Source organism: Pinus tabuliformis, chromosome Q (assembly GCF_031772625.1).
Source record: "Pinus tabuliformis cultivar Carrire ecotype Pingquan chromosome Q, CPIR1, whole genome shotgun sequence".
NCBI lineage: Eukaryota > Viridiplantae > Streptophyta > Pinopsida > Pinales > Pinaceae > Pinus > Pinus tabuliformis.
This window is the reverse complement of record NC_142296.1, coordinates 972,689,143-972,761,231: the sequence shown is the minus strand read 5'-3', so window position 1 is coordinate 972,761,231 and position 72,089 is coordinate 972,689,143. Positions and strand designations below refer to the sequence as shown.

At 36.1% G+C, this 72,089-nt stretch overlaps 1 long non-coding RNA gene across 1 annotated transcript; it reads right to left on the bottom strand.

The window, feature by feature from the left end:
• Positions 1 to 36,336: 36,336 nt before the first annotated feature.
• On the bottom strand, positions 36,337 to 40,260 carry LOC149222733 (uncharacterized). The gene is made up of 3 exons (XR_016248923.1): positions 40,117 to 40,260; positions 39,873 to 40,028; positions 36,337 to 36,638 (listed from the first exon to the last, which is right to left on the bottom strand). It is a non-coding gene; the product is annotated as an uncharacterized LOC149222733 (long non-coding RNA).
• Positions 40,261 to 72,089: the final 31,829 nt, after the last annotated feature.

The following is a 72,089-nucleotide window of genomic DNA, read 5'->3' as shown; positions in this document are numbered from 1 at the left end:
CTTTTTTTTTTTACTTATTCAAATCTGATGTGGAAACAAAATGCATTTAAATGTTTTTGTTAAAATGTATTTCAATGTTTTTGCTTTTTCAAATAGATGAGTTAACTCAAGTTATCATAGATGTTATATAATAACATTTATCATTTAATTAATGAATAGCGAATTTGTAAATGTATAAGAAATTAAACATTAAATGAGGTATTTTATATTGATTTATATTTAATAAAATAAATTATCTATTATAATTTATTTTTATATATATATATTTTTGGGTGGTTTTATTAGTGATGGTCATTATATAAAGCTTTATGTAAAGCATTTGGTTTAAAGTTCAAATTTCTTTGATTTACTTTATAAAGAGTGGGTGGGGGATTGTATGAGTTTATATAGAGGTTTCAGTGGTTGCAGTTGCAATCAACCTCATGTCACATGCGCGGGGGGTGCATATGGGTTCACCTAGAGGTTATAGTGGTAACGGTAGGAATCGATTATATTTCACGCAAGTACAAGCTCATTCCAGTGACATATTCCTCTAAATATAAAAATAAATAAATAAAATAATATATAATAATTATCAATTGTTTTTTGATATTGTAACTTTTTACTTCCTTGATGGGGGTGTTATGATGTGAAATTAATATGCCCATGGATTTGATGCACCCTCTTGTTGCCTTTCCCCTACACATGCCACCACTTAAATGCAAATTTATGGGACCTTGTCTCCCAACAAGGGAGGCAAAGGTCCCTTACCATGATTGTTACATACGTGTCTATGTGGATTTGGATTAATTTAATATTCTCCTTGTTACATAATATTTTGTCACACCTCCTCCACTTCCCTGTGACATACCCCGAGGTGCCCGAAACATGACCATTTTATAGTATACTCATCCATGTATACAACTCAGATCCCTCCTAAGACTTTGTTTGGAAAATGTCTTGAGCTTTCCCTGAAGAAATAACTCTTAAAACCCTAAAATGAGAGTCATCACTCTTATGAGGCTTAAAATAGCGATGGTCACCTGTTGCACTATGTTTGACCTGCGATGGCATTGCTCTGTTCCCTTGCATACCCGCGATGATCCCAAAAAGGTAATTTTCCCAAAGGAGATGAGAAGCTTCGTGATCTAGAAGCTTCCAGAGCGACGAGATGGAGGTGGTTTTGCATAGATGAGGTCATATCCTCTTAACCTGACCTCTTTGTCTTATCCCTATGAGCTACCTCCTTGAGATGTGGGCCTAATCCTATCTTTGGAGAAGTTCTAACTCCCTCTCCCAGCCTATAAATTCCTCCTCTCCCATTCCCAAATGATTGGTCTATGTCTATTTGCACCCATATGCTAAGCTTGTGCCTAGAGGCTATTCATTAGACTTGGAGAAGGAGTGCTTGGAGAGTTTCTTGGTTTGGACTTGGATTACCACTCAAGGAGAGCCTTTCAACATCAAGGCTTTGGTTGTACATAAACATTGAGAGAAGCAAGAACAAGTCCGTGACACAAGAGGTTCGAGGCCTTCAATAAAGGAAGTCGGAATAGCATCAAAACGAGGTAGGTCATCTCTTTCGTTCTACTTTTCAATTATAACCTAGGAAGATGTCTAGTTGATTGTCACTTCAGTTGCTAGACCCAATCATTGGGCTAGAGGGATCATCTCTGTCCACAAAGATGATTAACCTTGTCAACACTCCTCGTCCTTGGTTGTTGGCTCAAGCTTTGTCTCATCCTCTAATGTCTCCTCCTGTTGTTTCCCTTTCCTGTCAAGCACCTAGATTCTTGTCTAGTTGCTCGGGTGGGTTTCCTTTCATCTGCTTCATTGACTTTCCCCCTCCACTAACAACTATTTTCAATGGTGAGTTTCTGGTTCTGAGCACGCCACTAATGCATCATGCTTGGAAAATTATCATGGCCTCTCTCTTTCATGGTTGTCTCATGCAACTCCCCTCTCATCTTTGTCTCAATCTCTACAACATCTTACTACCACCAGCAACCATGACTCATCAGCAAGCTCATTGCCTGCATGGAAGTGGAAGTCATTGCGATTCAGGGGGCACTAGGGCATGCTTACAAGTAGAGTCTTCAGCTCGTAGCTTCCATGATAACATGCCTCCAGACATTCAGGACGAAATCCACCTTATGGAAGAAGAAATTTGTCATGAAAGGCAAGTCACACTTGATTCAAAAGTCATGGTTGTCATTACCTCTTGGGTTCGAGACACAGGTAATTCACAGGCCTGCTAAATTATTATTTTCATTTTATTGATTTGTATTGGCATGTGAAGTTGTTACTCAAAAAAATTATGGTTGATAGGAGACAATCCTAAGTCAGTCTTATGCATAGACTCGATGAGCTCAGAGATCTTATTCTTGGCGTGGAAGGATGGCTTATGAGGATTGAGATGGGTTCATCACCTAGCTCTCCAATTCAACTGCCATGTAAAGTTGAGGAACAACTCATCAATATCGATACCTCATTATCATAATGCTCAGGTTCCCTGCATTTTCATTTCAATTCTTGCTCTTCTTGCTTTCCCTCTAAGTTGTTGATATTGACACTTTCATTTTGACTTATTAAATGAATGACAATTGATGTTATCTACAACAAGTGACACAATTTTAATCTTGGAGGGCAACAAGTGTTGAAGGAAATATCATCCAGTTGTATAAACTAACGTAAAGATGGACAATAGGGTTTAATAAGCTAAACAACAATGTTTACACATATGTTGGTAATTCTCTGAGGTCAAAGCTTCAGAGCATTGATTGCAAGTCATAGGGATGACCTGAGGCGCCTTTGTTTGTGCCATTACTTAATAGGAGTGGAAGATGACTACAACATTATTCCCAACAGCATGAGTAGTCTAGCACAAGAGAGCAACATGATATATTGAGCCTTGATGCTTATTCATTTGTGAGCAGCTTAGTACAATGACGTGCAAAGGTAGCCAACGAATGTACAGTGATTTATGTGTGCGGTGATAGTGATGTGCAGTTGATTAGTGAATTTGGCGTGCAACATTAAGCAGTGATCGATTTGATTGTGCAATGGTCAGTGGCTTCCAAGATTTTACATATATACAACATCTTCTTTACAACTTTTTTTATAAAAATTTAGAGCACAGGGGGATCCAGTCTAAAAATTGTGAAACGTGGTTCGCTGGCTCTTCAAGGTGGCAGGGTGGTGCAAGGTAGGTAATTGGAGTCACCTTCAGGTTGTGGCCTGAGAACACTTCAGGATGGCAGGGTGGTGCTAGGGCAGGTCGTAGTTTTCATAGAGCGTTGGAGCATCCTTTTAGTTGGTGTTGATAAATCATAGGGCGTTGGGGCGTCCTTTCAACTAGGGTTGATAAACTATAGGGTGACAAAGCATCCTGTCTGTCAGCAGCTAATAAACAGAGTGTTGGTGCACTCGTCTGGTTATGGCCTGACTTATAGGGCATTGGGGCATCCTTCCAATTGCAGCAGGGTATTAGGGTTTAGTATTTTCCTATAGGTTGTAGCCCAAGAATTAGGGGTTCACACCTCCCTTAATTGTAGCTAAAATTTTGATGTAATTACTTTTCTTTTAAAGAGGAGGAGAAGACAATAACTTAGAAGCATTCAATGGTTCTTGAACCGGAGGGGGTTTTCCACCTAAAAATCTTTGTGTCCACTATTTTATCTTTCTGCATTATTGTATGGTGTTGTCTATTGTAGATTATTATTTATGATTAGCTGAAGAAGAACAATAATAATAACTCAAGTTTAACTAATGCTCTAAAAATGACTAAAAGGTGCTAATTGCCAATAAATATTGACTCACCCTCCCTCTTAGTATTTCCAACAATTGGTATTAAAGCTTGGTTCCTTCAATAACAACTTAACTGCTAGAAGGCAAATCTCAAAGCATAGAGATGGGGAAATCAAAGAAGCAATTTGCTAAGAATTCCAAGGTTGCAAAAGAAGGTTTAGGTATAGTAACATATGAATAAAAGTATTACTGTGCACCAACTCTCGATTTTGATGAAGATAATTACTAGATATGGGAATCTAGAATGGAAGTATGTTTGCAAGTTCATGATGTATGACAATCTTTTGTTTCTGGAGACACATCTACCGACAAATCCAAAACGTACAATTCGAAAGCCATGAACGTCATTATTAATGTTCTTCCAAATTCCGTAAAAGCAAAAGTTGGTCAATGTTCAACAACCAAAATTCTTTGGGAAGGGCTCCATAATCTCTACTCAAAGAAGCATGCAGGTCAAGATATAGATCTTGAAAACCATGCAGATCCTAGTAATCATATTGAAGAAGTTGAAGAAATGAGTAAGATTGAATTTCAAAATGAAGTGATAAAGGTTATAAAAGAACTTAAAATTCAAAGGGAAAAAGGAAAAATTCTAGAAGCAGAATTGGAAACAACAAAAGGATGTGCTGAAAAACTCAATAAGAAAAATGAAGAATCCAAGAAAATCATTAGCAGTCTTAGAGTACAGTTGGAAGAAGCCAGAAAGGTTGAAAAATCAAAATGGAAGAATATGGAGACAGAAAATCACACACTCAAGAAAGAAATCGATTAAAAGCAACACTAACTTGATGTAGCCATGGCAGAGATTAATAGGCTCAAGAAACAAGTACGAGAAGTAGAAATTGAAAAGAAAGTCCTGACAAGCCAATTAAAAGAATCTAGTCAGAGGAATGTAATTGAAGTTGATAAGAAGAAAAAGGAACTAGATACAGTTGTTGTAGAAATAGACACGCTTGGGACAGAGAATGAGAAGCAAAAGGAATAGATATAGGTTATAAACAAAGAATCATAAAAGATAACTCTTCTAAAACTACAGGTAGAAGAGGCACAAAAAAGAAGGGAGATCTTGAAAAGATGGTTTCAAGAAGATCTTGCTCAAAAGCAAGAAGAACTGGATGCAACGCTTAACGAGATCAACAAGCTCAAATAAAAAGACCATTTACAGGTTATGGATAGGATAGATAATGAATTGGAAAAAAGAACATGTAAGGCTCCCATCGATGAAGTTACAAGCTCCACATCTTCGCACAATGAGATTGAGAAGAATACTGAACCAAAGAAGAATGTTGTAATGTCGAAGAATGATGTCAAAGCAGCTAATGACAAATGACAAGAGACTCCACCACCTTTGAAGAAGAATAAATCATCCAGGTACGTTTGTTCATTTAATGGTTATTGTTTTTCATGTGCTAAATTTGGACATATGGCTAGGGATTGTAAAGTTGTTGACAAGTAAAATTATCAATGACCACCGCCTCTGAAAAAATTATCCAGGTACATACATTCATTTAATGGTTATTGCTTTCTATGTGCTAACTATGGACATATGGCTAGGGATCGTGAAGTTTTTGATAGGTACAATCATTATTCGCAAAACCCTAGAAGCAAGTTTGTAAGATCACGAGATAGAGACCAAATGGAATCCTATAGATGACATTGAATGCTTCAAATGTCATAATTACAGACACATAGCTCAAGAGTGTAGGTACAATCCTGATAAGGAATGTTATAAATGTCACAACTATGGACACATATCTCGTCACTGCAGGTACAAGATGGAATCAACCGTGGATGAAAAGCTTGAAAACAAGAATAAGAAGGTTTGGAAAAGAAAACAGGTACAGGATGAACATGAAGAGCAAGAAGGCAAGAATGTATCAAGAGTTATGTTTTCAGGGTTTGTAAAAGGTCTTGAAGAATTAACAGCTGCTTCAGATAATGACTCAAGTCAATATGGTCTGTTAGGTGACTCACTATTTTGAACGATTCGACTCGTTAACTCCAATTTTGAAGGGGGGGGGGGGGGGGGGGGTTATTACGGTAGTATGAGACATCGTTGAGGAGAATTCAAAGTCTAAACTAAAGTTTTTGAGTATAACTTAAATTTATTTCAAGATCATTTTTTTTTTGAGACATCGAGGCATTGTTTGACTCTTATTTTGATAAGCAACATCTTGGCACAAGGCTGAATTTCCCAAGGTCTTTTTTTTCCCTAGAGTTTGTTGCTGATTATTCGACTCCCTATGGTAGAATTTTTCTGTGACTCTTCTAAGGAATTCATGCATAAGACTAGGGCAAACTTGGGTAGCTAATTTGAGGCAATATTCACTGTGTTTTCTGAGGGACATAGTTTTATTTCGCTAAGGCTTATTTTGGGATTCTAAAGGACTGACATAATTATGAAATTGTGGCCTTTCGGGTAGACTTTGAAGTAAATTTTGAACTTCCTTTTGAAAACTATTTGTGATCCCATTATCGCTAGGGTAAAACTCTAAATGATTCAAGCAACCTCAAATATATCTAAAGTGTGATATTTGGTTCCTTTACACAAGTTATTTGAAGGTCTTCTCTGAGACTTATTCGACTCCTTTTGACAGAAACTTGTATCATTTGGTCTAGAGTTATTTTAATGGCACATAATTTGACTTTACCTTGACGTAATTGTTGACATACAACAATTTAACATAAACCCTTGACATTTGGATAAGTGACATAGATTTTGACTTAACTTGTTGACTGTGACATTAACAATGACAACATTGATATCTAATGGACAACAAGTGATGCTTGAACTTGACCTCACTTAACTGTGTTATCTAGATATGACCTTGATTTGACAATTGTTCAATGTCTAATCTATGATAGTATGTTGACACGATGACCATTAATATGACAAAGACCTATGACTTGATATTATGTGTCTTATTATAATGACATTTAGCATAGTGATTGACAATTTGACTTTGACTTGACATTCACCTTTAATATACTTATACCTAGGCATAACAAGTATATTTAAAGTTTGATTATGACTTATTAAATGAATGACAGTTGATGTTATCTACAACAAGTGACACCATTGTAATCTTGTAGGGCAGCAAGTGTTGAAGGCAATATCATCCAGTTGTAGAAACTGATGTAAAGATGGACAATCGTGTTTGATCATCTAAACAACAATGTTTACATGTATGCTGATAGTTATCTGAGGGTGGAGCTTGAGAGCATTGATTGTAGGTCAATAGGGATGACCTGATGTACATTTGTTTATGGCATTACTTGATAGAAGTGGCAAACGAGTACAAAATAATTTGTAGTAGCATGAGCAGTCTGGTATAGTAGAGAAACATGATATATTGAGCCTTTATGCTTATCCAATTATGAGCAGCTCAGTATAGTGACGTACAGTGGTAGCCAAAAAATGTGCAGTGATTTATGTGTGCAGTGATAGTGATGTGCAGTTGATCAGTGAATTTGATGTGCAACATTGAGCAGTGATCATTTTGATTGTGCAATGGTCAACGACTTCCAAGTTTTGATAGATATACAACATTTTCTTTACAAATTTCCTATATTGGTTTAGAGCATGGGGGAGCAAGTCTAAAAATTGTGAAATGTGGTCCGTTGGCTCTTCAAGGTGGAAGGTGGTGCAAGGCAGGTGATTAGAGTCACCTTCAGGTTGTGTCCTGAGAAAACTTTAGGGTGGTGTTAGGGTAGGTTGTATCTTGCACAGAGCATTAGAGCGTCCTTTTAGTTGGTGCTGACAAGCCACAAGGCATTGGGGCATCATTTTAGTTGGGGCTAATAAACTAGAGGGCAATGAAGCATCCTCTCTGACAAGAACTGGTAAACAAAGTGTTGGGGCACTCGTCAGGTTGTGGCCTGACTTACAAGGCGTTTGGGTGTCCTTTCAGTTGTAGCAGGGTATCAGGGTTTAGTAGAATCCTACAGGTTGTAGCCTGTGAATTAGGGGGTTGACGCCTCCCTCAGTTGTGGCTGAAATCTTGATGTAATTACTTTTCTTTTAAAGAGGAGGAGAAGACAATTACTAAGAAGTGTTCAGTGGTTTTTTACCGAGAGGGGGTTTTCCACCTAAAAATATTTGTGTATTTCTACATTGTTGTATGGTGTTGTCTAATGTGGATTATTGTTTATGATTATATGAAGAAGAACAATAACAATAACTGAAGTTTAACTAATGCTTTGAAAAGAATTAAAAGTTGCCAATTGCTAAGAAATATTGATTCACCCCCCCTCCCCCCCTCGCAGTATTTCCAACAATGGCCAAAGGATGCCATTTTTATTTCTTGCTACTAGTATCCCCCATGGTGGGGCCAAAATTTCTTTTGACATTTTCAAACCTTGCACAATCCGTTAAATTTAATTTTGTTAGTTTTTTACTATATACTTAATTGTCTCTAGTATAGTTTCTAAGGTGGTAGATTAGATACAAGACAATAACATTGGCATAACCGATTTAAATATTTGATATCTCAATGTGAAACTAAAAAAAATATTGAAACTTTTTTCTTTCAGAATAATTTATATTAAAATATGTGTAGTTTAACTAATTTACCAAATGGCCCTTTTTGGGCATTTTTTCTAATAAATTTTATTCAAAATATGATACACATTTTTAAAAACCATAAGTTTAAGTGTTTTAATTTACAATGATCGAGTGCCTCATGGGTTTCTTAAGGTGTTGAATCCATTTATGCATTCAAAAGTTTATTTTAAACAACAAGAAATCACAATCTCGCTAGAAATTGTATTGTTAGATTTCTACCAAAAAGTCATTTTGTCTATTAGTTAGTCTATGCCTTAAAAATACTAGCCCAAATCCATCTTAACTCTGGATCTACCAAGCGCCAAGAGGGATCAAACCTCTTTTCACTCTAAAGGAGACTAAAAGAGGTTTGGACCTCAAGATATTTGATCCCTCTCAGTGCTTGGTAAATCCATAGTTAAGATGGATCTAGGATGGTTTAACACACACACACACACACACATATGATATTTCTTCTTACATAATAATATTATTGGAAATACCATGGGTTGTCAAAACCTAGAGCTCGAAAACCACCAATGGTATACTCACTCTTTTACCTCAATTTTATTTTAATTATTAAATCTTTTTATTTAGTTTTATGTAATTTGATTGAGCCAAAATGTTTACATAACAGGTGATTCTGGGGGTTGGGGGGGTGGTGAAGGAGGTAGTGTGCTTGGGGTTTTCACCTAGGGTTTGCAGTTTTTCATGCTTGCACATTGGTCCAGTAGTCAACTTGTACTTTCCCGATGGTCAGAATGTGATAGTGTCCTTGTCCTTGGGGTTTTTTTATTGAATTTGTTGCTTTTATGTGGTTAATCATGTGACTGGTGTTTTTCTCGTTTTACTCCTTGGGTTTTGCCCGGGTACTCTTTGGAACCATATGTTGTTTCCATTTATAGCTTTAACTAGGGGTTTTTACTATGGCAATGGGTATTTTCAGGCCTTCTAGGACCAGATTTGTTGTGGTTTCGGCAGATGTGGAGAGGCACTCATGGATTACATGGATAAGGTGGACTATGACTCGGTGAGCCCTAATAGGGGTTCCATTTTTATTTCAAATGGGAGAGTTTCTACAAATGGGGGTTTCATCTCTCAGTCTGTTGGGTTTGTAGATGCCGGTTTGAACCCAACTGATGGTTATCATGGAACCTTGGTCGTGGGTTTTCAGGTTGTTTCCATGTTAATGCCACTTGTCATATTCTTACGTCGATGGTCACCTGTGATGGTTTCCTTCATCCATCAGGAAATTTCACTCTTCCAACATCGATATGAGGTTTTTCTCTTCCTAGCTTCTCAAATTAAGGGATTTTTGACTTGACCATACCACTTGTTGGGAATTTTCATGGAGGGGGTTTAAATTTTCCTAGCTCTAGTGGCAACTCCTCCACTTTTAACTTTCCTATGCCACTATACAATGTTGGTTGTGTTAAGGGTTTTCAGTCGGGGACATCTTTTCATCCAATGGGCAGTAATGTTGGGGGAGTGGTTCCACAATATTTTGTAAACCAAGTGGGGCCCATTGTGGATCCTCGTATTTTCGTGGGGTCAGAAGCAACTATGTATGGGGTTTATGAAGAGGAGATTTTGGAGGATGGGCTCTTTCGTCTTCCTTCCAAAGGCAAAATTAAATTCAAGGCATTAAAAGGGGATCTCACTCCAGCACCTTATAGTCTATGTGTGGGGGACAAGGTGGAAATGGCAGATGTGGCAACTTTGGCTGAGAAATCCCTTTTGGGGCACACATGTGGGTGGAAATGGAATATGTGGAACCTTTGGCTGAGAAATCCCTTGTGGGGCATGTTATCCTCTACAATTTCCTAGGCCGAGGAGGAGATCGAGAGAGGTAACCTCGAACCACTTTCAGTTCAGTAGCTAGCCCTACTGAACCATAGAAGGATCTCTCTAATGATTTGTCAATGAATAACTGTAAAGAAAAATGTTTTAGGCTAGATATGCAAGTTTGATTTGAGTATTTGTGAATTTAGGGTTTTTAGTTTGCTGAACTGGGGTTTAGAGCATGTAATTAGGTCAAGGCTTCAAATATGTAGTGACAAGTATAAAGAGGAGCTAGATATCAGTGTGTTATGGTGCACTTAGAGTGTTTTTCAATGAAATGTAGATTTGTGAGTTTAAGAGAACCTAATGGGCATGTGAAAGCATGAATTCATTAGTTCAGAAGAAAGAAACATGAGTATGATTTCCACATAAACATAGCTTAAATTCAAGATTTCTGTCTATATAACTGCAAAGAAATTCATAGGAAGAAGATAAAGCATGTAAAGGGAGATGATTTATCCATTAGAAACTGATAGGAAAATAAAACAACACCATAGACTCACTGAACAAGAATTCTTGAAATATAGCTGCAACTGCTCCTATATTAGCTGTAAGAGAACATAAGATACAAGCCTTCTCCACAAAAGTCCAACCCCTCTCTCTGAATGAGAAATGATACATATAGAATCAATTGAACCACTTCCCTACCTTCAGGAGTCGAATTCCTGGGTGGTGGAACTATTTCCAAGATTCACTCAACTAACAGGTGAGAGTGAGAAGGTCAAATACAAACACTTCTTTTAGACTTTGTTTTGGATTTTGCTTCCTTAATGAGGCCTAATAAACCATAAAAACAACCTATCATGTCTATTTATTTCACGACCACATCATCTAACCTCTAACTACTTCAATTACATCATGAGTTTTGAGTTTGACCAAGTCAAACTGAAAACTAGGAAATTACACAGTGAAATTTAAAATAAAATGCAAAAATTTGTAGAAGCGTAGCGCCAAATTTCATCCCACTTTAAGGTGCCTTCCTGAAGTCCAAATTGGGATATGAAAGAATGGTCAACTAGATTTTCCTATCTAGTTTCTAGAACACCTTGAATTTTTGAAAATGACGGAGGAGAAGGCTTTCAAAAACTCATTCGCCCAAGGTGTTTCCAGAAGCGCAACGCCTGTCAAAAAGAGTGGCAAAATGATGATTTTTTTTATCCCTTTTTCTATTTTTTTTCCCAAAATTTGAGCCCTCTTGGAGAAATCTGATGAAATGGATTTTGAGAGGAGGCCATGAGCTTTCCAAAAATGCAAACCATTTGTCATTTGGAGGCTTGAGGAAAAAGTGTAGTGCCAAGGCGTTGCGCTTCTGCGAATATCTTATTTTCTGAATTAGGCACCAAAATAGCCAAAAAACCAAAAATGCTTAGAAATCCTTCAAAATTGGTCACGAGCTGCAAAATTATGTATGTCAAGCCCTCATGGATGCTTCAGCAAGCATCTCCAAGTTATCCTTCTCATTTGTTTCCTTTAGGGTTTCCTTTAGCTTGTTTTTTAACTGCTTGAGCTTGATGTTACATATGATGTTTCTGGTTTGATAATGATGTGCCATGTGCCTTGATAGAGGATTATCTATTTTGGATTTGTCAATAAGCTTTTCTAAGTGGTCATTGACCTTATCTAGCTAATACTCTCTATCCTCATTGATCTCCAAGGCAATTTTGTCCTCCATGTTTAGGTCTTCATCTAGCAAATTGTGTCCTTTCTGCTCTTTCAATGCCTTTTTGAGTCCCTTGGTCCTTGGCCTCTTTTTCCTTACTTGTTTTCCAGTTTCCTCATGTTCACTAGGCTCCAACACTGCTTTTCCTTTTCCACCTTGCTGCAACATCTTAGATTGCTTTTTCTCCATGATGAGTTGTCTAGCCTTAGGCTGATTGTTTTCTTGTTCAAGGAAGGAGATAACAAACCTTGCTCTTGCCATGTTGTCCATGAGTTATTTGATCTGAGAATCCTTCTCTTTGACAATTTGTTGCATGTTTGAAGGCTCATTTTTTGTTTCCAAGTCCACCAATTCAAATTCATGCTCAATTAAGTCTTCATCCTGTACATGTGATCCCTGTTTTGCTGATGTAGAAGGATTGGCCCTTTTCTCAACCTGAGAAGTAAACACAAGACCTTTTCCTCTTTGATACATTCTAGTCACCTCAGGTCTAGATGCCTTAGGAACCTCCATTGACTTGCTTGATGATCCTACCTCCACCTGTTGTGTTGGTATGTTTTGATGCTGAACCAAAACAGTAGTTTCCTGCCATTGCAAAGCTGTTTCTATGAATGAATCCCATGCCATATTCTTCTCTGCTAGTTGATGTAGAACTACAATATTTATCAAGATATGATGAAAAAGACTCGAGTAGTGTTCTTTGTCTTTCACCTGTACTTCTTAGACATTTTAACAAGGCTTCTACATAGATAATTACACATGTTGAGAGGTTTTTGAGTTGTAAAGTGCATTAGAAGCCTGATGTGATATGCATACAATCTAGAAAACCTTCCCTCATAGGTGAAAAACTTCATTACAACCTTCATTAATGGTGCATACTTCTCCAACAGGTACCTAAATGGGATGATGTGGGTATTGGTCTCTCTGTAGAGTGATTTCAAGAAAGATCTGTAATTTTCAAGGTCCAAATTCATACCTTTAAACTAGTATTCTCCATGATCAGGTATCCTTGCAGCAAGTGAAATGGTAGCCACTGAAAATGTAAACTCAACCCTTTCTATGATGGCCCTTTCCCCTTTCAGATGAGTGGCACTCCAATCAGTTCACTTTTCATGGAAACCTACTTCACATACCCTCTTACAAAACTCTAGACAATTTACATCTTCAAAACACTGCTTGATGAAAGGTGATGAGTTGATTTCGTTGCAGTTGGTAGGCTCATATCTGAGGATTTTGCCTCCTTTATGGTGTTTTTTCCTCTCTGATGGTGAAGAATCTCCCTCCATGATGGTAGAAACCCTAGATAATAGGAAAATGGAAAAACAGTGAGGAATGAGTGAAAAGATGAAATGAGGGGTTTGAGGAAAGGAAATGATGGTAGGGAAATTTTAGGAGATGAATAGGGGCTACAAGAAACTTATGAAGATTAAATGGAGTGAAATGAGGGAAAGAAATGTTTAGGAGAAATTGAAAAACAGAGCTACTAGGAAATCTGCTCAAAATGCTAGGTATGAGCTAGGGTTTAGGTAAAGGTGAGGCAATCTGATGATTGATAGGTTATTTAGTGAATCAAAGGGTGTTTTAAACATGTAAAAAGGTGTGAGGTGGAATATTTACATGTTTTCAATATCAAAACTAACCAAAACATCAGTTGCACTAGCTTGCAACATGAAAATTTCACCTAAAACCTAGATGAAGAGAACTTGCATTTGCATTCATCTTGCCAAAGGAAAAAGGTAAGAAAAAGGATTATACTTACTTGTGAGCAAGCTTAGGATAACAAGAAATTAGATTGCAAGCTTCAAAATCGAATTTGGGTGAGTTTGGATGAGTTTCGGGATGCTATGGCACAAGCGCAACGTAGTCTCTGGAAGTGTAGCGCAATGTCTAGAAGCACAGCGCCGACCTCAGAAGCGCAACATAGTCTCTGGAAGCGCAACACCACCAAATTTTGAGCAATTTTTCCTATGAAACCCGTGTTTTTTTGCCAATGGAGGGGAGAACTCGATGACCAAAGGAGGTTATGAGGCAAATGAAACAAGTTTGGGACCTTTTGGGTTTTTATAAGCAAAATATGATTCCTTTTTGAATAAAAATGGGTCCCACATACCTTTCCAAAACCTTATTTTTCACCTTTTAACCTGGGCCACTTTGGAGAATTGAAACCTGAGGTGCTCTTTATCTTTTTGAACAGTGAGACTTCTTCTTCTCGAACCTTAAGATTACAAACACGAAGAACTTATGAAGACTCATAAAACTTATGCAAAGAGCTGCTTATCACAACTCATTTAATGCTAGATTTATGCATGGAATGAGGATGGACCTTGAAACCCTAATGACTAATGAAGACATGAGACTGAGTGAAATGGTAATGAAGATGACTGATATAATGAAAACATCCTTTTATTATGATTCCTTCATCTGAGTGAAGTACGTGACCAACATGTGCGATTTTTCCAAAAGAATGGAGACATTCCTAGACAACTAGCCAGTGACCAAATTTTACTCTAAAAACCTAGTGACATGATAAAATTTGACCTTGAGACTCCTAATAGACTTGGTAAAAGCATATTTGATCATTGGTGACAGGAAGAGAAGACTGACACTAACAGGGCATAAATGTGGGTGGAAATTTGGTTTAAATACCATTATGGAATGGTGAGATGGGCATATCACGTTTGTGTTATCTGCTGCTCCTTTTGGCCATGGGTTGGATATAGTTGTACTTTAAGTCAAAAGAGGATGTAGATCACATTGCAAAGGGAGTTTTACATCGATTCCACTTTGGTTATTTTTAAATTTTGGACTCCCCTTTTTGATGCTAGGAAGGAGATGATGGATGAAATACTAGTGTGGGTACATTTTCTTGGCCTTCCTTGCAACATGTGGAACTGACAAAGCTTCACAAATTCGGGGAACAACATAGGGCATTTCCTAGATGTTGATTATTCTTTCCTTGAGACATGGGACAAGTTTGTTGCAAGGGTCTTGGTTTGCTTGGATCTTCGAAAAAATGCATGCCGCTATGAACATTAGCAAAGATGTTATTTGCATCTGAGAGCTCAATTACGAAGGCCTTCCCTTTAGGTGTCAAACATGTCATAAGCTTGGGCATTTGGTCAACAAAAAAATATCTCCTTTAGGGGTCTAACTCATGAGGGTAATATATAAAAGAAGCAAAGGATAGATTGGAATGTTGCAGGGGCTTCTCATGGGCATCCCACCTTAGATGAGGGATGGGTAGAGGATAATGTGACAAATGTTTCGGCCATTCCAAGCTCGATGATGTTATCAAATTTGGGCCCTTTTCCGATGCCTTCTAAATCCTTGATGTTTGTGGCTGGGATGGCTTTTTCTCAAGCGGTGTCTTTGAAACTTGGGAATTCGGTCCCCCTCTCTTTACAAAATTTACATATTGATTATTGTTTTGAATCATTATGTATGAGTTTTCATGTTTGCTTGGAGGGAGTTTCTGGGTCTAAGTTTGTCAATATTCATCATTTCCCTTCACATAATGTCACTTGTTCTATGCCCTTTGGGTCTTCGAACTAATATTCTCCTTAGGCCTCTACGCTTCCGAGATGTTATGCAAAGTCAAGTGTGGGATACATTTTACACAACTTGTGGTCTTGTCTTGTGATTTCACGTTCTTGTGGTCCTCCTCGTGGGTTGGGTCTTATTACATTGCCAAAATCCACAGGAAAAGGGAGGGGAAGGAAATCAAATATATCTTTGGCAAAGGCAAAGGCCTGTATGGAATTGACATCAGGGCGTCAAACTTCTATGGATGGGGCACTTAGAGTAATGTAATTCCTTTAAGGGGTTCATATATGAATGCCTTATCCTTTAAATATAGGGGGTTTGCTAGTGCACCCAAAAAATTGGCCCCAAAACGACTTTTCTCTCTAGAAAGTCCTGATGTTATTTTTCTTCAAGAAACCCTTGGGGATGGGGATTTTGTGGTCAAATTCTTGGAATCTATTCTGTTTTCTTGGTGTTTTATTGCATGTGATGTTAGGGATCATTTTGGTGGTCTCGCCTTGGGTTGGGACACATGAAATATTAGGCCCCAAAGTTATTGGAGTGTCCAATCTAGGCTAGGTTTGATTGGATACTCTTTAGAGCCAGACCAAGTTGTGTGTCCTCTTAGGTCTTGTTTCCTTTGTCCAGGGTTTTGATTGTTTTCTTATGTATGTCACTGTAGGTTTTTATTTTTTGTCTACCTACATTGAGCTACAAGTTGAAACTTTATTTGAGTGTGAGCTTGTTGTTTGTCTAAGTGTGATAAGCCATAGTTCATGTTTTTTGTTTGCAAAGCCTTAGTTTTGAGCTTTTGAGTGCTTGTTGGTGTTAGGTAAACTTGACTCAGGATAGAGTCAAAGTTGACCAGGTTAAACAATGATGGTTTTGGGGCACATGGTATTGTGCACCCATAGTATTCTGCCCGTGGTATTATATGTAAAGGAGCTTATAAAAGGCTGGAAGGATTTCATTGTAATGTAGGCCTGGAGGTGAGTGGTGAAGGCTCACTTGGTCGGATTGGCCAGGGTTTTGGCCAATGCTAGTGAGATATCATTAGGTTGGGTTTTTCCCCAGATTTTGGGTTTTCCTGGATAAACATGTGTGTTTATGTGATTATGGTTGTTGCTGGTTATTTTTTATATTTGTTCCTCTCAGTAATTCTCCATAATTAATTTATGTTCTCTGAATAATTTCTCAACAATTGGTATGAGAGCCAGAGATTGGCTTCAAAGGGACTCTTTGATGCCAAGGGTTTATAGGGCCTGATGAGATCAATGCAGCCTTTTACAGATCTGGGTCTGGAAAATAATGGTACAAGATTTGTGTATGAAAGTATTGTATAAATATATATATCTGAAGAAGGCGATGCATAGCTGCCAGTCTGGTGCAGGGTGTGTACATCCTGGAACGAGATCGGCAGGACCGCGGGTTCGGCCGCGATGCTTTGGCCGAGAAGTGGTGGAGCTTCTTCAACTTCAAGCTTCTTCACCCGCTGGTCGACCTAACTGAGGGTGGCTGTGTTTTCGGCGCCGTATACAAGTGGAGCAAGAAGGCGGCGGGCTTCCAGTTCCGGCCGCCGGGCGCGCCCAAGATCGTGGTGGCCTTTAGAGGAACGATTACCAAACCGGGTTCCTTCGCCGGAGACCTAAGGCTGGATCTCCAGATCCTCAGAAACGGACTCCACACGACTGCCCGGTTCCGGACGGCATTCGACGCGGTGAAGAAATACGTTTGCGATCGCGGGCGGGAGAACGTGTGGATCGCCGGGCATTCCCTCGGGGCGGCCATGGCAATGCTCGCAGGTAGGGACATGGCAATGGCCATGGTCCTTCATATCGGCTCCGGTGGACAGAATAAGGGACACTTCTATTGCTAAGGATTATTGATCTAGAAAAGGGAGCTGGATCTGGTAAGATCTAATGTAGATCTACGATTGAGACAAAGATTGCGCCTAGTAAATATATGGACTGTGAAATAAAAATAAAAGGGAGTGTGATTTGCAAGATTTTCAGATCAGATCGCTGGTGTTTCATTGAAATAAAGAGATCAATGACCTGCATGAAGTTTGCAGTGCGTACCTCTGTCAGCGTTGGCGTGGATGCCTGGATTAGGAGGTTGGAAGGCAGCGTGAGTGTGAGTTTGTGGTGAGAGCAGTTGAACGTGGAAAGATCGTTTGCAGACAACGTGAGGCGAGCCATGCCTGGAGCACGACATGGTGTCAATATGTGGATTTTATGGACAATATTAAGGGAGAACATGCCCTCGCACCTCGTGGAGGAAACCAAAGCGGCAACAACTCACAAATCAAAATGAATGAGAAGAGTTGTTGTAGCGGAAAAAGTGCAGTTATGGATGGAAATTGCATGGGTGTGGATGAGAGTAGTGCAAGGAGCAAATGCAGTGGGTGTAGAAAGAAAGAGCATGGGCATAATCTAATTTTAGGTGCGCAGATCCCAAGTATTATGACCTATAAATGTGTTTTATCATTATACAGGTGTCTTGCTATGAATATGCCACATATTTCATTTTAAGGTCTATGATATGCACCATATCATGTTGAGTTTTATGTCCAACATGGTAGATGATAACTCTACAATGATGTTGGATGGGAATTCAAGCGGTTTGATAGAAGTTTTTTGAGCAAATCAAATTGAGAGAGGATGGGTCAGAATAGCAGCAACAGCAAAAAAAATAAAAATCCAATGAAGTCAAAATTTTTGCATGTAAATGGGCATACTACTGTAAGACCTGGTAAGGCATATGTACCCCTGGGTAATCACCCGTAAAGTTTGGGTTAGACCTAGGTGATAGGGGGGATGTCAGGTTAACAATACCCTAGGTAAAAACTCTGAGGGGGTTAAGGGCTAGAGTGAGCGGGAATGTCTCACTTAGCAGGTTTGGCTGGAGTTAGTCAAGGAACCCCAAGTCAAGTTTAAGGGGGGAATTGTTAGGTAAACTTGACTCGGGATAGAGTCAAAGTTGACCAGGTTAAACAATGATGGTTTTGGGGCACATGGTATTGTGCACCCATAGTATTCTGCCCGTGGTATTATATGTAATGGAGCTTATAAAAGGCTGGAAGGATTTCATTGTAATGTAGGCCTGGAGGTGAGTGGTGAAGGTTCACTTGGTCGGATTGGCTAGGGTTTTGGCCAATGCTAGTGAGATATCATTAGGTTGGGCTTTTCCCCGGATTTGGGGTTTTCCCGGATAAACATGTGTGTTTATGTGATTATGGTTGTTGCTGGTTATTTTTTATATTTGTTCCTCTCAATAATTCTCCATAACTAATTTATGTTCTCTGAATAATTTCTCAACAGTTGGTTCTCTCATTTTGGCATTGTTTAAAAGTGTTTATTTTTGTGTTATAAGTTGTTTAGTGGATTAGTTAGTCATATGAATTTGAAGTGTATCAAAAACATAATTTAGAGGGATTCTAAGGTTCTTATTTTTCCCTTGGAAAAGAAAATAAATTCTTTACCGTTCCTTAGTTAGTTTTCATTGAATTGGAAATGAAATTACATTTGTCATTAGTTGCATTTTGCATTCGTATTGAGTCTCTTTTTGCACCATCTCAGTTGCACTCCATACCCTTGAGTAATCAATAATCTAAAATAAAGCATTGATAAAAGTAATTAGATGTTTTCTCTTATAGAAAAACAACATTAACCTACAGTTGTAGAGCCTTGGAGTAGGATTTGGAGAGGACACTCTTCAAGGCTATAAAAATAAAAATAAATCTACCAGTGAGTGTAAATCCATTTTCATGTCAAGTGCTTGCTAGAAAGCTCCTCTTACATAGGAGTTAAGCATGCGGTTGCATCAGGAACTGTGGAGTGACATTCCCACTCTCAATTTACTCACCTTCACTGAATTATGCATGTTACAAGGGGATCTCTTTGAGAGACGTACAAATTACTTTTAGGAATATCTTAGGTTTTGGGCTTAGTTACCTTGCCTACACATATGGTTTAGATTACACATGTTGCATCAATAATTTGGTTATGAAGTGGTGACCATAGTGGCCTATCTTGTAGGGCTTTTACCTAGGTGACTGTGGGTGGGAAGTCTCAATGGTACCTAAGGCAGATGTTAGTCACCATATTAGTGCTCCTAGAGGGTGACGCTCAGCTCCATTGAGGTCACTTACACTAGTCAAGGCTAGTTTAGGGAGGTTGGGGTAATGTCTTGTATTGTCCTTCCTTAATCCAAGATACTTTGGGGATTGATCACCTTAAGCATCTTGGATTTCAGGAGGTGCCTTTTTAGTTGGTTTTCCTATTAGATCTCTTAGGAACATTATAGTGCATGTTATTTTGTATGAGTCTAGTTGGCCATAGGGGTATATCCTATTAGTTAAATAAATAAACATATATTCACCGTGGCTTACCAAATTTTCCATTGTTCTCAAATATTACTAAACCTTTCTCCTGAAGAGGAGGGTCCACCACCATAAATATGTAGGTTAGCTCCCTTATCATAGGGCACAAATCAAACCCAAGTTGGGATGGATAATCTTGGCTTTTGGGAAACTAGATTATTGTTGAAGTGGTAGAATAAATTCCACCACCATACATCAACCCACCTTTAAGTAATCCTCTCGACCCTGCACTTGTATAATTGAGTTCCTATTTTATAGATCCCTTTTCCTTATTCTCTCATCAAATGTCCGGTGGGCATGGTGCTTATACCATGGGGGAAATGGTTCCCTCATTACCATCCATGTTGGGAGTGTATTCTATAATGTCTTATTTACCACCAATCAATGTGATAGGGTCCACTCCTATAATTTTGACAAAAACTCTATCCTCACTTTGGGGCATCCCATTGATTGCTATTGCAACCTCAACAAATTTTCCAAGTGTTTCTATGTCCCTACTTCCACCAAGATTTGTGTTTCTAATAGGGGAAAGGTTGAGTCAACCCATGGGAGTTGCATGGTTTCCATCTAGTTCATTTAGTCATGATCACTAGCATGGGTCAATCATCTTTAGAAAACTTGTTGGGGTGATCTATGTTTGTCCCTAGCCAGTATAGGGGTAATACTATTTATAGCAGAACCTTTAATCCTTGGGGTAGTTCTCTATTTGGAGGAATGCCATTTTCTAGAAGTTTTCAATCCTTAGTGGGGGATAATTTACCTAAGGTAAATATCCTTACTAGTTCCACTATTCCCATGAGTTTCACACTTACAACGATGTTTTTGCACTAGGAGGTCTTCCTTCTAGTGTCAAGAATAATCCCAGTGGTAGCCATGTTTTTGGGAGTTCATTTGAATTTAGGGGCAATCCACCTAAGGAAGTAATCATTTCACCACAATGGATTGTCTAGGGCCTCAATACTCTATATCTAGTCATCCATTTGGTCAATCTTCATATTTTGGAAAATCTTCTGAGTGGATCATAAGTTCCATCTAGGGCTCTTTCTTTACCTTTAGACTTCTTTTATTAAAACTAGCTTCCATTTCTAGTGTCTCTTGACTTATCTAATTTGGAAAATTTAACTAATGACCCCATATGCCACAATCTCAGGTGGCCTCCAATTCCTATAAAATTACCTTATGATATTACCAAGTTTGAAGGGAACCTATGTTAGAATTCGACCAGGCATATCACCACCTACCATTTATGGTGTTCTTCTAATTCATTGGTGGTTGATTCTTTGAGGTTGTACCTCTTCCAAAGAACCCTAACGAGATATGCAATGAAATTGTATATCCAGTTAGATGAGATATCCTATAGTGACTATGATTTCTTAGTGTGAATGTTATTGAACCACTTTCAATTACCTTTGAAAAAAGTGGTTGCAACCAATCTTCTGTCTACCTTCAAGTAGGACATCTCTACCCACATATTTGATCATTTCCATAAGTGAAGGCATAGGAAGTGATTGATTAGGACCAACATTCTTGACCAATTTCTTAAATATTGGTTTACCTGATCCTTGTTACCATCTATTTCCAAGGATTCCACTATGGCCAGGTTGACTATTGAAGAACAAACCATTTTATGTACCCAACATCATCCTTACTTGATCTATTCTTAGTTGGGAACTCTATATGAAATTATTCCTAATTCTCCTGTCTTTCAGTTGATCTACAATGATCTAAATCAGGACCATATTCTTATGGTGTGATTGGCTCTGTCTCTTTTGATGTTGTGAGTTAGTTAGTTACTCAATCAAAACAACTAATCGTTACTTCACAAGCCCTTACAACTATGCCAAACTCTAAAAAATCCATGTCCCTTGAGAAAACTGAGATTCACACGGTGTAGTCTAAACAACCGAAGAATCCTCAACAACATGGCAGGAAGAAGAAAAACAAGTAGAAAAACAATACTACACCTAATCAAGGGACTAACCAACCCCAACCCAATTAGGATGGAGGCATAAATGAGTGTCGTTGAAAGGTTAAATTACCTTGCAATATTTTCAGGGGGATGATTTAACTTGTGAGTGCCCAAGTATGGATGAGATTTATTGCCTTCATTTGCAACTAATTGCCACTCAACGATCAGTTGTTTTGACACATTAGTTCCCCGCCAAACCTCAATAAATGGTTTCACAGCCTCCTCCACCTATGCCTAGGGGCATGAGAGGACAACATATTCCTGAAGGCTCTTCACCTATTCTTATGTGCGATGAGAAAGTCAACTTTTCCATGAGAGCCAAGTCTTATGAGACTCCAGATTCAAGTTCTTCTTCTAAGGTCCTGGTCATTCCCACTATGCCCAATGGACCTCTCACACTAGATAAGCCTTTGGAGCCAATTCTTTTCCCACCTAAAGGTGTTCTCTAAAACTCAACACATAACCTTAATGTGAAGGGCTTCCCAACAATACAATATTATTAAGGACCTATCCCTAACACCTTGTGCCATGTCTACCTTGGAGGTTTTGTAAAGCTTCCCCACACAACACAAATCCTTGTTGACTATTATAAGATGGGATGATTCCTAAGAGTCAAATTTGATAACATTTTTCATTGAAGCTAGTAATTTTAGATTATCCCATCAAGTCACTTTTTATATCTCAGTATTCATTTATAGTTAGGATGTATCTCACTTGTGGATGAGGGATTTTCCACCTGTGTTGTGGCCTCATCATGCTAGAAATATCTTAGGTCTGTATCACTCGTAAGTCAAGTACTACAATGTAGGCCTTCGATGGCCATACATTTTTTCCTTTCGGCGTTCTTCTAGAAATTTCCATCAAGCTAGGTTTAAAAACTGTTACTGTAGATGTAGAAGTTGTTAGCGCGCCGCTGGACTATAATAAGGTCCTTGGCCATAGTTGGTTTTATGTTATGACTACTGTCATGTCATTGGTCTTTCATGTTCTTTGTGTTCCCCATGAAAGAAAGATCATTATTATTGATCAACTTAATTACTGTATGCCGATGACTAAGTATACAATTTAATGGAGATAACCCTATGACTTATGAGAGCATTAGTGCAGGATTGTTTAAAAACCCATCCATGATTAGTGGATTTTCCTATACTCCCACCCAATATTCCTTATATTTTTGTTGCTCCCATGAACATGGTCTCTTTTGTCACCAATGGATTCCAACAGTCCCTTGACCCTTGGGTGGTGTCATCTCTTTTGGATGTTGACTCGTATGGTGAAAATGTGTTGCTTTTAGCAAAAGAGTTTGCCTCTTCAATGGTCCCAAAAATGCCTCCCTATGTTGATCAGAAACACCATCCTAATACGGAATATGATCAAGATTCTTTTCCAACATGGGCCATTCCTATTCCACGTGACTCCCTTGATAATATATTCCCTTCACAACAAATCATCCTAGAGGTCCTGGATTCTATTATTAATCTTAGGGAGATTATGCCTCTTGATTTGTTTATTCTACCTGATTAGGAAATGGTCAATATTCACACTCTAAATATTGAAATGGACCAAGGGGAATTTTTTAGGCCATCCATGGAAGTGCCACCCTTGGACTGTGTCACATATCAGGTTTTTGATATTGAAATTGCCAATTAATTATACAATCAACAACCCCCCATTGATGAGTGTCTTCTCCCTCCATTGGGTCTTGATAACCATTGTCAAGGAGGTACATTTTCTCCTGAGACAACTCACCTTTTATGTCCTTAAGTGGTTCTTGATAACGATACGGCTTTAGGCTTTCCCTAGAATCATCATCCTTTCAGAATCCATAAATTCAATTCTATATGGCATGACCACAACATGGTGCACTATATAATGTCAACAATGGTCCATGAGTTCATACACATCCATTGGAATCCTTGACACATGCCTGACTATCGGCATTACATAGCATAACCTATTAAATTATGTTACACCTTGTACAAATGTATTTTAGTACATCATATCAACCAAAAATTATATATATATATATATAATCCATACTTTATTTCTTTTATTATGTGATTTAACCACGGGTCTAGTCTTTTTAGATGGTTTTAAAAGATAGGGTGGATTTTTTATTATGACATCCATTGAAAATTCGGTATGTTTATATTGAACTTGGCATATAGGGTTAGGTATTTCCCTAACATTTCTATGGCATTATTAATCATCATTGCCATCTTCATTATGCCTTAGGTTTGATCTTGTCAGGTTGTGACATTAACCATTCTACATTTTCATGTTGTAACTTGCATGGTAAGGCCTTCCTTCACATGCATGGATGCCCTAGTTTAGCACCTCTTTGTCGTGTTGGTATCCAAGTTGTGTATTTTAATCATTTCAGAATCCCTCCTTTTGGCCCACCGTGACTTTCAATCAAAGCCTCATGTTCTCTTCTTTGTCATATTTTGGCTATACCTCGAGATGATTCCACCACTTTTTACCTTGCGATAAATATTAGGCATTACATCGCTTATATGCGCTAATAGACCTTGGTCTCACTTTCATCATTACAATCAAATTACCTTGGGCCTTATTTATAACCTTTGCTTGGTGTTTCCTATCCTTCTTGGAGGGACCATTACGATGAGTGGTTTTCCTTGCTTCTTTGCTTCACCTTGCTTAGCACAGTTTCGTTAGCTCATTTCTATAGGAAGGGCTTCCATTATGTCTTTCTCATTCTCATTAAACACTAATGAGTGCTGAGCATCTTTTACCCCTTTTTCAGTCTTGTTAAAGACCTCATGAAAAATACACCTTGTATTGAGCATACTACTATCTCTTCTTCGAGCTCGTTAAAACATGAAGAAGACACCTTATCAAGGATCCTTTAATCTCTTTTTTGATCTTGCTAAAACTGAATAAAAAAGACACTATTAAGCTTACCTGTTTTACCTTTCATTCTTTCTAAACCATGAAAGATATACCAAACAATAAAAAGAGAAAGGGGGGTCACTTTTGTCTATTATACTAGTCAAAATGGCAACATCAGTCACGACATTTTTGAACATGGGACTTGTTTGTGCCACTACCTTACAACTTAGTTTTAGCTTTCCTCGGAGTTGTACCATACATATAAGTCTTATTAATCCTCTAACTAGTTACTCTTCTATTCACTATGATGCATGCTTCAATTCCCCTTGCGTTGTTGCACGATGTCATGTGGTGCCTATTAGTCAGTGTTTCCAAGTCACTTTTTTGTCATGTTTTTACATGTTCAAGGGAAGTCTAAATTTGTGTCAACCATCCCTATATATTTTGTACTTCATGAATTCATCCATCTACATCATCTCTTAATCTATTTCATGTCGATTGATAGGGGATACATTAAATCCCTCCTTTAATGGATCTTATCCGATAGCGTTTAGTTCATTATATAGGATCTTGATCTCGAAACTAGTAGTACCTTGTAGCTTGCAGAACTCAGTGGTAGGATTCCTCACAATTGATAGTGAGTTTACTTCATTAACCCATGATTGGTTGAATCCATGAGGGTTTCACATCAAACAAACTTATTCACTCTCAGTGGGTTGTTCTAGGAAACTTAGAGTCCATTTTCATCAATGATGGGTCCCCTCATATTTGTTCATGGTATACCTCAATGAATGGTAATCATATGGTTTATACCATTCTCAACGTTAGCTCATTTATTCACATGTTTTAGATTTGTACCATCGGGTTTGAGTTAAAGACCTTGAGTTAGGGACATCTCACTCTTATATGGCATCTTTCCCAAGATGCATTGGAGTTATGTACCATCGTATGTACTTTGAGGGCTACTATAAAGAACCTCTTCTCTCTGTGTCCATAACTCTATTGATGTATAGAATGACATAGATCCACATTGTATTTGTTGGTGTTTGTGTTATTTTTGTCCCTTGCATGGATCCCTTGTGTATGTCTCATGGCTATGTAATAAAATTTCATGTCATGGATCCAAAATGTATGGTTGGCTACCATGTTTAGTTTCTCTTCTTGCCGAGCATGGGTGTGCCTACCTCAGGTATGATCATCTTACCATTGAGACTTAGTTATCAGTGTGGCTTTGATTTGATTCCTTGGTTTTAACTCTTTCCTAACATTTTGATACATGTTTTCATAATGCATTTTGGCCATCAATTTCTCTTATGACCTTATGCATTAGGATGCATATGTTATAACCATTTTTTCCATATTATATCAGTTAGAGGAACCCTAGATCAACCTCCCAAATTTATTGATCTTAATGCATCCTTATTGCTCCTTAATTGTGCTCCTTTACTAGCCCATAGCTCCCATAGGCTTTCCATATGTTCACCCATTACTCTATTTTAGTGCAACAACCTGGAACTTTAGTATGCATCATGTATTTGGCATGGGAGTGATGGAGGTGATACTTCTAGAGTATGTCATTCTCGAGGAAATAAAACTTGTCTCACTTAATAAGGAATTGGTTGGGGGTTAATTATTGGAGAAGTTTCCTAACTTCTCATGGACCTAGGTGCCCAGATACATCCTCCTGAGTATGAGAAAATACTATACAAGGGGAGAGGGGAGATATATAGAATAGTTCAATGATGTTAGTGTATTTTTATAGAAATTATCTTGCTTGTAAGATGAGCCCAATATTGCTATAAGTTGAGGAAAGAGTAGTGCCAAGGCTTATAGAAGATCCCATTGTCACATCAAGGTATTGTGTATTTTTGTATAATTTTCATAAATTAAAAGCAATTATGAATTCTCTCTTGTATGTCATGTTATTTCATATATGAATGTGCTTTAGTTATTTCTGGTGCATATTGACTTGCCTTCCATAGAGGCAAACATCATCCTATTTGGTGGTGTATGTGTGTAGGGGATCAGATCAACACGCTTGGAGTGAGGTCTTTGGATTAAAGCATGATCTTCAATGCTTTTACATGATTTGCAAACTTCACCAACTTGCATGGAATACATGTATGCTCCTCTTATATTCTTTGATGAGATGGATATTATATTATTGTACTAGATATTAAGAGTTCATTTATATCTATCACTCACTGTTTGATCAATCTTGAGGCAAGATTGGTGGAGCAACAGATTCTTAGCCTATGAGTGAAATTGAAGCTAACACTATTGGACATTATTCAACCAAACCTTATTACATATATTTAATATTATCTATCGTATTGAGCCTTATTTAAAAATAACAAGCATAATGGACATATTATACCTTACATTAAATAACTTCCACAATTATTACTATAATATGGGTCTTTCGGCCCTACATTACACCCGTAGGGAGGATCCCCACATTCCATCCCACTTAGAAATGTGTTACCCTCAATATCTGTTGTAAGAAGGTACAACCATAAACTAGGGTCCCATGGATGAGTGTTTACCACAATTCCTAAGTAAGCCATAGAACTAGGGCCCCATGTACAAGTTCTAATCACCATAATGAAATAATCCAAAAGATCCACCATAAACCTAGGTTCCATGTATGAGTACTAATCGTCATGTTTTGTTAATAAATGTCTCATGTGCAAGTATTAATTGTAATACTGAAGTAATCTGAGTAGATCACCCATAAAACTGGGTCCCAGGTCCAAGAGCTCACACTTACCCCCCATTGGATATACTTGATTAAGAATGGTGCTCCAAATTCCTGACACAATCATGTGGATCAAAATATATAGATCCAACCATATAAAAAAAATTCCACATAAATGCAAAAGGTTAGATGTGGACAAGGAAGGCACACTGTTAATGGAGAACAGGGAAGCTGAAAATTGATAGTCTTAACTGACTCTTAACTTCCCTCCATGATGTTCTCTACATGAGGTAGAGTAAATTCATCAAATAGAAGGTGAAAATAGTTTCCATCGTACCATGTAAATCATACAAAGCATGTCTTTCTTGATTATACTCTTTATTGATGAAAGGACACGTGCTACTAATAATATAGGTCTCCTAAAATTTGTCGAGTATCTTTGTCATATCTTGGTATCCCTTATAAATATATGGAGATATTTTTTTCAACAACATTTGTTCCTCCCGAGGCATGTTCCACTGCATTTCCATTTTCCACTTCTATTACGGTTTGAGAGTAGTGATTTGCAAAGGATGTAGTACACTTGATATTGATTAGAAGAATTAAATATAACAATGCGAAATCAAGCCCCAAAATTCCTATTTCTAATAGTGCTAGTCTAATGGTAATTTGAGCACCTTGTTAAAATCTATATACTTTGTAGTCTATGTGATTGTCATAAAAAAACCCTAAAATAGTTTATTTTAAATGAATGATATCTTCACTTCTCAAACTCCAATTTGGACCTTTTTTTTAATTGGGAGGTTTTTCAAAGGAACTCAAATATGTAATTTGTTCTTTAAAATTATGCCCATAAATCTATAAAAATTGGGTTGTGTTGTGACCTTCTTTTCCCTTTAAACACTTGAAAAATAGGGAAAAAATACATTCTTTTTGGCCCAAGAAAGAACTTTGATATCACTTGTTGAGTAATTTAGATTTGAAAACCATATCACATTCAAGATATCCAAGAATACGATAAGAGATTTCCTTTACTTGATTATATCAAAATATCCTTAGGGTAAGGCAACACCTTACGATGAACTTTTTATGGAAGGAATATGTTCATGTTTACTTGCCTCTGAAGGTTGGGAAACCTCTTAGTGAGCTAGATTTATATACAATAAATTGCACACTTCTCAAAAGGAGTAATGCATTCTTATTTGTAACTAACAAGATAAGTATCATCATATAAACCTTCTATCCACCTAGTGGACCTTCTTTAATGAGGTGCAATTCCATTTATTTAATACTAATTAGCATAGTGGACCTTATTTAATAATAACAAGCATAGTGGACCTAGTCAACCCTAAATTGAATGGTCCCTAGAATTATTATTTATTATGGGTCCTTCAACCTCCCATTACATCCCTAGGGTGAATCCCAACACTCATACTAGACCACCCCTCTAAATATGTTTATGTTCATTGTTGATTTCTTGCTTCTTTTTCTCTCACAACAATTTCCTCTTCAAATGAGTGTTTTAGCTAACAAGAGTGTTCATATCATCAGGAAGGATATGATTTCTTGTCATGACACCTAAAGTATGCATTAAGAGTGTCCCTTTTTGTATTAAAATTAGCCTCTTCATAATTCCTAGCTCATTCCTTGCATTTCTTTGTCTTTGGAAGACAATTACTATATCCAACATAAATGGAAGGAATCATGAAAACTCCCTCTATGTCAAAACCTCTAATTGCTTTAGCTTCCTTTAAAACAAATGCATCAAAACCTTGAGTAATTTCTTCCAAAGTTGCTATATTCTAACAATTAGTTTGATGAAATTCAAGGGCATGGAAATGAACTACTTTTGTTCTTCTTATTATCAAATAATAGTTACATTTGACGAAGAAAACACTCGATAAAAATGAAATAGCTTTTGTTTAGGAGTCTTTGGAAGAGTGTAATGAACATTAAACACATAAATAAGCATTACATAATAACAATAATAATAATAACAATAAATTAAGGGACAAAATCCTTCACCTTCGTGACTAGTCAATGCATATAATTATACTATCACAAGGCTCATTATACAATATATCAATTCATACATCCATTTATTAATTATACACTTTTTTATATCCTATATGGAAGCTTTTTTGTTGGATATTTTCCTATATATGAGTTATAATTGTTCATTATAAATATTAAAACATAGGGCTAATGATGGATCATTTTGATTATGTCAAAAATTGATCAATAAATTAGATGATTGGTTTAACATGGAAAAACTTGTTGAAAACAGAAATAAGATAAGTTTATTATTGTCCAACAAACGAAAAAGTAAGGTCCTTTAGACTACTAAGTACATAAGTGATGTGTTGATCACTTTTCCTAGTAAAGGGAAAAATATTAGTGTTGAGGGTATTTTTCATGGGGAGCAAAGAGATCCTTTTCATTTTTATACAGATGGTACTCCTCTTTAGATATCCTTTAAAATGTCTTCTTCAATTTCTATGGGAAGGAGAGTGTTATGCAACAAGCCCCTTGATCATTATTTACTAAATTTTCAAATATCATTGTTGCATGAGAAATCAAGGTATTCATTCAAGCATGAGTCTACTTATGAGTGGACTAGACAACTCAAAAATAAATGGACAAGGAAAGATTGAAATAGTTAACCAAAGTTATTTTGTTTAGTTATCCATAATATGCCTTCCTTTATAACACATATGAGTAAGAGATGCAACAATATATCCATTGAGTAGAAAACATAGAGATGGTATAATGCCCATTATGAGAACTTGAATTATTTTCAACCATAAACATTGGAGGGATGTAAAGGAAAACATTGTGCTCAATATTTCTATAAATGAAGTCCAAAATCATAAAATTCAATATGCTCTTGAACAATTTTCTATGGAGTCTAATTCAATATATAACACTTAAAATTCCAAAATGAAAGTTGTACATAGTAAATTTTTTCATTAGAGACAATATGAGACTCCTATAACCTAAAATAATGACCAAAATGATAGTTGATGAGGGATGAAATTGTCATTCATAATCACCCCTTTTACCATCATTTCATCATCATTTTCCTTACAAAATCACCTGTTTTGTCCACTTTCATCCATTCTTACCTTATTATTCATTATAAATATAATGATTGGATTTAGTGGTAATGAATAAGTCTTTTTTATAATTAGTAAACAATTTTGCATGATATGGCGAACGTTGGTTGATTGAGAGTTTGCATTTATCAAACGACACACCCATTCTATAGTTTCACTTGTGAGGACGACTACAAGAATTTTCGTCAGCATTTCACAATGTTGAACAAGTCTTTAGGATAGAACTCAAGATGGAGTATCTTTCTATATCACTAAGATATGTACCATTTGTACAACCATAGCATGAAATTTCTTTGCAACTGAAGACATTTGTAATGAAGAAAACCATCTTTGTTGAAATTTCTGTCAACAACAATGCATTTTTTGTTGTAAATATTTTACTTTCTATTATCATTTATTTTTATCTGCCAACATAGACTTCCTATTTTGTCTCACCCACTTGAGGTTTTTCAATCCACAAGGTTTGAAATGAGGCTAAAGTAGGGCAATTAAGGGAAGACAATTAAATTAGTTTTTCTTTTTGGATAAGTTTTAGGATACATAATTACTATAAATGAAAGCAGTTTCCTCCTTTATTGTTGGAAATAAATGCTAGAAAATAACAAACAATTATGTATGGTTTTGTATAAAAACTTAGAGAACAAAACTTAGAAGGGTTAGTTTTTTTAGTTGATGTATACTATTATATCTTGTTAATAGAAATCACTTGTTTGAGTTCTTGAGAGTGTGCAATGTGCAAACCACCAACAGGATGTAGAACAAGGGCCATTTCAACTGTGGTGGCTATATTTTCTTATTGGTATATATATATATATATATATATATTTAGTTCAATTTTTTACTACATATATTATCTACTGCACATATTTGTTTTAGTTTGTATTCCAGAGATATTTCATTTATTTCAGTAGCATAGAATTTCATTCTATAATTATATTTCAGATCCACAACAATTTATTTTTCAGTATAGTACTCTGTTCTATGTTTGGTTAATGTATTTCAGTTAGCTATAACTTATTTCCATAATAGAGTTTGTAGATTAATTTTCTTTCAATAAAGTTGATTAATTTGTTTTACCGACAACTACTTTTCTTTTGTATTTACTTTCTTGCTGATAGTTATTTCCATACCTTATTTTGTTGTTTTTAATTATCATTGATGTAGAATAATTTTTCTTTGTTTCATTTTTCTATTTTCAATAGAAACTAATATAGATTTTTAGCTACAATGATTTACACAACTTTTCTTGTAATTACTTGTGATTAGTGTAAATAAGTTGTAATTAATTTTCTCACTTCTCGAACTAGGAATTGCATAGAGCCAAAAAATGCATATATTTTGCTAAGCATTTTGTAAAATTTATGGCCTCACATTAATATTAAAGTAAGGAATTTAATGAAAACATTGTAGAAGCATGTCACTTTTTGGCACTATTGTCGGGGAAAACACCAATTTTTTGGATTTTTTTGATATAAAGAATAGTTAGATTAGTTAATTGAGAACGAATGAGGAAAAAGAGGGATAAGTTGGGACAATTTATTCCAAAAACCCCTCTTGGACCAATTCCAAAAAAAGAAGTAAAACAAGAGACCTCCTCTAGCTTAGGAACTTCTGAAGAAAAATCACAAGCAACCATCAAGTACAAACCTCTTGAATACAACCTTTTTAGACTAGATATAAAAGAAGAACATGAACCTGTTAACCTTGAATTAGAGACCATTTATTTCAATATGGGTGATCATGAGGAAGGAAATAGAAGAGAATATAGAAGGGATGAAGAGGAAGAACCTCCTTTTTCAATAAGGGAAAGTAGAGATGATGTTAAAATGAAAAATATCAACACTTTTATTCTTCTAGTATTCTATGGACTACCTACAAAATATCTCGATACCCTCTTATTTGAATTTGAATTTTTGTGTAGAACTTATGCTTATATGACAGACTCCCAAATGTTAAGGCTATTTCCTTCAACTTTGAAAGATTTCGCTCTAAGATGGTTCATGGGATTAAGAGGAGGAAGTATAGGTACATGGGAATAAATGAAAAACACTTTTTTGGACAAATATAAATATTATTGCAAAGCAAGAGAGACTAGAGATGAGATCATTAGAATGGATCAAAGACCAGATGAAACTTTGGAGGATTATGTTGAACACTTTCAGGTTAGGTATAAAAGGTCAACAAATTGTAAATTGGATGATGAATCACTCAAGTTAGTCTTGCTGAGAGGAGTTAGAGAGGAGTTAATAGTAACCTTGAATATTATAGGTGCTAGAGATATTTATCAATTATCTTATGACAAGATCAGGGAACTCGTTAAGAACTACTCAAGAGAAAACATGAGAAAAGGTAGAGGAACAAGAAGTTCAACAAATCCTACATCTAAGAATAGTTTAGGAGTAACAAAAATTGAAATTGGAAATTTACTAGAGGATATGAAAAATATGTTTTGCAAACCAAGAAAAATAAAGAAAATAATGAAAAACCTTTGGTAATATTCTCTCCTTGATGTACCAAGAAACATCCTAGGAATGAGTTTCCGTTAGTTGTAGTAGAAGTTTGCTGCATTTGCTTTTAAAATCATAATGTCAATAATTTTCCTAAGCTTTCAGGGTTGAAAGTAGTTTATCAAATAACTGAACATGTTAAGGAAGTTGATTTTGTTAATAAAAGATGATTTGGATAGTTTCAACCATCATTTCCTAGAGGAAATCAAGATCCTCAATCTTTTAATCAACCTTGGTCTAATCCTTAGATCAACCAAGGATAACAATTACCTTCTTCTTGATTTGCTAACAATCCACAATCATGGCAACCTGTTGCAAGAGGGATTAAGTCCCAGCTGCAATGAGTTGAGTATTGACCCGATCAAGGTCCCAATTAGACCCTTTTTTGTTTAAATGGCTATATACTCTCTGGAATTAAGGCCCAATTTCCTATTCTAATCTAAATTAAAACTAAAATAAACAAAATCAAACTACAATTTCAGGGAACATATATGTCAGATATAAATATTTACAATTATCTACAAAATATACAGATTGTCATAGATGTACGTGTGATTTGGCCTGATGGAACAATATCAGTGAGAGTGTTGGGATAGGGGATTCATTCAAACATATTAATTAAAGGAAAATATTATCCGGGTTTGAATCTGGCTGGAATCAGGGTCCAACTAACCACACAAGATGATTTGAGAGTACTCTTAAGCTAAAATCCCAATGGATATATTTTTAAAGATTTTCTTTTTATTTTTTTTTCCAAAGAAAAAATCAAACTTTTTATTACCAAGATAAAAAGTTACATAGTATATGCTGAAGCATTCATTTTGCTCTATAATTTGTGAATCATAGAGCTCACTGGATGAATATTCAATCCAGCTAAAAACAAGTAGAGAAAGTCACTAAGCATATGCACGACCTCCTCATATGAGGAAAATTTCGGGCGAGTGCCTGTCAGAGATGAGAGCTGCATCAATAAAAGAAAGGGAAAAAAATAAAAGCAAAACTTCATGTGAAAACGACCACGACGAGAACAGAGGAGCTAAACTTGGAGGTTTAAGACTTCCTCCCCTTTTTCTTCTCGACCTTTCACCATTCTCCTTGGGCTGGGGTTATGGGAACAATTTGAAGTGGATTTTCTTCGCCGGGTCAGGGGTTTTCTTTGTCTGAATCTGAGGTGTCTGATGAATGTTGCCTTTTGGTTCCACTAATTTCCATTGTATTTGGATTCCTTCCAGGTTGTGATTCCATGGGCTCTTGAATAGGAGTCTTTTGTGTTTCTGTTTGGGTACTTTCATTTGGACCAGGTTCTTCCTCTTCATCCTCTTCCTCCTCTTCCGAATCTATATGGTTGAATTTCCATCCTTTTTGTTGACTGCCAGTTTTCTTCTTTCTGCGGCTGTTCTTTTTGTATTCCGGGCAAGCATTTTGGAGATGTCCAGTTTGCTGACATATTCTGCATCTGAAAGTTGTATTTTCATAGTCTAATGACTGCATCCAGCTGCGGTCTTTGTGTTTCAGTTTTATGCTTCCCGGTAATCCTTTACTGAGGTCTACTTCCACGCATATGCATGCAAAAGTAAAAATTCTTTCTTCTATTCTTTGTGTATCCATTTTGATATATCTACCTATGGCGTTGCCTATGCTTTCCAGTACCTTTTGATCCCAGAAATGGATAGGGAGATTGTGAAGACGAACCCATACTGGCATCTTAGACACAACGAAAGTGTTTGCATCAAAATCTGGGAACCATGGAGTGATAAAAAGACCCGAAGATCCCCAGAACCAAGGTCCTTCCTGAATCACGAGATCTCTGACTTCTGGTGATTGAAATTTGACTATGAAAAACCCTTTGGAGCAGAGATGGATCTCACAGTCCAGAGACCATTTCGTGAGAATCCAATGAAACAGATCAAAGGGTTTGGGCCAAAATCCGTTAAAACGGCATATGATGGCTTGCTTTTCATAGCTGTTACATACCTTCTCTGCTTCTGCTGTTTCGATTGTTAGTTCTGGAGTGTGCTGCAGTTGCTCCACTATGTATGGGCTTGGTTCTGATCCAGCCTATTTTGGAGCTGTTGGAGAAGCTTTTCCTCCTTGTAAAATATGCTTGTAAGATGTTCCTTCACTTCTGTGCTGCTGGAGTGGATCTGGGATGTGGTTTGATTTAGATCCGCTGCCTCCTACTGTTGATTTGCCAGATGTTGCACCTCCTTGTAGTCTCAAATTGAGGATGATTGTAGATCCTGGCTTAATATTGTAATCCTTTATGGATCGAAAGTCCTGAAGCGATCTGCCCCCTGTTAATAGGTGTTGCTTGCCAGCCGGGTAGCTGATCTGATTAGCAATGTTGTATTTCAGATCTCTTACACTGTCTGTAGTTGAAACCCATATCAGTGTTGAGTTCCCCTTGGGCGTTCTAACGAAAATTTGGAAGTGGTCAATTAATTCCAAATCTGCCCCGTTTGCCAGATCCGACTCGACCATATCTACATCATGGCTGTGGAGCAAGAACTGGTCATGACGCTAGATCCCTTTCCACCAGGGTACAGGCTTTGAGAAATTGTTGTGCTTTCTGGTCGCCCCTTTGGATCCCGCTGGAAATCTGTTTCCTGATCATCGAGGGCCTGATGCAACCGATCTCTGCCTTGATCATATGAGCAAGGCTATGGAGCAGCCATTTCTTGAGGATCCGAGCCATGTCAGACCAGTGGGAAGAAAAATCCACGGCAAAAAATGTAGATCTGATTCCAGATCCAGACTCTAACGCTACCCGTGGCCCAAGATCTGTTCTCCCAACAGCATAGAGACTTCGATCTTGACCTGGGTATCTCCCCTCCTCTGCTTGTAGGTAGTCGGCATCAGTAATCGCCTCGGAGAAGTCGTCGATGCTATTCTGCGGTCTCCTTTCAAGACAGATCTTGGATGCCTGCACCCTCATCTTCCCCTTGTTGCAGCCATCTAATTTCCTGCGAGGCGATTCAAGCCAGGGGCTGCTGGATTTGACGAGAGAGTCATCAAGGAGGGGTTTCCTCATTCCAGCCTGCTGCATACTCGGTTCCCGAGGGACCGAAGACCACCAAGAGCCGCAGAGTGAAGCCAAAAAGACCAACCAAGATTTTCTTTTTATTTGCATGCAATAACTAGAATAAATAACTTAAAATCGAAACCTATCCAAAAAATGAGAGCAGATCAACATTCTATTATTTGAATATCAGATCTCACCATCAAGTAGAAACATAAATAGAAATAGTTCATAATTTTTCTTTGAAAACAAAAATACTCTGCAACATATCTTAAGAAATATTAACAGAATATCCTAATCATTCAATCAGAGATAAACATACAAAAAGTTAGAAAATGAGAACCAGATCCATCCATTAAGTAATTAAAGTGATGATAGGATATCAGTCTCATAACTAAAAAACACATTCAACTTTGAATTTGGCCTTCTAAAAGCTCCACTTAAAAAATTGATTATATAATGCAAGTCTTGAGTTTCCACAATTCATCGACCCTTACACCAATGTAACAAGTCATAAAAATACTAAACAAAAATAAGATAAAGTTTGTTTGCTTAGAAAATCTACAAGATTTTCTTTGATAAAAAATATTACTAGAAATAAAATGGTATCCTTATCTAAGGATATTTCCCCAGAAAAGTGGTAAGATGTTCAAACTTCCTCCTCATCTTTACATTCATTATCTTCAACATTGAGCTGATGTGGAGCATTTGCTTGGATAAAGCTTACCCAATCTGTATACACCTGAGTAATTGTAGAAAAGTGAATCAGATGAAAATGAACTATGTTGACATGACACATTGACACCAAATTCTGAATAAACCTTTTCTTTTTACCATATTTAACAACAATTTTTGAAATTAGCTTGATCTATTCAAAAGGAAATTACAAAAATTTCTGGAAGGTTTGCTGAGTTCAAATTTCAGTTCCAGTTATTGCTTTCACATCTTCTATTGTGTTGTTGTTTGTTTGTTGCTCACAAAGAGATCTGGGAACTGCGTCTCTTAATGGTTTAGATCTGGGTTGATCAAATTCTTCAATGAAATCTTTCCCAACCTCCCATACCTTGATACAGTGTTTAATGACCTTCTTGGTCAACAATTGGATTTCTTTCGCCTCTGATTCCCTTCAATTCAAAGACACATGCATGAGTCTTTTGTATTTTTTTGGTAGTTTTAGGAATGTTCATAGGCTGTAATTATTTTTCCCATTTAAGAATTGATGAAAATATTTCCTTAATATTTCTATCTTCCTCAACCAAAGACAATTATTTCATTGAGATTCACAATCTCCTGGTAAAATCTACGTATTTTATCCATTCGTTTATAGAAATTAGTCTGATCCTTCTTTAATATCTAGTTGACCTGTATTGCCTATTCTTTGAATATATGTAGACTTTGTTAAGCACCATGACTATGTTTTAATTAAAACTGAGGAGTTTCAATTCATTCTTTTAGTGTTATTGTCATAACTTCAATGTTACTTTTAGCTTCTTCTTTCAACATTTGGTTCTGCTCTTCATGTGCTTTTCTAATTTTCTTAATCTGTAGGGAATGCTTGATCGCTAATTCATTCATTTGAATTTCAAATTGACTCTGTAAATTATCCCTTTTAATAGCAAATCCTCCCACAAGGGTTGTAACATGGGTTTGCCAATTATCTTCACTGAATGCTTTCTCTTTTCAACTTGCAATTCCAACTCTTTTATTCTTTGCAACCTATTTTGATAAGTTGTTGCAAGTTCACTAACATGATATTGCAGGTTGTTTACAAAGGCTCAAATATATTGTGAAGATTCTTCATCTTTTTCTCTCACATCCCTTGTTTCCTGCCAACGGTATTTATACAATGTTTCAAAAGTGTCGAACTTCCTATTCTTGGTTCTTCTTACAACTGATTTTGTCTGTGCATTGAAATAATATTCAGTTAAGGATGGAACAATTTTAGATACTGGTTCCATTTCAGTAACAAGCTTAAAAATAAATGAACTAAGAGGAATTTTTGTGGAGATGGGAGTCATGGAAGCTTTGGGAGATGCTTCTAGTACTGAAATCTAAGTGGGTTTAGTCTGTTGTTTAATTGATTCCTTCTCTTTGTTAGGAGTGTCTGTGAATGTTGAATGAACACTTTCTTGCTCATCCTTTTTATCAATCTCCATTTCTTCAATTTGTTCAACATATTTTTTTAGACGATAAGTCTCTTGAGTGGTACCCTCAAGAGAATCAAGGACAATAATATCTTTGGGGAAAAGCCTTGTTTGACTACTTCCTCTGCTGCTTCTTGCTTCTGTTCTTTTAACCTCTGCAATTATCGGGCTCTTTTCCACCATCTAATTTTCTTGTTCCTTCTCTTTAACATTAACATCTCTAATAGTCTCTAAATTGGATGATCCTTGGGATGTAACATAAACATTATGCATATTTTCAATTTGAATCTCTTGAAATTTCTGAGAAGAATAAGCTGGTTCTGAAAAATTCTGAGTGAAATTATTTTTTAGGTATTCCAGAGATTTTAAATCTTCAATTGAATAGAAGACAAGAGACTTTTTTGTTTGAGAAATTCCTCATAATTGTTTTCTCTAAATTCTTACAGTTTTGCCTTGTCTTCATTGCTCAATAATTTTCCTCTTTTAACTGCTTAATCAAAATCATCAATGCTTATAAAAACATCATCAAAAGGATAATTTCGATGTGTGAAAGTTTTAATGTAACTTACAACCTTGTAATGATCATTTAGTATTCCATTAAGGTCATAATCAAAATGGAGTAATGAATAAAACCAGACATTGTGGAGTTCTTCAACTTCCTTGAATGCATTTCCTTTGTCCTTCAGGCTTATTTTTCCAAATTTTCTTCTGAAGCTAACTCAACTTTCATGCTTGACCATTCAAGGTAGTTTGATTTTCCACTTCTCTGAGAGTAATTCTCTTAGGAATATACCTCAATAATACATGAGTACCTACCTCACTCCCATATATTATGGTATAGGAAAATAATTCTTCAGCAAACCAATCTCCTATTTGATCCAATGCCTCTTTCAGCTCTTCACTAATCCTTGGAGGAGCATTCCCAAAAATGACCTCATGTAGAGGGATCATTACATAATTGCAAATGTTGTAAAAATAAAATTTATGATTACTTTCCCACAAATATTAAGCATAATTTTAAATGGCTAGACGTTAGTCAGTGGGATAATTCCATTTCATTAGAGGAAAAGGGACAAAGGTAATCATAATGTCAAAAAGATAGGTGGACATACAAAACATGTTTTCATAACCCGGAGGGGATAAAACTGATAACTTTAGGGAATCTATCAGGTTTTGAGAGAGAATGTCAACCCAATTGAAACATTTTGAGTCATGGTGGATACTTTGAATTAAGAACATCCACTAGATTTTGCAATATTTAGGGTCCTTTTTCGCATATAGCCTGGACAACATTTTTATGATGAACCTAAAAGGTATTTTGAAAATGACAACATGGTAATCCTTAGATGATTTGAGTTTGAATACCTCCTTTTCTTCCCACAACCACTTTTTAATGACTTTATTATAATCCTTGCTGCTTTATTTTAAAACAATATTGTTGAAATTGTCTAGAAACTGAGTGGTAAAGGAGAGCTCAGGAGAACTAATCTTATAAATTGCTGAAATGGTGTTTGGCCTCCAAGATAGAAACTGAGTGGTAAAGGAGAGCTCAGGAGAACTAATCTTATAAATTGCTGAAATGGTGTTTGGCCTCCAAGATGCTATCACATTTTTATTAGAATATTTAATTATGCATGTAGGAGTGTTAACATTTTCTAAAATCCATGCTATCATGTCATAATATGGAAAGGTTTTAACCCTATCAGCAACCTTGTACAATTATGTTCTTCTAATTTCCTCAAATTGTGCATCTTTATCCTTGCTAGAATTCTCTGACTTTAACCATTCTATACCCTCAAAGAAATTTTAAATTTCTTCCCGTTTCATCATACCTGTATCTTGCATCTTGAAAGTGGTGTTGAAGATCAAGGCCATGTTTAGATTATAGTTCTTTGGTTCCAGATCTTCCACTTCTTTTATCCTTTCTTTAGTTTGCTGGACTGCTTTCCCTGAGGTGACATATTTGCTCTTCTTTCCCATTTTGTGACCTACATGTGAAATCAAACGAATCATTAAGATTTTCTATCGAAAAACCTTTAATTTCATGGATAAAACCTTTAAAATATAAGCATTTACCAGAATTTACAGACTATGGAGCAAACTATCACTACTTTAGATTGAATTTCAGAGTTTCATATTGCGGTTTAATTTTCATGACAGGTATTGAATTTCAAATTAATGCAAAAAGAATCTCAACCATTTTTCGAAAAATGAGGTGAAGTTGGGAGGTTGGGGTTACGAAAAACCTTTATTCAAAACCTAAATGAAAACGCAACTAATGACTTGACTTTCTAAAAAAAATTTTAAAAATAATGAAAAGCACTCAAATTGAAAAAAAAAAGGATTATTTTATTCACAATTAGAACAACTACAAGTTGGGTAGTCGAGAGGGACTTTAAAAAAGCTAATAACTTTATTGGTAATGACTTTGACTTACGGTTGAGTTAGGGGTCGGGGAAGTGAAAGGTTGGGTTGATGGAAAGTTTTTTTCACAAAACAAGATATTTAAATCCAACTCCCGAGTATGATAGGTCAACGTTATTAAGCAGTCGGGAGGTCGAGAGTGGAGTCCTTCTTGATCATTTTGCGAAATAAGAGAATTTTTTTTTTTTTTTTTAATAGAATTTATTTACAAAAAATTATATTTTTTTAGATAGGGTCTTTTTTTCTTGAAAAATTACATGTTGTAGATGCTAAAATAGCATATGTTTTATAAGCTTGTGCTGATACACAGGATCTAAAACAATTAATTAAAAACTATCTATGCTTTCCTACCTTTCTTTTTTCCCACTTTCCGCTAACCACTAGTGTTGGGAGTAAATGTTACAATTGACATTTGAGCCTCTTTAGTAGTAAAGGGGGTTTCTTTGTCAGATTCTGAGCTTTTTGTTGAGTGTGTTTGCTTGCTGCCACCGATTTCTTTCCTTGGAGTGGGTTGCTCACTTTGCTGTTGTGGAATGGATGTCCTTGGGACTAAAGCGGAGCACTTCTGGTTCTCATCATTTTGTGGGTTGTATTGGGTGCTCTATGCATTGAAGACTGAGATATTTCCAGGGTGTTCTGCTTCTTGAGATGTGGTGTTTGTGGTAGTTTCTGTGTATTCTTCCTCTTCTATATCGTCTGCCGGAGTGGCATTCTTCCTCTTCTATATCGTCTGCCGGAGTGGCTGAAAACTGCCATCCTTTTGGCTTTAGTCGTTACCTCTTTTTCTTGTCTTTTTTGTTTTGTGGAAAAGCACTTTGTAGATGCCCAGTTTGATGACAAATGCGACCTCTGAAGGCCGTGTTTTTTTAATCAAGAGGCTAGGACCATTATTTTTCGTTGTGGATTAACAGGAAGCAGTGCGGTAAGCCTTGAATGAGATCAATCTCCACACAGATTTTGGAAAAGTTATAGATGTCCTTGATAAGATACTCACTGTGTACTTTTAAGAATTTCCCAAGGGCATTGCCAATGCTTGCTAAGAATTTTACGTGCCAAAAATGTAGAGGTAGGTTATATAATTTTACCCACATAGGAATTTTGGAAACCACCATGGTATTTGCATCAAATTCTGGAAACCATGATGTCAAGAAAATGCCAACATTATCCGAGAACCATGGTCCTTCATTCAATGCATATTCCTTGTCGTCGATTGTACATAATTTGACAATGAAGAAACCTTTTGAGCATAGGTGTATATGACAGTTTTCTGTCCATATGGAGTAAATCCATTGGCTTAGGGCTTCGGTTTGGGCCAAAACCCATTAAATCTGCATATCACTACTTTAGATAAACAATCATCATGTATCTCATTTACCTCAGGTATAACAATCGTTAAAGCATGGTTATGAGTTGTTTGCTAGATGATGTAGGCACCAAGAGTTATGGCTTGTTGTTCTGATAGTATATGAGTCCCCGTCTTTCCTTTTACTGCATCTTTGAAAGAAAAAGGTTTTTTGGAATTTGTACCAAGGAAACCTCCATGGAGTCTGGAGTCTTGTGTTGAGGAATATAGTTGAGTCGCAGCCTATGTCATATTCCTTTATCTTATATTCCTCCCACAATACTTTTCCTGCGTGGATCAGGGGTTGTTTGCAAGATGGAATACCCATCCTTTCTTGTATTTGTTGTTTGAGGATTTTTATCTCCTCCCAGCTCCTTATCTTAATGCATACTGTATTCCTGCCATGGATCTGATAAAGAGTGTAATTTGTATTCCTTCAAGCGGTTCGGATGCAGGGGTTTCAAGGTCCAGTGGTGGGTTGGTCACCGCTTCGTGGCTGTCATGTTCGATCGTTAGTGCTTGTTGTAGATCTGGGACATTGAGTTTGTAGACTTACGGTACCCACCAGCAATCACCATATGCAGGCCCAAGGTAATCCATAATCTGTGGTCTTATACGATGCTCTTCCCTCCAGCAATATATCGCGGCTTCCTTTGTTCCTTTGATGCTTTGATGCTTCCAAGCTTCATCTTAGCGCTCCATTCTTCATGCTGTGGAAAACCCCAATCCTCAGGGTGAGGAAAACCCCAAGATCGTGGAGGATTTGTTAGTGTTGTCCTCCTCGAGTCCAGATCTGCTGCGAGGGTCTCGAATTTGGGCGTATCAGTCCAAACAATGAACCCAGTTATAGTGTTAAGCCCCAGATCTGGAATATTGTAGCTATCCCCGCTAAAAGAGGCAGATCCATTCCCAGGGAGGTTTGATTGGTCTTCATAAAACAGGGATTGGTGTCTATGCATCCCAAAATTTGTATGTTAAGATCCGCAAATTCCCTCTCCATTTCCTCCTTAAGCTCCGCTCCGCATTGGGGTTTTGTTTTCTTCTTCCATCTGCCAGGTGTTTCAGAAAACCCTAATTTGTATTTTGTCTCTAGATCCATAGATTTACATAGGGTAAGCCCAAATCTAGTAAAAACTTCCAGATATGACTAAAGTGACGATTGATCTATGTGTTGGATAAACCAATCTGATAGGATTTGACCCTCTTCATGGAAAAAAAATTGGATCCAAGGACAATGCGATCATCTGTCATTTTCGGGAGGGTTGCTATTTGACATAGGGTGTAGCTCCCTCCACGAGTCTGCTGTGGAGACTACAAGCTCCCTTCGTACAACCTTCCTTGTGACCCAACTCGCTGGGAAGAGAAAATGCTCTGGCGCATACAGAATGTACAGAAACCATCGCCATCGCTCCAGCTTCAACTCCCCTTTTATTTATTTTATTCAAACAAAATAATGAAAAATAGGAGGTTGTGGTAGTCCAACACAACCATCTATTCCAAATCCTTGGAATTATACACTTCATACAATTAGCAATTTTATTCCAATGCACAATATTTTTCTAATCAGTGGCCCACACGACAATTCAAGCAACCATATGAGAATTGGCCACAACAACAACAATTACTCCTTCCATCACAAATGAAGAATTTCAATCAAGCACCAAGACCAAATCAATTACCTACTCAACTAAATTTAAACCCAAGGGAAGGTCTTTACACTAATGAATCTGGTGAATCTTCAACTTTTATTCATGCTGCAGTTAATTATCAATCCACGCCATTAAGGTCAAGAAGAATTTTAGAAGATCCAAGGCCACTCAGAATTAATGATGTGAGTGAAGAAAGCCAACAAAGTAGTGAAGAAAAGTAGCAAATCATTATGATAAGAATGGATCTTTACCATTGAACTCTCAAGATTCAGGTCAAATTAAAAATAAAAAATATGATAATTTTCAAGGTCCACCATTTCCTAAGAGGCCTACAAAGACTAGGATAATTATACAACTATATTTTGATATCCTAGAAGAACTAAAAAATATGTATATAAAAATTTGTATAATCCAAGCAATAAAGGATATACAATCTATAAAAATGCTATAAGGGATTTATGTATTAGGAAACTGAGAAGAAAGAATGAGATCCTCCTCATATCCAAGTAATTGGTCAATTATCTATGGAAAAACTTTAAATTTGAATTATGGGGATCTTGGTACTCGTGTTTTCCAAGTACAAATAGGAAAGAAGTTCATTCTAAATATTGTAATTGATATTGGAGCAACCATTACTTTTATGGTTGATGAAATTATGAGTATCTTAAATATTGAAAATATCATGAGTCAAACCCCAACTTTAACTTTATTACAGATGGATGATGTATCCACCATTAAACCAAAGGATATTTTGGAAGATATAATTATTACTATAGATTCATGGGAATATCCTACTGTTTTTTTTATTCTGCACACCACAACAAATACAAGAGGACGTCCAATAATCTTAGGTATACCTTAGTTAGCAGCTGCAGATGCCTATATTGAATGGATCTAAGGAAATATGACTATTTCTCAAGGAGGATTAAATTATATGCAAAACAATTATTCATTTTTAGTTGAAATTAGAGAATTCAACAACCAAGAAGAAAAAGTTCAAGAAAGTCCAATTCATGAATCAAGTTCATCACAAAACTTATTTATTGATCATTCTAAATTTGTTTCAGAAGTAGGAAATGAACATCAATATTTGGAAGAATATTTTATTGAAGAATTTGTGAATTCTAGAATTAAAGAAAATGAATTGTTTCGAGGAAAAACACTAAATATCAATAATCAACTACAACTAATTCAACAACATAAATTTGAGGAACTGTTGTAGAAATAGTCAATGACATTTTCCCAAGACTATAAATACATGATAGGAATATATACTTTAGTTTGCATGCATCATATTTACATTTTGGATGTAACTCTTCCTATTAGATTAACCACAATGTAGAATTAACCCACCTCTTAAAGATATTGTGAAAGAAGAATTACAAAAAATATTAACAACTAGATTTATTTATATTATCTATAATAGTGAATGGGTTTCACTACTTGTTATAGTTTCGAAAAAGGGGGAAAATGGAGAATCTATGTGGACTATAGAGAACTTAATAGAGCTACTCGAATTGATCATTTTCCATTACCATTTATTGACCAAGTTTTCAACACTTTGGTAGGGAAAAAAATTTCTTCTTTCTATATGGTTTTAATGGGTATAATCAGATACAGATTGCTCCTAAGGACCAAAATAAAACTACATTTAATCTCCCATGAGGAGATTTCACTTATATATTCTTGACATTTGGATTATGCAATGCACCTGTAACATTTCAGAAAGTTGTTCTTAGTATATTTTCTAATCTTATTTTGGAAAACGTTGAAGTTTTCATAGAGGTCTTCACCACTTTTGGAGACAAGTTTAAATAAGATTTAGCTAGATTAGAAAAAGTAATAAAGGAATAAAGGTAGATCCAAAAAAAATGTGATTAAAAATCTACTCATTCCTATGAAGCAAAGGGACATGAGAAGTTTCTTAGGTCATTCTGGATATTATTGAAGGTTTGTAGAAAATTTCAGCAAAATAGCTTCAACATTGTTTGTCTTGCTTACTAAAGATGCAGAATTTGTTTGGACAATAGCTTGCCAACAAGCCTTTGAAACTTTAAAAGAAAAATTGACCACTTCCCCTATTTTACAAGGACCAAATTAGAAATTACCATTTCATATTCATTTTGATGCTTTTGATAAAAGTTTGGGTGTTGTTTTATGGCAGAAAGAGGATGCAACAAAGCATGCCAATTATTATATCAACAAAATAATTGCGCATGTAGAGATATATTATGCTTTGATGGAAAAATAATTCTTAGTGGTAGTGTATGCAATTAATAAATTTAAATACTAAATAATATGATATCCTACTTTTTTACATACAGATCATTCAACTATTAAATAGCTAATGAGTAAAGCTACCATTAGTGGCATAGTAATTCATTGGCTTTTATTGCTTTAAGAATTTGATATAACTATACTTGATAAACATGGTCGTGAGAATGTGGTTGCAAATTTATTATCAAGGATTACTAGTGAAAAAGCAAATGAACCATTGGATTATTTATTTCTAGATGAACATTTATTTGCATTTTTAGTGGTGACACCTTGGTTTGGAGACATATCAAACTATTTGGTGGTGCATAAGTTGCTTCAACATTTTCCATCTAGGAAAAAGAATGTTCTGATAAGAAAGAGTGCACCTTACACTTGGATAAATGGGTTTTTATTCAGGATGTAACCAGATCAAATTATTAGAAGATTCATTAGAGAAGAAGAAGTGTATGAAATCTTGAAATCCTATCATGATGAGCCATGTGGTGCTCATTTTGCATCCACAAGAATTGCAAGGAAAGTTTGTCTACACGATATTATTGGCCAAAATTGCATAGAGATGCAAAGGATTATGCGCGACATTGTGATGCCTATCAAAGAATGGGATATGCTACTAAAAAAAGGAAATGCCTTTGAAACCGTTAATTTCATTGGAACCGTTTTAAAATGGAGAATTGACTTTTGTAGGACCATTTAATCCACCTTCAAATCAATATAAGTACATATTAGTGTGTACAAACTATCTAACCAAATGGGTGGAAGTACATCCATTGAAAAATATACAAGAAAAGGGAGTAGCAAAATTCTTGTATGACAACATCTTCACTAGATATGGAGTTCCCAGTGAAATTGTTTCAGATAGAGGAGTACAATTCACATCAAGGTTAGTGGAATATCTCATGAATTTGTACAAGATAAAGCACATAAAGGTTACACCATACCATCCTCAAGCTAATGGGAAAGTTGAAGTAACTAACAAATAAATAGAGAATATACTCACAAAAACTGCTCAATTTCATAGAAAGGATTAGGCAAATAGATTGCCAGAAGCGGTATGGGCCTACTGGACCACATGGGGAACTTCAAATGGATTTACACATTATGAATTAGTGTTTGGTAAAAATATGCTATACCCCATTGGATTTGAAATTAAAACCTTCAGGACAATAATGGAGATTGGGATAATCCTTTCTGCAACACAAAGATAAAGAATTGCTCAAATTAATCAATTGGATTAATATAGATAGCAAGCTTTGCAACACTTGGATACAATTTAGTAGTAAAGATTCCGTTGGCATGACCAACACATTAAAAATAAATAATTTTAGCAAGGTGATTGGGCATTATTGTATGATTCAAGAATTCAAGGTTTTAAAGGGAAACTAAATACCAGATGGTTGGGAGCCTATGAAGTTGAGAATATGTAGGAAAATGAAGCTATAAAACTAAGAATAATTGATGAAGAAAAAATACCATAACTGGTAAATGAAGATAGATTGCATTGTGAGATGCAATAATTCTTGAAAACCAGAAATAGTAGCATATTAACATAGTTCTAAAAAAAATATTTGCTATTTTTTTTCAGACATCATCTACTTTCATTTTTGGAGAAGTTATTTTCAGAAAATACAAGAAAAAGATTCAGAATTGATCAATGAACTTGTTATAATTTTTAATATATGCCTGAAGCTCAAATAAATACAATTGCATATATTATCAACATATTTTGTTCTAGATCAATATTTTGTTCTAGATCAGGAAGTACTGCATTGCAGAAGAAGTCAACAACAACATCAACAACATGTAGATTCCATAAAATGTGGCCGCAATTTCAAAGAACTTGATGATAGTTGTTACAACCTTATTCTGTAATAACATGTGTTTATCAATTTCTCCAAATTGACAACAACTTAAAGGATACTTCGCAAAAAATATGGCATATTCAACTTTTCAAACGCAACGTGTCAGGTAACATTGAACTAATTATTTAAATTACTTGTTTGGTACCATTTTTCCAATCATTATTGTGTTTCATTACTAACATGATTGTTACATCATATATAATCACATCGACCACCCAATGAATCTTTTGAATTTTGTGCACCATCATCCTTCATACAAATTCATTCAATCCCCAATTCATTCTATCTCAGACCGTTTAATGAATGTACCTACCACCTGTAAAAACCTTTTGTCCACATCATGTATGATTAAATCACAATAGGATCGAGGTTGTTGAAAATTAAAATCGTCATCGTCGTAATCACCTCAACACATTTCACATCTATCCAACATGAATAATAATTAATGATCATTAGAAATTATGGATTGGTAAAATCCATGAAATTTAAGGAATTTCCACAGCACAAGGTGTTTAAAAAAACAGTTAGTGTTATTTTCACTCACTGTAGTACCATTATGTAGCTAGAAATTTGAATGGAGGCCATAGGAACTTTCAAAAACAGGGTGGTTAGCAATACAATTGTGCATAAGAATGTCACAACGGGCAATAATTTGTTCAGATAAGAGCCCATTGTAATGAGTATGGTAGTGCAAAATCTAGAAATGGTAGAGATATTTAGAAGAGCAGGGTGGTTAACATTTTTCCAGTAATTGAGAATATCTATATACCCCTAGTGGAGCATTTCACTCTATATTTTTACCTCCAAACAAATATTTATAGACTTGAGCTTTACCATCTATGAAGAAATGGTAACTCAAGTAACATGATTATCTGTGGAAGGAAAAAGGTGCTTTAAAGAATCAGTAGAGTCGGCTACTAATAAAGGAGCATTCCTCAAGGAGGGAGAAGTGCTAGAAGATATTGAACAAGGAGTCAAACACTTGTCACTACCAAAACCTTTGGCCAAAGTGTGTCAATATATCATCAGGTACTTCACTTGTGAGCATAGAGCCTCTCTTTGTATGAATTATCATTTATGTTTCCTAGCACATCCCAAAAGAAATAAGAGAATTAATATTCGATACTTCCTATTAAAATACCTGCAAGCCATGGTGAGCTAGTTTCAGAAGGGTAAATATGATCAATTAGCACATCATGGGATGATTTATCTTTTGGAAAAATCTACATTTATTGAACAAAGACCAACTACCAGCTGGGGAAAATTTACTGAAATTTTAGACTCACTAGTGTATGAGTTTGAAACACCCCAAAGAAATTCTCGACAACAACAACAAGGTTCTACCAGTGACAAACAAGAACCATTGGGAAGAAGGCCCAAGAAACTTAGAGAAATTATTGTTGTTCAATAGCAAGATGGAGACAAAAATTTCTTTTGATGCCATGCAAATAAAATACCCTGAGATGAAGGCATCCTCTGAGGATCTAGTGGGACATCCCAAGAATAGAATAGGGTAGCTATGGGAAAACAATTAAATTCGTTGTACTTTTTGGATAATTTTTGGTACACCTAATTGCTATAATTGAAAGTGGTTTCCTCCTTTATTGCTGACAAGAATTACTGAAAAATAACTGACATTTATGTTCGTTTTTGTATAAAAACTTTGAGAACCAAACTTAGAATGTTTATTTATTTTTAGTTGACGTATGCTATTATCTTTTGTTAATAGAAATCACTTGTATGAGTTCCTGTGAGTGTGCAACGTGCAATCCACCAATAGACTGTAGAGTAAGGTCCACTCTGCAGTCGTGGTGGCTATATTTTCTGGCTAGTATATATTTTAATATTTTACTGTCTTGTTTTTTTTTGGTAGGTAAGACCTGGGGGATTTGAACCAATGACCTATCACATGGAGTGCCTAGACAATGCACCCATTCACCGTCAATCCAAAGCCCCATGGGCTATTTTATTGTCTTGTTAATTTCTTTTACAATTTATATTTTTACTACATATATTCTCTACTACACATATTTGTTTTAGCTTGTATTTTAGAGATATTTCATCTATTTAAGTAGCATAGAATTTCATTCTGTAATTATATTTCTTTTCCACAACAATATTTTAGCAAAGTACTTTGTTCTATTTTCTATTGATGTTTTTTGGTTAGCTGTAGTTTATTTATGTAGCAGGGTTTGTAGATTAAATTTATTTTAGTAAAACATATTAATTTGTTTCGCTAATAACTAGTTTTCTTTTGTATTTACTTTCTTACTAATAGTTATTGCCATAACTTCTTTTATTGTTTTTAATTAGCTTTGTTGTAGAATAACTTTGCTTCATTTTGTTTTTATGTTTTCAATATAAACTAATATAGATTTTTCGCTACAATGGTTTGCACAAATTTTCTTGTAATTAATTGTAATTATTGTAAATAAGTTATAATTAGTTTTCTCACTTCTTGAACTAGGAATTGCATAAAACCCGAAAATGAATATTATATTTTGCTGAGCATTTTGTAAAGTTTACAATGAGGATTGATATTAATGTAAGGAATTTTATGATAACAATGTAGAAGCTCTTCAATAGTGTTCACTTTCTTGAGATAGGTCTAGGGCTCCCACAGACCATAAAACAAAGCCCTGACAGAAATAAGAAAAACAATTAACACTCAACCTTCATCTTAGATCTTATAAACATGAAGGCTTGATGAAAACCTAATTAACAAGAATGAAAGGAAAAAAATAAAAATCTAATAATCTATACTCACAAGGTAAGTTGCAAGTATATCATGCTTTGAACCCTTTCGCCCTTGTGAATTTCAAATAAATGGAAATTACCTTCATCTTAGATCTTATAAACATGAAGGCTTGATGAAAACCTAATTAACAAGAATGAAAGGAAAAAAATAAAAATCTAATAATCTATACTCACAAGGTAAGTTGCAAGTATATCATGCTTTGAACCCTTTCGCCCTTGTGAATTTCAAGTAAATGGAAATTTGGAGCACCTTGAAGCCCTAAGAGCCCGGTCACCATAATTTTGTCATGAACTTAAGAGACCTTGGATACAAATTCCATTGCTTTGTTTACCTACAACTCAATATACTCACTCAATTGGCCCACTATATATATATATATATATATATATTTATTTATTTTTAAAAATTTTAAATTTAAATTTTTGTTATTTATTTATTTATTACTGAGTGAACTTAATTTATTTTCACCAAACGTTCTACATTATTCATAAAAAATTACACCAACTACTTTTTATCTAAAAATAAATAGGTAACATTAACACACCATCATGAGCCAAATAGTTAAGAATGTGAACATCTCTTAGATTTATCTAGAAGTAATGTTAGGTAACATTAGCACATCATCATGGGCTTACTAATTAATAACACGAGTTTCCTTGCAAGAGAGTAATAAGTTCAAATTTGAACGAGAGTGAAAATTTTACCCTTATACATATATGGAGAGATTTTTTCACCATCATTCATTCCTCCCATGGCATGTTCCACTGCGTTTCCATTCTCAACTTCTATTAGGTTTTGAGAGTAGTGATTTCCAAAGGATGTAGTGCACTTGACATTGATGAGAAGATTAGATATAATATGTCAAATTAAGCCCCCAAAATCTTATTCCAATGGTGCTAGTTTGGTGGTAATTTGAGCACCTTATTAAAAGATATATACTTTGTAGTCTGTGTGATTGTCATAAAAAACCTTAAAATAGTTTATTTTAAATTAACAATATCTTCTCTTTTTGAACTTCAATTTGGACCTTTTTTTTGATTGGGTGATTTTTTGAAAAAAACTCAAATATGAAGTTAGTTCCTTTAAATTATGATGATAAATCTATAGGAATTTGTTTGTGTTGCAACCCTCCTTTTCCCTTTTAAAACTTTCAAAATAGGAAAACATTACACTCTTTTTTGGCCCAAGATGGAGCTTTGATACCACTTGTTGTGTACTTTAGATCTGAAAATTATATCACATACAATATATCCAAGAACAGGACAAGATATTTCCTTTAATTGGTCATATCAAAATATCATTAGGGTAAGGAAACACCTTATAATGATCTTTTTATGGAAGAAATTTGTTCATGTTCACTAGCCTCTGAAGGTTGGGAAACCTCTCAGTGAGCTAAGCTCTATATACAATAAAATGCACACTTATCAAAAGGAGTAACACATTCTTATTTGTAACTAAAAAGATAACCCTAATGATAACAACCTTCTATCCACCTAATGGACCTTCTTTAATGAGGTGCAATTCTATTTATTTAATACTAACTACAATAGTGGGCCTTATTTAATAATAACATGCATAGTGGGCCTAATCAACAGGGCATTGAATGGTCTCCAGAATTATTACTCTAATATGGTTCCTTCAGCTCCCCATTACATCTCTAGAGAGAATCCCAACATTCACACCATACTTACCCCTCTAAGTACCGTTAGGTTCATTGGTGATGCCTTGCTTCTTTTTTGCTCGTAACAATTTCCTCTTCAAATGAGTGTTTGAACCAACTAGATTGTTCATACCATCAAAGGATAGGATTTATTGTCATGACACTTGGAGTATGCATTGAAGTGTCCCCTTTTCTATTCAAGTTAGTCTCTTCATCACCCCTAGCTCATTCCTTACATTTCTTTGTTTATGGAAGACAAGTGCTATATCTAACATAAATGGAAGGAGTCATGAAAACTTCCTCTAGGTTAAAGCCCCTAACAACTTTAGCTTCCTTTAAATCAAATGCATCAAAACATTGAACAATTTCTCCCAATGTTGCTATAATTCTAATAGTTACTTTGATGAACTTCAAGGGCATGGAAATGATTTGTTTTTTCTTCTTATCAAATAATACATATCACCGAGGAAGAAATACTTGATCAAAATGAACCAGATTTTGTTCAGTCTTTCGAAGACTCTAATGAACATTAAACACATAAATAAACATTACATAATAATAATAATAACAATAATATAAAAAATTAAGGGACAAAGCCCTTCACCTTCACGATTAGTCAATGCATATAAATATACTATCACAAGGCTCATTATATAATATATCAACTCATTCATTCATTTATTAATTATATACTTTTTTATATCCTTTTATGTTGGATATTTTCATGTATATGAATTATTGTTCATTATAAAGATTAAAACATAAGGGTGGATCACTTTGATTAGGTGAGAAATGAGCAACAAATCAGATGATTGGTTTAACATGGAAAAACTCATTGAAAACACGAATACGATAAGTTTATTATTGTCTAACAAATGAAAAAGTAAGGTCCTCTAGACTACTAAGTACATAAGTGACGTGTTGATCGCTTTTCCTAGCAAGGGGAAAAATAAAAATGTTGTTATGTATCTAGACCAAAATAGTGTAGAAACATAAGAAAAGATAGATCAACAACTTAATAATAAGCCACTTCAAGGAGGAAACCTCCTTTTACATAACATAAATGAACAATTCTTGGATGATTCAAATGACAAGACCTCGTTGGTATATATAGGAGTTCAAAGGGTCAAAATATAATTAGGGCCTACATAAAAATAATAATATAAGAGCATGTTGTAGGCTCGAAATGTCTGCTTCAACATTATAAGGGAGACCCCTCGACTGGGAACTTAAAGTAGTTCATTTTCTGTTTGAAATGGTGGTTCCAACTAGTTAAACTAGGTCCAGTTACCTTCTCTCTACCTCTACTGGCTTAAAATATGACTTTCACTTACCAATAGAGAAGAGACATCATATCGACTCCTCTTGTTGATCAGGTAAGAGATTGATCATTAAACTGATCTAGGGCTCATTCGAGCCACAATTAAAGTTTGCCTCTTTGATAAGAGGACTTCTAGAAATGTAATGATTAATCTAAATCCAAACTAATCATAGAATGCAAGCAAAAGGAAAGAAATCTTAAGCCTATCTCAATTAGAAAGATGTAGATCTAACCCAACCAAGAGCAAAGCAATCAAATGACTGAGATTTTAAGCATGTTTGGTTTATGATGAATATTTGACTAATGAAATAGTTCTACTAATTGATATTATAATTACCAAAACATGTTCTGTTTGCAGATCATTTAATAATGAATAATTGGCTATCAAAACCAAGAAATAGTTCTCATAATTCCAATAGTAATTAAATTGTCTTTTGATGACAGGTTTGTAAGTAAATAGTTACTTAGAAATCTGGTTTAAATATTTGAGCAAAGAGAAATTAATAACAGATCTATGTGACTATGAATTAGATAGCTAATCCAAAAGACATTTTTCCTCATATCAAACATGAATGTACAACATGAGAAAATTTTACATAGATCCACCATTACATAAACCTGGTCTCTTGCTTTGTTTCTTTAAATCTGATCTCCTACAATCTCCTCCAAAGCATAAACTCTGCTGCTAAAAGCAAGAGCTGCAATAGTGCAAGCTCTGCCTCTCATACATAGTTCAGAATGAAAAGAGACAAATCCCAATAATCCCCAGATATGAGATTGATCCTCTCTACCTACAACAATGAAACCCCTATTACAATAGTGCTTTAAGAATTCCATAATTGCAGAGAAGAGAAGCCCTTTCTCCATTCTACAAACCACTATTTATAATTACAAAATGAATTCCAAATAGGAGAGTTGTTGAAGAACAAAATTGCTCCAATCAATTTTCATTGGTCCAAATTCTTTTTTCCTTCTTGCTAGAGAAATTCCATTGATTTAAATATTCTCTTCCTCATCTCCTCAATTGTTCTCCTGCCAAAAACCAATCAAAATTAAATTAAAATGCAAATTAAGAAAAATTACCAAATCTGGAAACAAAACATCTCCAATCGGAATTTTATTAAATAAATAAATAAAAAGAAATCCGACCTTTCCATTAATCATTGTAAAGATCTTATTGGTCAAAGAGAACACAATCAAATGGATCTACACTCAATAGAGGCTATGAGCAAATGAAAATGCAAAAATTAAACTCAGAAAATTAATTATGTTTACAAATTCGGAGCTTGATTTTCTGCTGAATTTTAGACTAATTTAATGACCAAATCTGGTAATGTAACCACTTCAGAGATATTTTCCATGATTTTATCTATCTAACGAGCCGTCCAAAGCCTCATTTGGCCAAAGTAAAACTCAACTTATGAGCTTCCAAACTTAAAATGTCAAAATTACCAGAATTTTGGAAAAATTGTTACCTAAACCAAAAATAAAGATTTTTAAATTTTAGATTAAATCTATTAATTCTAATTAATTTTTACTCAATTAAATATATACAATTAAATTAATTAATTAATTAAATTATTTACACATTAATTAATTTAATTTAAGATTCCATTTAATTAAATTAATTTAATTAATAATATAATATATTTTAATTATATTATTAATAAAATAATACCACACTACCCCAGAAATCGTTTTGCAAACCATGTGTTAAAGGAATAATACAGATCGTTTAAAACAAACAAGAGCATTGAGTAGTATCAATAAAATAAAATAAAATGGAGGAGTAACGTAGGCGTTACAGCCGGAGGTTTATACCTTTGTTAATTTTAAAACAATTGTCACACTATATCAGAGGTTGGAAGTTGTTTGATACGGTAAGTTTTAAAACGTGAACCAAATAAAAATGCCCCATCTTCGATATTTGATATTGAAACTTCAAATATCAGGATTTTTTAATATCAAAAATTTTAAAATATTGGGATTTTTATCGAATATTTTTATCGGAAGTTTTGAACGAGGTTTTTTATCAAGATTTTTGTAAGGGTTTTTTCGTCTCGAAGTTTTGATCGGGTTATTTTCATCAAGATTTTTGTAAAGGAATAAGGGAGGAGGTGAGGTGAAGTGGGGCCCACTTGGAGTGGAACTCATCCATTATTAACTACAATCACTTTGGTAATTAAAAATCCTACAAAATGAACTACAACCACTTTGCAATTTTGATATTTCAGGTTTTGTAATTTCTTTTAAAATTGAGAATTGGAATAAATTACTAAGATTTCAAAATCACATAATTTTAATTGTTCTACAATTTGGCTGGGCGATTTTGTAGGACCGCTAGAGAAAAATGAAATAATTAGTAAAAATTAACTAGGAATTAATATTTATAATGAATCACTGATTTATTTACAAAAATTAAAATAATATACATTTTGTTCATTTTTTAACTCAGACAGTAAATATTAACAAACTTCAGATGAACACCATTTGCAAACCATGTAACCAAATGAGATGAAACAAGTACCGATGGAAAGCTAGCGAAAAGTCAAACTCAATGAAGCAATCAAAATAGAAATCTGACGAAAATAAAAAAATGGAGAAATTGTAGGACACTTAACTAAATGAAAATATTAAAAAAATGATTTAGCTAAAAAATTATGGAAAATGTCCCCATTATTTGAAATAAATATATAAAAAATGGGGTTGGGGGTCACTACATCAGGGCACAACAATAAAAATAGTGGGCTTCTATGGGGCACACAATAATAATATAGGGGCTACACTAGTGTTATATGGACCTAACATGCCCCTCTCATTCAAAAAAAATTGTCCTCAATGCTTGAGTAGTTTTGGATGCTTCTGTATAAAATACTCATCCTCCCATGTGGAATCTTCAACAAGAAAGTTCTTCCACTTAATGAGATACTATAAAATTGATCGATTTTGTAGCTCCTGAATTCTTGTTTCCATGATTTCTTCAGGCTCCAATATGATTTTTCCTTCCTTGTCAATTTCTGGGAATATAGTTTGAATTAGACCTTGTCACCTATAACCTTCTTTAAGCATGAAACATGGAAAGTTGAGTGTACTCATGAAGATGTAGGTTACTGTTGTCAGTAGACAACAAGAACAAACTACATCTTAACAACAAGAACACACATGTACAAGAATACACCAGAAAAAGGAATATTGGGAAAGGAATTCCAATCTAGGTTTGCATTAGCCTTAGTGTATGCTTTATACATGAGATATGTGGTTGGAGCAGTTATACCCGCTCTCAACCACCTATTTATGTTGCTTCACAATTTACCAAAGATTACTAACATTTAAATTATACATAATGTATGATAACAACATGGGTCCAAAGACCCTTACAACATCTCCCCCACCCTCAATGCCTTGCTCGTCCCGAGCAAGGATGCAAAATTTCTTGAACCAATGCTCTTTGCAAAAGTATCCTTATTGTGCATCGACCATGCATGTTGGTCCGCATAGGTAACTTGGTTGCAACAACTGCCAATTGAATAGGAAGATGCACATATATGAGGTTTATTGTAGCTTCTTCATGTCTGATGGCTACTTCTTGCAAATCTCCAATGTTCACGTTCTCTGCAGTGTTCTCAACCAAATGGACTGCTACTCCAACCAGGAGTTGTCGAAAACTCCTTTCCAGTTTGGGGTGTCCTCTTTGCTCTCTCTACGAATGAGTCCAATGCGTGACTATCATTCTTGGGAGTCCTCCAATAAAATGAGTGAAACATCTGCATAAGAACCATCTCGCTTTTTTTTTTGCCATAATCCAGGAACAATTTTGCAAATTTAAACTAGGGGGTTTAATCCATATGTTCCTTTTACTGTTGTCATCATTTTCGATCATTCAACGCTTTGTCGTTGAATAGTTTATTTATGCTTTGTTAAGTTTACGACTAGTGTAAACATTTGGGTGATCTCTTAGTTCTTCGTCAGGTTGAGCTAAGACTGACTACCACATTTGACGCCTCAATGTGAATGTGAAAATGCTTAGACCAATATGGGAACTTAAGAATTGGAGCTTTGACCAATTTCTTCTTTAATAATTGAAACGATTTGTCACATTCATTGGACCAAATAAAGGGGACATTTTTGTTCAAGAGTTCATCAATTGGAAACGTTATATCACAGTAGTGTCGAATGAATCTTCTATAATACCATGTGTGTCCTAGAAGTATTTTAATCTGCTTCTGGTTAATTGGGGGTTTCAAGTCTAGGATTACTTTTATTTTCACCATATCAAATTTAATTTCATCTTTTGAGACAACATGACCCAGTAGTATTCTAATTGGAGGTGCAAAAATGCATTTCTTTATGTTAAGAGACAATGATATCTGTCTACACCTTTCAAGAATTAACCTTAACCATTGAATATGGTCCTCTAATAATGTGTAGAGTGTCCAGTCATCAGAATAAACAACCATGGCCTTATAAATATATTCTTGGAATGCTTTGATGACAATTCTTGAGAATACATTTCATGCATTCTTCAACCCCAATGATATTACCTATATGCAAAAGAGCCGAATTTCGTTACAAATGTTGTTTTTTCTCTGTCTTCCTCTACTATGGGTACTTGATTGTACCCCAAAAAACCATCTGTAAAGGAATAACATTCATGTCCTACTACTTCATTAATGATTTTGTTAGCGAAAGGATTTGGAAAGGGATCGATGGTTGTTAAATTATTTGATCCACGATAATCGATGCAAATGTGTAGCCTCGTCGGGTCAAGTTTTTTGGTTGAACGACCATGGGACTTGCCCATTCTGATGTTTCTATCAGGTATATTATACCAACAACAAGCATTCCTTCTATTTCTTTTTGTACAATAGGCTTGTATTTATGAGCTAATTTATATGGTCTCTTCTTTATTGGCTTGGCTCTTGGGATCAGATTAATCTTCATTTCTCCCATTTATTTGACTAATCCTTTTAAATATTTGTAATCTCAGGAAAATACATCTTGGTATTCTTTGAGAAAGTCGACAAATTATATTATTTGTTTCTCCAACCAATAATCACCAAGTCGGGCGATTTTGGTCGGTCATCATTTGATATGCCAACTTCTTTTATTTTAATTTCTACGTCCATCCAGTCAGGTGCCTTAGATTTGTCAAGTCGTTAATCCCCGAATTTTACCTCTTGGTATGCCTACGAGAATTCTAACTTGTTTGGTTTATCTATTTTTTGTTCGCTGAATTTGTATATCGATTGGATTTTCTTATGATTTTCTAGATGATTCTTATTCAAGGTGAAACTCTAGCCAACAATGAGTGATTCTTCCATTTCTAACCAATTGGTTGTCTTGTATTCAGAAGTAAAGGTTAAGTAATTGCAGGTTAATGAATTATTATTGAATTCTGTGGATCGACTGGCTTTTCTAGTAAAAATTCTTTGATTTTTTGGACTGCATCTTTAGGTTCTACCTCCTCTGGTTGAAACTCAAAATCTTTAATAAAGTTTTCTTTTAATTCCTTCCAATGGAGGGGTTGGTCCCTTGCTTCTTCTAGCTTGTACCACTTGTTTGGAAGATCAAACAATGTGTTTGGGAACATATGTGGCTAGACACGTTCATCCTTATATCCGATTCTTCACCATTCTGATTGACAAACTTTGATGTGTTCAACGGGATCCTGACCAATGCTGAAAGTTGGTATATTTGCTTTTGCAGAAAAAATTTCTCCCTCCAAATCTTTGAATAAAATAAGAGGTTGTAGTCACCTAGGTTTGAAGTCAGGATGAATGTGTATCCCACCATCTTGTTTCCTAACCAGTAAAATTTTTCACTAGACTCTGCATCCATCCTTGTTCAACAATTTCTTTCGTTCCCTGTTCTACATGGTTAAAAGGGTATGCCCTTTCTTTAAAACAAATGTGAGAATTAGAGTCTATTATTAAATCAATAGGGAATAAGGATGGTGTTTCTCGATAGTTCTTTTCTCATATGATTGGTACAACTTTGATAGAATAACAAGGTTAGAATTTTGATGTTGGGATAACTTGTATAGTCTAGCACACCTTTGCCTTTGATTCATAATTTTCAATTTTCCATTCGTATAATTCTGTATCTGAGTTCTATCCAATTGAAAGAGGAGATCCAGTTAAGATCTCACCCAAAGAATTTGGTTCTACATTATCATGCTCATCATGTAACACTTGGTATAATTTTCTGATTTCAACTTCTTGGTCATTAGACTCTACCCAAGGCTTGCCTTCACTAAGATCCAAAAGAATGATAATCTTACGATTATTGCCTTTTAATTTGACACTATATTTTTTCTAGATATATAGTAGCCTTCATTCTTCATACCCGTGGTCAACCAACTAATGCTGGATAGGCAGGAATGCCCTCGACTAAGTCGATAACTTCAAAGTCGACTGTCGTCGGGATACCCATTATTGATGTTTAAACTTGTCGTAGTGTACCGATTGGTTCAATGAATCTTTGATCGACCAATTTAAGATAGTTAATTGATTTGTGTAGGCTTGGTAGTCCCATGCTGATCCATGTGTCTCTCAGAAACATATTTACTTGAGATCCAAAATCAACAACAACTTGTTTAACCATGAACCCATTTATTTCTAAGTCAACTTGTGGGTCGTGATCATATACCTGGCTACCATGTGAAAGTTGTTTGAAATTTTTCCCTCTTTCCCTAGTTTCATTAACGTTTTTCAACGTATTCAATAATTCAACAAGTCAAGCGACATAGTGTTCTTCCTTTAGAAGCTTGAGAAATTCCTCTAAGATTAGGTCCTTCGGAACCCTTTGATCTTCACTTTCTTTTGTATATAATTCAACTGCTCTGAACATTTTTGATTTTGTTGTTGTACATCTGGATACTTTGTTGAATTTTTAATAGGTCAGATCAAATGACTGTTCTAGTCAATGTTGTCTCTTCTAGCTCCTGATCTTGTGACTACATGAAGATTTTTATAGTTCAAAATCTCATGCTTCGGGACAGTTTGCAGTAAATTAACATATCCTTTATTTACTTATTTTTCTATGATTTTTTGACAATCTTCCAACAAGTGTTCACCCAAACCACACATGTTGCAGAAGCGTAAGTCAATTTTATCTTTTAACGGATGTTTTGTGGCTATATGTCCTTCTTTCCAACAAGTATAGTAGTAAAATATCCCACGACCATGACCTCTATTATTGTAACCACCTCGTCGACCACCATAGCCTCCTCGACCTCGTTCTCTTTTGTCAAATGGAAGAGGTTCCGATAATTGGTCAGTGGCTTGTGTATGATATACAACATGATAATTGGGTTTAGTTTTTCTGTTTAATGGACATTCCTAGGTGGAATGTGCATTGTATTCACAGATTACACACCATTTTGGTTTAGATTTTCACATGTTATATTTGCAATATTTAGTGGAGTGGTTAGACACTAGTTTAAAGATGTCATAATACACATCAGTTTGTATCCTTCTAACGTCTTGGAAAAATAATCTGATAATTTACACGTATCATTGGTATGTCCTTCACTATGGCAACTAGTGCACCATAGATGGTTCTTTTGGAGCAATAACTGTAGAAGAGAGTTCTTTAGTTGATCTAATCTGTCTTCAATTTTGTTTTCAGTCAGTGTATTGAATGATTGATTGTTGCCATCTTACTCAATTTGCTTGGTTTGTTTGATATCTTCTTCACATGGCTTGATTTCATGCATTCGAAGTGGCCCACAAATTTTCTTAAGCAGTCCATCCATATACCATTGTACTAGTAGTTTCTTGTCGATAGTGTATGGAATCTGAATTAACAAGTATTTGAAGTGCTTATCATATTCACAAACATATTCATTCGGTCTCTGTTTTATTTATTTTAGCTTATGTGCTACCAAATCCTTAACATCTTGTGCTTTGAAGAAGGTGATGAAACTGGTTTTGATCTCATCCTTCATCTTATTTTGTTTTTCCGTTAAGTTCATGAACCATGTCAAGGCTTGTTCCCTTAGCACTGTAGCAAATTGCACCATTTTCTTGTCTTCGTCATTTATGTCATTTGTGGTCCATAATTTTTCACAAACAAACTAGTGTACCAATCTTTTGGAACACCTTGTAAGGGCCATAATACTTAGGTGATAATTTATTATCCTTCTTAGCTTACTTGAGGGACAATTGTTTGTATGGTTGTAGCCGCAAAAATACCTAGTCGCCAACGTCAAAACTTATTTCACTATGATGTTGATTTGCTTGTTGTTTTATTCGATTTTACACCATAGTCAGGTTATCCTTTAAGAGTGGGAGAACTTGTTGTTAATGCTTGATGTGATTTTCCACAACTTGAACCTTAGAATTATCTCTTAGAGACAATGTGATGGATGATGGATGATATCCATAAAGCGCCATAAATGGGGTCATGTTTGGTGTAGTATGGAAGGAAGTGTTATATCACCATTTTTCCAGAGGTAACCACTTGACCTGTTGTGTTTGTTTATCAAATACAAAGAAAAACATATATCCTTCAAAACATTTATTCACTATCTTAGTTTTCCCATCAGATTGAGGATGATAAGATGAGTTATGAGCTAATTGAGTACCAAGACAAGAAAATAATTTTGTCCAAAATTTTCTAGTGAAAATGGGATCTCTATCACTTACAATAATCTTTTGGTTTCCATGTAGATTTTGAACTGTTTCCACAAATGCAGTAGCATTGGTATTGGCTTTGAAGGGATGAGATAGTGCACACAAGTGTGCATACTTGGTAAGTTTATCAACTACCACCATGATGACACTCTTTCCTTCGGACTTGGGTAGACTTGTGATAAAATCCATTGGTACCTCCTCCCAATGCTAACTTGGAATGACTATTGGTTGTAAAAGACATGGAATCTTAATTGTATCAACTTTATTTTTTTGGAAAACCAAACATTCTGCCACAAACTTCTGAATATTAGATTTAAGGCCATCCCAAAAAAATTCCTTCTTAACCTTGCAGTAAGTTTTTAAAAAGTCTAATTTTTAAAATCACAACTTATGGTAACCGAGAGAATTGCTCTGCACCCTGCGAGTCTCAGCTCCCTCTCTGCAGCGAGATCTGCACTTCGCGGGTTCTGAAGTCCGCGCCCGCACCCGCTCTCTCCGGCAGCTGATCCCTGCGAGCGTGCCCGCAGAGGGCTTGACTCTGATCTGCGGGTGTTCAAGATTTTAGGCTAGGGTTGGGCTCCTGCTGCATGGCTGCCCCTACGGCGGCTGGCCTCAGGCCCGATCCTATGGAGACGCAGGGACATTTCAAGGATCCGCCTTCTGCACCTGCCTTCGATGCATTCAACTTGCTTCTGGCCAGTATTCCTCCGAAGAAAAGAAGCGAAGCATAAAAATTCGTTAAGAAGCTCGTCAAAATTCCTGAGATCTCGTTACCTCCAGAGACACCCATTCAAGTAGCTTTATCTCTGGCTGATCGTGGTCTCATTGGCCAATTCACGGGACTTTGGCCCTCTCCAAAAACTATTGAGCAATGGGTCAAAAGGAATTGGGCTCCTCTGATCAAGCAAAGTGTTACCTATTACTTTCTTGGGCGAGGGTACTTCCTCTTCGAATTCACCTCCAAAGAAGACAAAGATATGATCTTCCAAAATGGGTCGTATTTCAAGGGCCCTCAGAACCTCTACTTGAATAAATGGACTCCGGACTTTGATCCGGCTGTAGATGTTCCCAAGGCTGTCTCGGTGTGGGTTCGTCTTCCAAATCTGCCAGTCCACTGCTGGAACTGGGATTCCTTGAAACACATCGGCAACTCTCTCGAGAAATTCATAGATCGGGCAAACAACAAGGATCAGTATGACTGTGCTAGGATCTGCGTAGAAGTAGATCTAGAGGTGGGTCTCCCAGAGGCAATCAAAATCAAAGTCGGCAGCTGGTCTCATGTGCAGATCTTGGATTATGAGCAACTGCCATTCAAATGCAGGAAATGCCATGTTCATGGACATTTTGCAAGAAATTGTCCGTCCAACGCAGAGCCAGAAAAAGGGAACGAAGAGGGTTGGAATCAAGTCAAGCGAGTAAAATTCAACCACAAAGGGCAGAAACCGGGAGGACCCACTGGGAAAGGCTCTCTCCAGGCTAATGCTCAACGTCCCCCTCCCAAAAAGGCGCAAGAAAACAAATTTGATCCTCTAAGCCAGCAGACAGAAGATACTCTGGAGATCGAGACCCAAAAACCAGTTTATCCAAGCAAAGATACTCCCTCAGCCCCCAACAAAGTAGCTAAAGAACCTAAAGGCATGATTCTAGAAGCTGAGGAAGAAGAGCAGGAAACGAACGAGTCAGAGGAGGAAGGAGAAATAGGAGAATCCCAAACCTCGGTAAGAATATCTACAAGAGGCCGTAAAACTGACAGGGAAAAAAGAGAGAAAGAGACTTACAAAGACAAGCTACAGGGCAACCAACCAACTCTGGAGAAATTGCTAGCCTCAAAGACTAAGATGTTGAAAAGTCAGCCCCAAGGCTCCAAGGGAGCCCATCAAAAACATAAATAATGAAGGTAATCTCTTGGAATTGTAGAGGTATGGGGAGCAAAGTTAAGGAAGAAGCCATGAGAAGCTTAATAAGAACTGAAACTCCAGACATACTTCTCGTCCAGGAGACTAAGCTGGAAGATATAGTCTTCCTGCAAGCATGCAAGAAACTTTGGTTTAAAAGTGAAGCAAGAGAAATCTCTGCCCGGGGTGCCTCGGGAGGGATTGGCACTCTATGGAACGCCAACAAATTTACAGTCATCTGTGAGGCGAGTAATACTCATTGGTTGCTGCTGAAAATGCAGAACTTGGACACCAAGGAAATCTTTTGCCTCTTCAATGTATATTCTCCAGTCAACATCGGGGAAAAAAAGGATTGTTGGGATTCAATAAGGCACCAAGCAGACTTGATAAATCTGGAAAACATAATTATTGCTGGAGACCTCAACCTCACTCTTCATTCGTCTGAGAAAAGGGGAGGAAGTGCAGTTCGAGATCCGGCAAGGGAATGGGCGGAGGATCTCATGCAGGACTGGGACTTGCTGGATATCAAACCCTCTTCCGGTAAGTTCTCTTGGTCTAACAAAAGAGTAGGACCTGGACATATTGCTGCCAGATTAGATAGGTTTTTCATTCAAAGCTCCTATCTGTTACTAGGTCTTGAACCCAGAATGCACATTCTCGCTAGCAGTGTCTCGGATCACAAGCCCTTAAAACTAGAGCTCCTTGCCCATCTAGATCTTGGTCCTATTCCCTTTCGATTTAGCCCCCTTTGGGTCAAGGAGCCAAACTTCATGCAAACAGTCAAGGATTGTTGGAATCAGCCCGTCAAAGGTTCTCCTTTTTTCATCTGGGAGGAAAAGCTTAGAAGGGTAAAAAGAGTGCTAAAACGTTGGGCCAAATCTCTGTCCAACCTAGCTACAGAAAGGAAAGCTATTAAAGCCTCTCTTGCCTCTCATCAAACTTATATGGAAAGCGCTACAGTCACAGAGGAGCTGTTAGAGAAAGAAACGCAGCTGCAACAGAGCTTTCATAAGGCCTGCCTAGCTGAAGAAGAATACTGGAGATTAAAATCCCGGAATCTCTGGCTTAAAGCAGGGGACAGGAACACTGCTTTTTTTCATAAACAAGCCCAGGCCAAGAAATGCTTCAACACTATCTCTGAGATCAAGGAGGATAACGACATTCACAAGGACTTTGCAGACATTAAGAAAGCAGCTTTTTCTCACTTCCAAAACTTGTACAACGAAGACAAGGATCCGACCCATCATCCAGATCTGTTAGACGTCATACCTTCAGCAATCACTCCTCGTATGAACAGGCTACTTGAGGACAAAATCACTAAAGATGAAGTCAAAAAGGCCCTCTTTGAGATGGATTCGGACAAGGCCCCGGGGCCGGATGGCTTCTCCGCCAGGTTCCTTCAAGCTTGTTGGCCGATTGTTGAAAAGGACCTTCTCAAAATGGTCCAAAAGTCCCATAATGCTCAGAAAATAGGAGGCAGTACAAACTCCACCTTCTTAGCCCTTATACCCAAGGAAAAAGGCGCCAACAACTTCAGTAGATTCCGTCCGATTTCCTTATGCAACATTGGGTACAAGCTAATCACCAAAGTAATTGCAAATAGACTGAAGCCCATTCTTCCCAAAATAATTCCGGAGAATCAAGGAGGCTTCATTAAAGGAAGGCAGATCGTGGACAACTTCACCCTAGTTCAAGAGGCAATCCACTCTAGTCTTCTTCGAAAAGAACAAGGTATGGTGATCAAACTCGATTTAGCAAATGCCTTTGATCGTGTAAATCATAGTTTTCTTTTAAAAGTCATGAGCAAGTTTGGTTTTGGGGAAAACTTCATTAAATGGGTCCGGGCATGCATCTCAGAGCCATGGATTGCTCCTCTTGTAAATGGAAGAGCCACTGATTTTTTCAAAGCTTCGAGAGGACTTAGGCAGGGGTGTCCCCTTTCCCCTATGCTTTTTGTCATTCAAGCCTCTATTCTCAGTTTTCTGTTAGACAAAAAGATGCAAGATCAAGAAATTAATGGACTATGTATTGCAAGAGGGGTTAAAAACATAAACCATGCCTTATTTGCGGATGACACTCTGCTTTTAGGCAATGCCTCTCTCTCCTCTGCCTCTAAATTTAAAGCTGTGTTGGATGAATTTAGTGAGGTCTCAGGCAGTGTTGTAAATAAGAACAAATGCCACATCTTCAGCTGGAATACTACGCCCAGATTGCTCTCCGTTATCTCTCGATGTTTGGGTTTTGCAGCCTCCTCTTCTTGGACCTCTTTCAAATATCTGGGCCTCCCTGTTTTTCATAAGAGACTTACAAGCAAAGATTGGCTCCCTCAGCTTGAAAAATTCAAGTCCAAGATCCAAGCCTAGGGCTACTCCTGGCTCAATTCTGCAGGCAAGTCTGTCCTAATAAAATCCGTTCTCACCAGCCTTCCTCTATTCCACTTTGCTGGGCTTCTCACTCCAGCAACCATTTTAAAAAAAATGGAAGAGTTCATGCGCAGGTTCTTCTGGAAGGGCGGAAAACAGAATGAAAAAAAGATTCCCCTCATCAGCTGGGAAACCATCTCCAAGCCTCTATGGGAGGGTGGATTGAACTTCAAAAATCTCTGTCAGCAGAATGTGGCTATGGCAGCTAAGATCGTCTGGAGGATCATTGCGCCCAAGCCTGGCTGGGCCCAATTGGCTCTCTGGAAAAAGTATTTCAGAGGTCCGCGTTCAAGCTGTTTAGACAATGTGATTCACATGCCCAACTCGTCCTTCCTCAACCTGTTTGTTAAAGCTGCTCCCTTAATCAAAGCGCATTCCTACTGGATCCCAGGCAATGGAAAAAAGATAAATATATGGACTGATAAAATCATGAATAAGGACCCTATTGAAGACAGAGCTTCCATTAGAGCGCTGCGATGCTGGATGGACAGAGAGGGCCTGTGTACGTTGTGGGATATATCCCATTGGAGCGACTCTGTTTGGGCAGGCTGGAAAAACATTGAAGTGCCGGTTCATCTACTCAAAGAATGGTCCACGTTGCTTGATCTTCTTCACGGCTTGGCGCCCACACACATGAGGAAAAGAGATTCGAAAGGCTGGGGGTCGAATAACAGAGGCTATGCTGTCTCCATGGGATACATCAAGCTGAATGAGAGGCCTTACGTCCCCCCCGACCCAGCTCCTTGGCAGGGAGTCTGGCGTTTCCCTTCATGGCCCAAGGTCGATTTCTTTGCTTGGCTTCTTTGCCATGGCAGAATTCTAACATATGACATCTTGCAGAGGAAAGGATTCCACGGTCCCTCCATATGCTCGCTGTGCAAAGAAAACGCAGAAACAACAGTCCACTTAATTCTTGAGTGCAAATTTTCTAAGCAGATCTGGTTCTCCTTCATTCATAATTTGGATCCCAACTTTCAGCTGCCTTGTTCCACTGCCGAACTTTTTTCAAATTGGGCAATCAGATATCCTGGCCAGCCTCCTAAAAATCAGGTAATCAAAACTGCATGGGCTATCCTTCCAAAGATTCTTTGTTGGCAGATATGGCTTGAACGGAATAGAAGAATTTTCAGAAACACTATGCAGAATCACAAGGTCTTAGAAATCAAAATTAAATGCCATATTAAGGAGTGCTTGACGGATATAAAAGATGACTCCAATCTCAGCCAACAGGACATTGCTTGGGGATCATTCCTTGACTTGCAATTTCAACCAGCAGTCAGAAACGCTCCTTCTCTTCAGGACTGGAAAATAAGGAAAACTGAAACAGATTTTCAAGAATGGCTCAAAGCGCACTCAAGACATTCTCTCTTCTTTGATGGGGCAGCAAAGGGCAATCCGGGCAAAGCTAGTGCAGGAGGTGTTGTGGTAAATCCTTCTGGGGAAAAAATTCATTCCTTTGCTTGGGGGCTTGGACATTCAACCAGCATTCAAGCTGAGGCTTTGGCCCTCTTTCAAGGCCTCAAGATCCTCAAAGAACTAAATATAAGTGAAGCTATTGTTATAGGCGACTCCCAGATCATTATAAACGCAATGATTTCAAACTCCCCAGCGTTGGATCTTAATCTAGCAAGGCTGATATCCAGAATCAAGGGCTTGGAAAACGCTTTTCAGAAGCTGAATTACTATCATGTGTTGAGAACTCATAATAAAGAGGCGGACAATGAAGCCAACAAAGCTGCCCTTCTCTCTGTTGGGGTCAAGATGAAAGGTGAAGAGGAATCATGGGAACCCATCCCATAAGCTGATTACTGTCATGTTTTACTACTTACTCTTAAATAAATTTGTTTGTATCTTCAAGTGGGGAAAAATCTCTGAATTTGAAAACATAAATCCCTTATCAAGGAAGAAGTCTTCAAGCTTCATCTGCACTCTCATTCTTAGTAAAGAGATGCAACAGGACACAAAAGTCCTTAATGTAATCAGATTTTCGACATTTAGGCCAAGATGAATATAAACACCCCATAACCATTTCTGTCAAAAAAAAAAAGGTTTTTAAAAAGTCTAACTGCCATCCTATAGTAGGGGTCTACAATTCCAAAAGAACCTTTTGTTTGAGTTGGACGTTCTTACATAGACATAAGCGATCTTTGTACCACAATGAATCATTTTTCCAGATAAATGTATTAGATGCATTGAGATCTTGCTGCAACTTTTGAATGAGTTTCCGCATCTCTTCGTCATTCTTCCATTCATCCCTTGCTTTAGTTATCCAATCAAGTTGGATAATATAAATGGCATAGAGCAATGCCTCCACATCCTCATCCCTTATTGAGAGTGCATCTGCAACAACATTTTGCTTCCCTTTTTGTAGATGATTTCAAAATCATAACCCAACATCTTTGTGACCCATTTTTGCTGCTCTTCTAAAGATAATCTTTGTTCCAAGAAGTATTTAAGACTATCATGATCTATTTTTACCTTGAATTGTCTTCCCATTAGGTAAGGGAACCATTGCTTCAGCGCATGTAGTATTGCCAACATTCCCTTCTCATAAACAGGTTTGTGTAAATACTTTCCTTTGATTAGATGACTTTAAAAAGTAACAGGTCTTCATTCTTGCATTAAAACAATACCAATTCCATTTCCTGAGGCATTAGATTCTACAATAAAGGTTTTTGTGAAGTTTGGTGTAGCTAATACTGGAGCTCGACACATTTCCTCTTTAAGATGTTCAAAAGCCTTAGTTTCTTCTAGAGTCCAAAAAAAGGCATCTTTCTTCAATAATGTTGTTAGAGGTGCTGTCATTTTCCCATAATTCTTAACAAACTTGTGATAATACCCTATCAACACAATAAATTCTCAATGATGCCTTAAGGTTGTAGGAATTTTCCATTCCTTGATGGCTTTAATTTGGATAGGTCTACCTTAACACCCTTATGAGATACAATATGACCCAAATATTCCACTTCTTGTATCCCAAAGAAACATTTGGAGGGTTTTGCATATAATTGTTTCTCCTCCAATAGTTTCAACATTGTGTCAAAATGTTGACCACGATCTTTCCAAGACTTGTTGTAGATTACTATATGATAAAAAAATACTACCACAAATTTTCTAAGGGTTTAAAAGTGCAATTCATCAAATCTTGAAATGTAGAAGGTGCATTAGTAAGGCCAAAATGCATGACAAAAAAATCATAATGACCTTCATGAAATTTGTATGCTATTTTTAGAATGTCTTTTGTCTTCATTCTAATTTCATGATATCCTGAATGAAGATACAACTTGGTGAAGTAAATTACACCATGTAGTTCATCCAACAATTCATCAATGACATAAATGGGAAATTTATCTTTAATAGTGAGCTTGTTAAGCTCTCTATAATCCCAACACATACACCATGATCCATCCTTTGGCTAGGTTGAATTATACCTGCCTATAACATTTCTACAACCAGATGTTCAATTTCACTCTTTTAGGCATATGGATATCTGTAAGGTCTGATGTTTGGAGTAACATTTCCTGGAATCAAATAAATAACATGATCATGATCGCAAATAGGTGGGAGACATTTGTGAGTCTCAAATACCTTAGAATGATTATCAAGGACACTTTAAAGATTTGGATAAATGGATAATTAGATGTTTGAACATCTAGTGAGCATAATTATGTAATTACCCTTTGTTTTCCCTTGTTCAAAAGCTTTGTCATGCCATTCGAGCCAATTATCTTTCTAGGTTTCCCTATGATACCCCTTAATTCAATTTCCTTTCCTTCCCTGAAAAATTTCAAGAAAAGTTCTTGAAAATTAAAAGCTATCGTCCCCAAAGATTGTAACCATTGGACTTTTAATACAACATCAACAATGCGCATTGGAAAGGAAAGAATTTGACTATTCAATACATGTTTCACCATGGTTAGATTGATATTATGACACAACCTTAAGCAATTTATACTTCCCCTATCTGCAACCATCACTTGACACTCTAGTGCTGGATATAGAAAGTAATTCAAATCCTTGTCAATCTTATAATGAATAAAATTATGGGTACTACCTGAATCAATCAACATTATTACCATTTTCTTCTTGATATATCCTTCTATCTTGAGAGTTTGAGGGGTAGTAATTCCTGCTAATGTATTACAATATATGATTAGATTCATTTCTTCTTTTTCAACCCCTAGGGTTGGTTTCTGGTGTATATCTTCTTCTTTTGATGTTTCATGTTCCTTTTCTTCCTCCTCTTCAAAATCCATGTAAAATGATTTCTTCTCAACGCACTTATGACCTTTAGTTTATTTGTTATCATAACTATAACAAATCCCTTTTTATCTTTTTTCCTCTAGTTTTGGTGGTGTCAATCTTGTAGGTTGTGGGAGGCTAGGAACAACAACACTTGCATCTTTATAGTCGTGAGTGGTAGACCTCCTTATTTCCATAATTTTACTTTCAACTTTTCTTGCCACCTTAAATGCATTCTCCAAAGATTTAGGTTCCCAAGGGCAAACCTCATGTTGGATGTTATCCTTTAAAGTCCTTATGGAGACATCAACCAGATATTTCTTTAGAATATCAGTTACCTTGATATTCAATCTTTGGAAGTCCTCAATGTGCTCCCCAATTGAACCATTTTGTTTAAGATTTATTAATTGGCTAAAGAAGGTGTTGCTTTTTGTATCCTCATAATGTGCTATCAATTCCTTCATAAAAATTGTCCAAGTGACAAGTGATTTATGAGAACAAAGCCATCGATACCACACAAACTGATTGAATTCTAAATATAAAAATGAAATGCATGCCTTTTGTGTGTGTTGCACATCATGTAGATCAAAGAACTACTCTACATGTAGTATCCATGCTACCAAATCCTTGCCATCAAACTTCCTCATATCGATCTTTGGAATATGGTTGGTCTTAAACCCAAAGTTAGAGTCTCTAAAATCATGATTCACATTCCTTTTGTTCTCATCATGAGTTTCATGGAATACCTTATCACTATTAGGAAGCATTTCTTGTAGCAACTTTGCCAAACCTTTATTCAAACCTTCCATTTTTTCTTTTAAACCATCCTTCAAACCTTTCATGTCCCTTTTTATTTTCGCTTCTAAACCATCCATCTTAGCTTCCAATTCATTTTTGGTTTCTCTTTGTCATAATGAAAATTGTTGCAATTGTTCCCGTAATGTTTATATATTATGTTACATTTCTTCCTCTTCTTCATGTATCATAGTAGGGGGTATTTTGGAACCAATTAATGATGTCTATGTTTCACTATGTCGTTTGAATCATTTCAAATTGATTTTTCAAACAAAAATGCAAATTTACAAATACATACCTTTTAAGAGCTTGATTTTGAGCTTGTTGATATGGTTGACCTTGAAATTGTTGTATCTCTGTGATTTTGGCCTCCCAAAGTCTATAATTTCATCTTGAGGTAGCTCTTTGTGTCTTCTTTCCAACCCCACAAGTTAGATCAATATTGGATTCTTCAAGGCAAAGTTATGTCAAATCTCCCACAATGTCTTGATTATGGATTAGTTCAGTAGAGTGATCTTGTATGAGATGCCACGTTTCACTGTTTTAACCTTCGACTTAGAAATTTGTACCTATAATAATATAGTATGTGCAATTTTAATTACTTTTTACGAAATTTAAATTTAATGCTCGAAAAGAAAGTTATGATGATTTTCCGCAAGACACTTGTTTGAGACTGAATTCTAATTACTTTTTATGAAATTTAAATCTAATGCTCGAAGAGAAAGTTATAATGATTTTCTGTGAGACACCTATTTGAGACTGAATTCT